Below are 72,089 nucleotides of genomic sequence, written 5' to 3'. Positions count from 1 at the left end.
CCTGTAGGACTACAGGGGGCTGGAAGATGCCCCAGGTAAGTTAAAGGATACTGGCTGTACTGGTCAGAGGCCTTCTAGATACATGCATGGCTTGTTGTTACCCAGGCTGTGCTGAAGGTGACGAAAGGCATACATGATAAGGCATACATGATAAGGGACTTTTTCATCCCTGGTTCTGATCTCACCTGTAGTATACTACATATTGCTTTCATTTATACCCTTCCCATTTTAAACTTTCTCCCTGACTTGTAAATGGTAGTAATGTTTTAGCTAAACGTTGCTGCCCTATGAAATGAACTTTGCCATATCTACATTTAGAATACAAGTGTCTCTGTCTCTCCCTCTCTCTCCCTTCATCAAAATAGAGACATGACTTTATTTTGATTTCTAAGTCTGCTAATCCCACCCATCAGGCAAAATACCCTTCTCTGCTGTCCCGTCTGATTGCGCACGCACGACTGTAAAGATGGGAAGAAGGTGTACCGCTTTACGGAGGACAGACAGCAGGACCTGGTCACCCAGAGCGAACGGGTTGAGGAGTGGCTCTACATTCCGTACGAAAGGCCTAGCTTGTAAAGCCGCCCAAGTACGGGGTGATAGAGTGAGGGGCTCCTCTTCTTTAGACGCAAAGGGAGCAAGGGTTAACCCAAATATTTAATAGTGTGCTGTATATGCATGCATTTTGTCCTTTTTCATCCCTATTGTCCAGGTGAAATTCTCTTCTCTGATCGCTCATTCAAAGCAGCAAAAGGTGAAGACATGAGGCTTAAAAACAGGTTTTAGATAATTGTTGGACAGTGCTAAACTCGTGCGATTGAGATAGGAGTCCAAGATAGTAAAAATGAGATTTTCCCCTGGAACAGTTACTGTAGTGTAAGAACTGCGTGTGCGTAGATGCATAGAGTGAGTCGAGGGGAAAAGTTCATGACTGGCCCAAGATGAGGAAAAACTGAAGCACATCTGGATGTAGTGGTCAGAGGCCTTCTAGTTACACACATGGCCTGTTGTTACCTAGTGTGTGCTGAAGGTGACAAAGCTTACATGATAAGAAAAATTGAAACACTTTTATTTTTTAAAATATTTTCATTGTTTCTGCAATGCCATGTAGACTGTTGATCCAGGGATTTTATCCAGTTGCCGTTTGGAGCCAAGAAGGATTTTTTTCCCTTTTAAAGCATATTGCATCATGCTTTGCAAGGGTTATTTGCCTCCTTGATCATCTGGGTATTCTAAAAGTGGTGATTTGTGCACTTTTATTTTTCTCAAAATATGCATATGTTTAAATGTTTGGAAACATGTAATTAAATATATATCTGAAATATATATATATATATATATATATATATATATATATATATATTTATGTAGAGAGATAGAGTAATATAAATTTCAATTAGAGACACTGAGCATTTTTTACGTTATAACAACATTGCCTGCGGCCAAACTAAGTTAAATGCGCCCGATCTCATTGGAACTTGGAAGCTAAGGGGCTTAAGGCCTAGTAATTAGCCGCTGGTCACACCAGCAGCTAATACTAGGTGCTGCAGGCAATTTTTATTTCAAGATAAATACATGTCTTGAAACATATGGACATTTTTATATGTCTTCTAGAATGTTTATAGTTATGTGAATGTTTTTATATTTGATAGTGTTGGTCAAACTCTCAAGACTTTTGATCCAGGGACTGCCTCTAGCGTACTTGGGACTTTTTCAGCCTGTTGTATTGCTTCAGGTCCCTTGCTCTCCTCCTGGTCCAAACCATTTTGCTGCTGTGTCCCTCCGACAGCTTGCCGACTGATCCCTGATGTTGGCTGCTGCGCATGTGTGGTCCCAGCCATGTATCGCCTAGATCGTCCTGCATTTGCACTGATTGATCTTCGGAACTGCGCATTCACAGAACGATCAAGGAGACACTTATCCAGGGCCGCCCATGCACAGTAGCCCATGAAGGGGCTCAACGGACTAGCTTTTGGAGGGGTAAAGCAGCAGAACAGCTTGGACTGGGAGGACAGTGAGGGACCTGTAGGACTACAGGGGGCTGGAAGATGCCCCAGGTAAGTTAAAGGATACTGGCTGTACTGGTCAGAGGCCTTCTAGATACATGCATGGCTTGTTGTTACCCAGGCTGTGCTGAAGGTGACGAAAGGCATACATGATAAGGCATACATGATAAGGGACTTTTTCATCCCTGGTTCTGATCTCACCTGTAGTATACTACATATTGCTTTCATTTATACCCTTCCCATTTTAAACTTTCTCTTTGACTTGTAAATGGTAGTAATGTTTTAGCTAAATGTTGCTGCCCTATGAAATGAACTTTGCCATATCTACATTTAGAATACAAGTGTCTCTGTCTCTCCCTCTCTCTCCCTTCATCAAAATAGAGACATGACTTTATTTTGATTTCTAAGTCTGCTAATCCCACCCATCAGGCAAAATACCCTTCTCTGCTGTCCCGTCTGATTGCGCACGCACGACTGTAAAGATGGGAAGAAGGTGTACCGCTTTACGGAGGACAGACAGCAGGACCTGGTCACCCAGAGCGAACGGGTTGAGGAGTGGCTCTACATTCCGTACGAAAGGCCTAGCTTGTAAAGCCGCCCAAGTACGGGGTGATAGAGTGAGGGGCTCCTCTTCTTTAGACGCAAAGGGAGCAAGGGTTAACCCAAATATTTAATAGTGTGCTGTATATGCATGCATTTTGTCCTTTTTCATCCCTATTGTCCAGGTGAAATTCTCTTCTCTGATCGCTCATTCAAAGCAGCAAAAGGTGATGACATGAGGCTTAAAAACAGGTTTTAGATAATTGTTGGACAGTGCTAAACTCGTGCGATTGAGATAGGAGTCCAAGATAGTAAAAATGAGATTTTCCCCTGGAACAGTTACTGTAGTGTAAGAACTGCGTGTGCGTAGATGCATAGAGTGAGTCGAGGGGAAAAGTTCATGACTGGCCCAAGATGAGGAAAAACTGAAGCACATCTGGATGTAGTGGTCAGAGGCCTTCTAGTTACACACATGGCCTGTTGTTACCTAGTGTGTGCTGAAGGTGACAAAGCTTACATGATAAGAAAAATTGAAACACTTTTATTTTTTAAAATATTTTCATTGTTTCTGCAATGCCATGTAGACTGTTGATCCAGGGATTTTATCCAGTTGCCGTTTGGAGCCAAGAAGGATTTTTTTCCCTTTTAAAGCATATTGCATCATGCTTTGCAAGGGTTATTTGCCTCCTTGATCATCTGGGTATTCTAAAAGTGGTGATTTGTGCACTTTTATTTTTCTCAAAATATGCATATGTTTAAATGTTTGGAAACATGTAATTAAATATATATCTGAAATATATATATATATATATATATATATATATATATATATATATATATATATATTTATGTAGAGAGATAGAGTAATATAAATTTCAATTAGAGACACTGAGCATTTTTTACGTTATAACAACATTGCCTGCGGCCAAACTAAGTTAAATGCGCCCGATCTCATTGGAACTCGGAAGCTAAGGGGCTTAAGGCCTAGTAATTAGCCGCTGGTCACACCAGCAGCTAATACTAGGTGCTGCAGGCAATTTTTATTTCAAGATAAATACATGTCTTGAAACATATGGACATTTTTATATGTCTTCTAGAATGTTTATAGTTATGTGAATGTTTTTATATTTGATAGTGTTGGTCAAACTCTCAAGACTTTTGATCCAGGGACTGCCTCTAGCGTACTTGGGACTTTTTCAGCCTGTTGTATTGCTTCAGGTCCCTTGCTCTCCTCCTGGTCCAAACCATTTTGCTGCTGTGTCCCTCCGACAGCTTGCCGACTGATCCCTGATGTTGGCTGCTGCGCATGTGTGGTCCCAGCCATGTATCGCCTAGATCGTCCTGCATTTGCACTGATTGATCTTCGGAACTGCGCATTCACAGAACGATCAAGGAGACACTTATCCAGGGCCGCCCATGCACAGTAGCCCATGAAGGGGCTCAACGGACTAGCTTTTGGAGGGGTAAAGCAGCAGAACAGCTTGGACTGGGAGGACAGTGAGGGACCTGTAGGACTACAGGGGGCTGGAAGATGCCCCAGGTAAGTTAAAGGATACTGGCTGTACTGGTCAGAGGCCTTCTAGATACATGCATGGCTTGTTGTTACCCAGGCTGTGCTGAAGGTGACGAAAGGCATACATGATAAGGCATACATGATAAGGGACTTTTTCATCCCTGGTTCTGATCTCACCTGTAGTATACTACATATTGCTTTCATTTATACCCTTCCCATTTTAAACTTTCTCTTTGACTTGTAAATGGTAGTAATGTTTTAGCTAAATGTTGCTGCCCTATGAAATGAACTTTGCCATATCTACATTTAGAATACAAGTGTCTCTGTCTCTCCCTCTCTCTCCCTTCATCAAAATAGAGACATGACTTTATTTTGATTTCTAAGTCTGCTAATCCCACCCATCAGGCAAAATACCCTTCTCTGCTGTCCCGTCTGATTGCGCACGCACGACTGTAAAGATGGGAAGAAGGTGTACCGCTTTACGGAGGACAGACAGCAGGACCTGGTCACCCAGAGCGAACGGGTTGAGGAGTGGCTCTACATTCCGTACGAAAGGCCTAGCTTGTAAAGCCGCCCAAGTACGGGGTGATAGAGTGAGGGGCTCCTCTTCTTTAGACGCAAAGGGAGCAAGGGTTAACCCAAATATTTAATAGTGTGCTGTATATGCATGCATTTTGTCCTTTTTCATCCCTATTGTCCAGGTGAAATTCTCTTCTCTGATCGCTCATTCAAAGCAGCAAAAGGTGATGACATGAGGCTTAAAAACAGGTTTTAGATAATTGTTGGACAGTGCTAAACTCGTGCGATTGAGATAGGAGTCCAAGATAGTAAAAATGAGATTTTCCCCTGGAACAGTTACTGTAGTGTAAGAACTGCGTGTGCGTAGATGCATAGAGTGAGTCGAGGGGAAAAGTTCATGACTGGCCCAAGATGAGGAAAAACTGAAGCACATCTGGATGTAGTGGTCAGAGGCCTTCTAGTTACACACATGGCCTGTTGTTACCTAGTGTGTGCTGAAGGTGACAAAGCTTACATGATAAGAAAAATTGAAACACTTTTATTTTTTAAAATATTTTCATTGTTTCTGCAATGCCATGTAGACTGTTGATCCAGGGATTTTATCCAGTTGCCGGTTGGAGCCAAGAAGGATTTTTTTCCCTTTTAAAGCATATTGCATCATGCTTTGCAAGGGTTATTTGCCTCCTTGATCATCTGGGTATTCTAAAAGTGGTGATTTGTGCACTTTTATTTTTCTCAAAATATGCATATGTTTAAATGTTTGGAAACATGTAATTAAATATATATCTGAAATATATATATATATATATATATATATATATATATATATATATATATATATATTTATGTAGAGAGATAGAGTAATATAAATTTCAATTAGAGACACTGAGCATTTTTTACGTTATAACAACATTGCCTGCGGCCAAACTAAGTTAAATGCGCCCGATCTCATTGGAACTCGGAAGCTAAGGGGCTTAAGGCCTAGTAATTAGCCGCTGGTCACACCAGCAGCTAATACTAGGTGCTGCAGGCAATTTTTATTTCAAGATAAATACATGTCTTGAAACATATGGACATTTTTATATGTCTTCTAGAATGTTTATAGTTATGTGAATGTTTTTATATTTGATAGTGTTGGTCAAACTCTCAAGACTTTTGATCCAGGGACTGCCTCTAGCGTACTTGGGACTTTTTCAGCCTGTTGTATTGCTTCAGGTCCCTTGCTCTCCTCCTGGTCCAAACCATTTTGCTGCTGTGTCCCTCCGACAGCTTGCCGACTGATCCCTGATGTTGGCTGCTGCGCATGTGTGGTCCCAGCCATGTATCGCCTAGATCGTCCTGCATTTGCACTGATTGATCTTCGGAACTGCGCATTCACAGAACGATCAAGGAGACACTTATCCAGGGCCGCCCATGCACAGTAGCCCATGAAGGGGCTCAACGGACTAGCTTTTGGAGGGGTAAAGCAGCAGAACAGCTTGGACTGGGAGGACAGTGAGGGACCTGTAGGACTACAGGGGGCTGGAAGATGCCCCAGGTAAGTTAAAGGATACTGGCTGTACTGGTCAGAGGCCTTCTAGATACATGCATGGCTTGTTGTTACCCAGGCTGTGCTGAAGGTGACGAAAGGCATACATGATAAGGCATACATGATAAGGGACTTTTTCATCCCTGGTTCTGATCTCACCTGTAGTATACTACATATTGCTTTCATTTATACCCTTCCCATTTTAAACTTTCTCTTTGACTTGTAAATGGTAGTAATGTTTTAGCTAAATGTTGCTGCCCTATGAAATGAACTTTGCCATATCTACATTTAGAATACAAGTGTCTCTGTCTCTCCCTCTCTCTCCCTTCATCAAAATAGAGACATGACTTTATTTTGATTTCTAAGTCTGCTAATCCCACCCATCAGGCAAAATACCCTTCTCTGCTGTCCCGTCTGATTGCGCACGCACGACTGTAAAGATGGGAAGAAGGTGTACCGCTTTACGGAGGACAGACAGCAGGACCTGGTCACCCAGAGCGAACGGGTTGAGGAGTGGCTCTACATTCCGTACGAAAGGCCTAGCTTGTAAAGCCGCCCAAGTACGGGGTGATAGAGTGAGGGGCTCCTCTTCTTTAGACGCAAAGGGAGCAAGGGTTAACCCAAATATTTAATAGTGTGCTGTATATGCATGCATTTTGTCCTTTTTCATCCCTATTGTCCAGGTGAAATTCTCTTCTCTGATCGCTCATTCAAAGCAGCAAAAGGTGATGACATGAGGCTTAAAAACAGGTTTTAGATAATTGTTGGACAGTGCTAAACTCGTGCGATTGAGATAGGAGTCCAAGATAGTAAAAATGAGATTTTCCCCTGGAACAGTTACTGTAGTGTAAGAACTGCGTGTGCGTAGATGCATAGAGTGAGTCGAGGGGAAAAGTTCATGACTGGCCCAAGATGAGGAAAAACTGAAGCACATCTGGATGTAGTGGTCAGAGGCCTTCTAGTTACACACATGGCCTGTTGTTACCTAGTGTGTGCTGAAGGTGACAAAGCTTACATGATAAGAAAAATTGAAACACTTTTATTTTTTAAAATATTTTCATTGTTTCTGCAATGCCATGTAGACTGTTGATCCAGGGATTTTATCCAGTTGCCGGTTGGAGCCAAGAAGGATTTTTTTCCCTTTTAAAGCATATTGCATCATGCTTTGCAAGGGTTATTTGCCTCCTTGATCATCTGGGTATTCTAAAAGTGGTGATTTGTGCACTTTTATTTTTCTCAAAATATGCATATGTTTAAATGTTTGGAAACATGTAATTAAATATATATCTGAAATATATATATATATATATATATATATATATATATATATATATATATTTATGTAAAGAGATAGAGTAATATAAATTTCAATTAGAGACACTGAGCATTTTTTACGTTATAACAACATTGCCTGCGGCCAAACTAAGTTAAATGCGCCCGATCTCATTGGAACTCGGAAGCTAAGGGGCTTAAGGCCTAGTAATTAGCCGCTGGTCACACCAGCAGCTAATACTAGGTGCTGCAAGCAATTTTTATTTCAAGATAAATACATGTCTTGAAACATATGGACATTTTTATATGTCTTCTAGAATGTTTATAGTTATGTGTATGTTTTTATATTTGATAGTGTTGGTCAAACTCTCAAGACTTTTGATCCAGGGACTGCCTCTAGCGTACTTGGGACTTTTTCAGCCTGTTGTATTGCTTCAGGTCCCTTGCTCTCCTCCTGGTCCAAACCATTTTGCTGCTGTGTCCCTCCGACAGCTTGCCGACTGATCCCTGATGTTGGCTGCTGCGCATGTGTGGTCCCAGCCATGTATCGCCTAGATCGTCCTGCATTTGCACTGATTGATCTTCGGAACTGCGCATTCACAGAACGATCAAGGAGACACTTATCCAGGGCCGCCCATGCACAGTAGCCCATGAAGGGGCTCAACGGACTAGCTTTTGGAGGGGTAAAGCAGCAGAACAGCTTGGACTGGGAGGACAGTGAGGGACCTGTAGGACTACAGGGGGCTGGAAGATGCCCCAGGTAAGTTAAAGGATACTGGCTGTACTGGTCAGAGGCCTTCTAGATACATGCATGGTTTGTTGTTACCCAGGCTGTGCTGAAGGTGACGAAAGGCATACATGATAAGGCATACATGATAAGGGACTTTTTCATCCCTGGTTCTGATCTCACCTGTAGTATACTACATATTGCTTTCATTTATACCCTTCCCATTTTAAACTTTCTCTTTGACTTGTAAATGGTAGTAATGTTTTAGCTAAATGTTGCTGCCCTATGAAATGAACTTTGCCATATCTACATTTAGAATACAAGTGTCTCTGTCTCTCCCTCTCTCTCCCTTCATCAAAATAGAGACATGACTTTATTTTGATTTCTAAGTCTGCTAATCCCACCCATCAGGCAAAATACCCTTCTCTGCTGTCCCGTCTGATTGCGCACGCACGACTGTAAAGATGGGAAGAAGGTGTACCGCTTTACGGAGGACAGACAGCAGGACCTGGTCACCCAGAGCGAACGGGTTGAGGAGTGGCTCTACATTCCGTACGAAAGGCCTAGCTTGTAAAGCCGCCCAAGTACGGGGTGATAGAGTGAGGGGCTCCTCTTCTTTAGACGCAAAGGGAGCAAGGGTTAACCCAAATATTTAATAGTGTGCTGTATATGCATGCATTTTGTCCTTTTTCATCCCTATTGTCCAGGTGAAATTCTCTTCTCTGATCGCTCATTCAAAGCAGCAAAAGGTGATGACATGAGGCTTAAAAACAAGTTTTAGATAATTGTTGGACAGTGCTAAACTCGTGCGATTGAGATAGGAGTCCAAGATAGTAAAAATGAGATTTTCCCCTGGAACAGTTACTGTAGTGTAAGAACTGCGTGTGCGTAGATGCATAGAGTGAGTCGAGGGGAAAAGTTCATGACTGGCCCAAGATGAGGAAAAACTGAAGCACATCTGGATGTAGTGGTCAGAGGCCTTCTAGTTACACACATGGCCTGTTGTTACCTAGTGTGTGCTGAAGGTGACAAAGCTTACATGATAAGAAAAATTGAAACACTTTTATTTTTTAAAATATTTTCATTGTTTCTGCAATGCCATGTAGACTGTTGATCCAGGGATTTTATCCAGTTGCCGTTTGGAGCCAAGAAGGATTTTTTTCCCTTTTAAAGCATATTGCATCATGCTTTGCAAGGGTTATTTGCCTCCTTGATCATCTGGGTATTCTAAAAGTGGTGATTTGTGCACTTTTATTTTTCTCAAAATATGCATATGTTTAAATGTTTGGAAACATGTAATTAAATATATATCTGAAATATATATATATATATATATATATATATATATATATATATATATATATATATATATATATATTTATGTAGAGAGATAGAGTAATATAAATTTCAATTAGAGACACTGAGCATTTTTTACGTTATAACAACATTGCCTGCGGCCAAACTAAGTTAAATGCGCCCGATCTCATTGGAACTCGGAAGCTAAGGGGCTTAAGGCCTAGTAATTAGCCGCTGGTCACACCAGCAGCTAATACTAGGTGCTGCAGGCAATTTTTATTTCAAGATAAATACATGTCTTGAAACATATGGACATTTTTATATGTCTTCTAGAATGTTTATAGTTATGTGTATGTTTTTATATTTGATAGTGTTGGTCAAACTCTCAAGACTTTTGATCCAGGGACTGCCTCTAGCGTACTTGGGACTTTTTCAGCCTGTTGTATTGCTTCAGGTCCCTTGCTCTCCTCCTGGTCCAAACCATTTTGCTGCTGTGTCCCTCCGACAGCTTGCCGACTGATCCCTGATGTTGGCTGCTGCGCATGTGTGGTCCCAGCCATGTATCGCCTAGATCGTCCTGCATTTGCACTGATTGATCTTCGGAACTGCGCATTCACAGAACGATCAAGGAGACACTTATCCAGGGCCGCCCATGCACAGTAGCCCATGAAGGGGCTCAACGGACTAGCTTTTGGAGGGGTAAAGCAGCAGAACAGCTTGGACTGGGAGGACAGTGAGGGACCTGTAGGACTACAGGGGGCTGGAAGATGCCCCAGGTAAGTTAAAGGATACTGGCTGTACTGGTCAGAGGCCTTCTAGATACATGCATGGCTTGTTGTTACCCAGGCTGTGCTGAAGGTGACGAAAGGCATACATGATAAGGCATACATGATAAGGGACTTTTTCATCCCTGGTTCTGATCTCACCTGTAGTATACTACATATTGCTTTCATTTATACCCTTCCCATTTTAAACTTTCTCTCTGACTTGTAAATGGTAGTAATGTTTTAGCTAAATGTTGCTGCCCTATGAAATGAACTTTGCCATATCTACATTTAGAATACAAGTGTCTCTGTCTCTCCCTCTCTCTCCCTTCATCAAAATAGAGACATGACTTTATTTTGATTTCTAAGTCTGCTAATCCCACCCATCAGGCAAAATACCCTTCTCTGCTGTCCCGTCTGATTGCGCACGCACGACTGTAAAGATGGGAAGAAGGTGTACCGCTTTACGGAGGACAGACAGCAGGACCTGGTCACCCAGAGCGAACGGGTTGAGGAGTGGCTCTACATTCCGTACGAAAGGCCTAGCTTGTAAAGCCGCCCAAGTACGGGGTGATAGAGTGAGGGGCTCCTCTTCTTTAGACGCAAAGGGAGCAAGGGTTAACCCAAATATTTAATAGTGTGCTGTATATGCATGCATTTTGTCCTTTTTCATCCCTATTGTCCAGGTGAAATTCTCTTCTCTGATCGCTCATTCAAAGCAGCAAAAGGTGATGACATGAGGCTTAAAAACAGGTTTTAGATAATTGTTGGGCAGTGCTAAACTCGTGCGATTGAGATAGGAGTCCAAGATAGTAAAAATGAGATTTTCCCCTGGAACAGTTACTGTAGTGTAAGAACTGCGTGTGCGTAGATGCATAGAGTGAGTCGAGGGGAAAAGTTCATGACTGGCCCAAGATGAGGAAAAACTGAAGCACATCTGGATGTAGTGGTCAGAGGCCTTCTAGTTACACACATGGCCTGTTGTTACCTAGTGTGTGCTGAAGTGACAAAGCTTACATGATAAGAAAAATTGAAACACTTTTATTTTTTTAAATATTTTCATTGTTTCTGCAATGCCATGTAGACTGTTGATCCAGGGATTTTATCCAGTTGCCGTTTGGAGCCAAGAAGGATTTTTTTCCCTTTTAAAGCATATTGCATCATGCTTTGCAAGGGTTATTTGCCTCCTTGATCATCTGGGTATTCTAAAAGTGGTGATTTGTGCACTTTTATTTTTCTCAAAATATGCATATGTTTAAATGTTTGGAAACATGTAATTAAATATATATCTGAAATATATATATATATATATATATATATATATATATATATATATATATATATATATATATATATATATGTAGAGAGATAGAGTAATATAAATTTCAATTAGAGACACTGAGCATTTTTTACGTTATAACAACATTGCCTGCGGCCAAACTAAGTTAAATGCGCCCGATCTCATTGGAACTCGGAAGCTAAGGGGCTTAAGGCCTAGTAATTAGCCGCTGGTCACACCAGCAGCTAATACTAGGTGCTGCAGGCAATTTTTATTTCAAGATAAATACATGTCTTGAAACATATGGACATTTTTATATGTCTTCTAGAATGTTTATAGTTATGTGTATGTTTTTATATTTGATAGTGTTGGTCAAACTCTCAAGACTTTTGATCCAGGGACTGCCTCTAGCGTACTTGGGACTTTTTCAGCCTGTTGTATTGCTTCAGGTCCCTTGCTCTCCTCCTGGTCCAAACCATTTTGCTGCTGTGTCCCTCCGACAGCTTGCCGACTGATCCCTGATGTTGGCTGCTGCGCATGTGTGGTCCCAGCCATGTATCGCCTAGATCGTCCTGCATTTGCACTGATTGATCTTCGGAACTGCGCATTCACAGAACGATCAAGGAGACACTTATCCAGGGCCGCCCATGCACAGTAGCCCATGAAGGGGCTCAACGGACTAGCTTTTGGAGGGGTAAAGCAGCAGAACAGCTTGGACTGGGAGGACAGTGAGGGACCTGTAGGACTACAGGGGGCTGGAAGATGCCCCAGGTAAGTTAAAGGATACTGGCTGTACTGGTCAGAGGCCTTCTAGATACATGCATGGCTTGTTGTTACCCAGGCTGTGCTGAAGGTGACGAAAGGCATACATGATAAGGCATACATGATAAGGGACTTTTTCATCCCTGGTTCTGATCTCACCTGTAGTATACTACATATTGCTTTCATTTATACCCTTCCCATTTTAAACTTTCTCTCTGACTTGTAAATGGTAGTAATGTTTTAGCTAAATGTTGCTGCCCTATGAAATGAACTTTGCCATATCTACATTTAGAATACAAGTGTCTCTGTCTCTCCCTCTCTCTCCCTTCATCAAAATAGAGACATGACTTTATTTTGATTTCTAAGTCTGCTAATCCCACCCATCAGGCAAAATACCCTTCTCTGCTGTCCCGTCTGATTGCGCACGCACGACTGTAAAGATGGGAAGAAGGTGTACCGCTTTACGGAGGACAGACAGCAGGACCTGGTCACCCAGAGCGAACGGGTTGAGGAGTGGCTCTACATTCCGTACGAAAGGCCTAGCTTGTAAAGCCGCCCAAGTACGGGGTGATAGAGTGAGGGGCTCCTCTTCTTTAGACGCAAAGGGAGCAAGGGTTAACCCAAATATTTAATAGTGTGCTGTATATGCATGCATTTTGTCCTTTTTCATCCCTATTGTCCAGGTGAAATTCTCTTCTCTGATCGCTCATTCAAAGCAGCAAAAGGTGATGACATGAGGCTTAAAAACAGGTTTTAGATAATTGTTGGGCAGTGCTAAACTCGTGCGATTGAGATAGGAGTCCAAGATAGTAAAAATGAGATTTTCCCCTGGAACAGTTACTGTAGTGTAAGAACTGCGTGTGCGTAGATGCATAGAGTGAGTCGAGGGGAAAAGTTCATGACTGGCCCAAGATGAGGAAAAACTGAAGCACATCTGGATGTAGTGGTCAGAGGCCTTCTAGTTACACACATGGCCTGTTGTTACCTAGTGTGTGCTGAAGTGACAAAGCTTACATGATAAGAAAAATTGAAACACTTTTATTTTTTTAAATATTTTCATTGTTTCTGCAATGCCATGTAGACTGTTGATCCAGGGATTTTATCCAGTTGCCGTTTGGAGCCAAGAAGGATTTTTTTCCCTTTTAAAGCATATTGCATCATGCTTTGCAAGGGTTATTTGCCTCCTTGATCATCTGGGTATTCTAAAAGTGGTGATTTGTGCACTTTTATTTTTCTCAAAATATGCATATGTTTAAATGTTTGGAAACATGTAATTAAATATATATCTGAAATATATATATATATATATATATATATATATATTTATGTAGAGAGATAGAGTAATATAAATTTCAATTAGAGACACTGAGCATTTTTTACGTTATAACAACATTGCCTGCGGCCAAACTAAGTTAAATGCGCCCGATCTCATTGGAACTCGGAAGCTAAGGGGCTTAAGGCCTAGTAATTAACCGCTGGTCACACCAGCAGCTAATACTAGGTGCTGCAGGCAATTTTTATTTCAAGATAAATACATGTCTTGAAACATATGGACATTTTTATATGTCTTCTAGAATGTTTATAGTTATGTGTATGTTTTTATATTTGATAGTGTTGGTCAAACTCTCAAGACTTTTGATCCAGGGACTGCCTCTAGCGTACTTGGGACTTTTTCAGCCTGTTGTATTGCTTCAGGTCCCTTGCTCTCCTCCTGGTCCAAACCATTTTGCTGCTGTGTCCCTCCGACAGCTTGCCGACTGATCCCTGATGTTGGCTGCTGCGCATGTGTGGTCCCAGCCATGTATCGCCTAGATCGTCCTGCATTTGCACTGATTGATCTTCGGAACTGCGCATTCACAGAACGATCAAGGAGACACTTATCCAGGGCCGCCCATGCACAGTAGCCCATGAAGGGGCTCAACGGACTAGCTTTTGGAGGGGTAAAGCAGCAGAACAGCTTGGACTGGGAGGACAGTGAGGGACCTGTAGGACTACAGGGGGCTGGAAGATGCCCCAGGTAAGTTAAAGGATACTGGCTGTACTGGTCAGAGGCCTTCTAGATACATGCATGGCTTGTTGTTACCCAGGCTGTGCTGAAGGTGACGAAAGGCATACATGATAAGGCATACATGATAAGGGACTTTTTCATCCCTGGTTCTGATCTCACCTGTAGTATACTACATATTGCTTTCATTTATACCCTTCCCATTTTAAACTTTCTCCCTGACTTGTAAATGGTAGTAATGTTTTAGCTAAACGTTGCTGCCCTATGAAATGAACTTTGCCATATCTACATTTAGAATACAAGTGTCTCTGTCTCTCCCTCTCTCTCCCTTCATCAAAATAGAGACATGACTTTATTTTGATTTCTAAGTCTGCTAATCCCACCCATCAGGCAAAATACCCTTCTCTGCTGTCCCGTCTGATTGCGCACGCACGACTGTAAAGATGGGAAGAAGGTGTACCGCTTTACGGAGGACAGACAGCAGGACCTGGTCACCCAGAGCGAACGGGTTGAGGAGTGGCTCTACATTCCGTACGAAAGGCCTAGCTTGTAAAGCCGCCCAAGTACGGGGTGATAGAGTGAGGGGCTCCTCTTCTTTAGACGCAAAGGGAGCAAGGGTTAACCCAAATATTTAATAGTGTGCTGTATATGCATGCATTTTGTCCTTTTTCATCCCTATTGTCCAGGTGAAATTCTCTTCTCTGATCGCTCATTCAAAGCAGCAAAAGGTGATGACATGAGGCTTAAAAACAGGTTTTAGATAATTGTTGGACAGTGCTAAACTCGTGCGATTGAGATAGGAGTCCAAGATAGTAAAAATGAGATTTTCCCCTGGAACAGTTACTGTAGTGTAAGAACTGCGTGTGCGTAGATGCATAGAGTGAGTCGAGGGGAAAAGTTCATGACTGGCCCAAGATGAGGAAAAACTGAAGCACATCTGGATGTAGTGGTCAGAGGCCTTCTAGTTACACACATGGCCTGTTGTTACCTAGTGTGTGCTGAAGGTGACAAAGCTTACATGATAAGAAAAATTGAAACACTTTTATTTTTTAAAATATTTTCATTGTTTCTGCAATGCCATGTAGACTGTTGATCCAGGGATTTTATCCAGTTGCCGTTTGGAGCCAAGAAGGATTTTTTTCCCTTTTAAAGCATATTGCATCATGCTTTGCAAGGGTTATTTGCCTCCTTGATCATCTGGGTATTCTAAAAGTGGTGATTTGTGCACTTTTATTTTTCTCAAAATATGCATATGTTTAAATGTTTGGAAACATGTAATTAAATATATATCTGAAATATATATATATATATATATATATATATATATATATATATATATATATATATTTATGTAGAGAGATAGAGTAATATAAATTTCAATTAGAGACACTGAGCATTTTTTACGTTATAACAACATTGCCTGCGGCCAAACTAAGTTAAATGCGCCCGATCTCATTGGAACTCGGAAGCTAAGGGGCTTAAGGCCTAGTAATTAGCCGCTGGTCACACCAGCAGCTAATACTAGGTGCTGCAGGCAATTTTTATTTCAAGATAAATACATGTCTTGAAACATATGGACATTTTTATATGTCTTCTAGAATGTTTATAGTTATGTGAATGTTTTTATATTTGATAGTGTTGGTCAAACTCTCAAGACTTTTGATCCAGGGACTGCCTCTAGCGTACTTGGGACTTTTTCAGCCTGTTGTATTGCTTCAGGTCCCTTGCTCTCCTCCTGGTCCAAACCATTTTGCTGCTGTGTCCCTCCGACAGCTTGCCGACTGATCCCTGATGTTGGCTGCTGCGCATGTGTGGTCCCAGCCATGTATCGCCTAGATCGTCCTGCATTTGCACTGATTGATCTTCGGAACTGCGCATTCACAGAACGATCAAGGAGACACTTATCCAGGGCCGCCCATGCACAGTAGCCCATGAAGGGGCTCAACGGACTAGCTTTTGGAGGGGTAAAGCAGCAGAACAGCTTGGACTGGGAGGACAGTGAGGGACCTGTAGGACTACAGGGGGCTGGAAGATGCCCCAGGTAAGTTAAAGGATACTGGCTGTACTGGTCAGAGGCCTTCTAGATACATGCATGGCTTGTTGTTACCCAGGCTGTGCTGAAGGTGACGAAAGGCATACATGATAAGGCATACATGATAAGGGACTTTTTCATCCCTGGTTCTGATCTCACCTGTAGTATACTACATATTGCTTTCATTTATACCCTTCCCATTTTAAACTTTCTCTTTGACTTGTAAATGGTAGTAATGTTTTAGCTAAATGTTGCTGCCCTATGAAATGAACTTTGCCATATCTACATTTAGAATACAAGTGTCTCTGTCTCTCCCTCTCTCTCCCTTCATCAAAATAGAGACATGACTTTATTTTGATTTCTAAGTCTGCTAATCCCACCCATCAGGCAAAATACCCTTCTCTGCTGTCCCGTCTGATTGCGCACGCACGACTGTAAAGATGGGAAGAAGGTGTACCGCTTTACGGAGGACAGACAGCAGGACCTGGTCACCCAGAGCGAACGGGTTGAGGAGTGGCTCTACATTCCGTACGAAAGGCCTAGCTTGTAAAGCCGCCCAAGTACGGGGTGATAGAGTGAGGGGCTCCTCTTCTTTAGACGCAAAGGGAGCAAGGGTTAACCCAAATATTTAATAGTGTGCTGTATATGCATGCATTTTGTCCTTTTTCATCCCTATTGTCCAGGTGAAATTCTCTTCTCTGATCGCTCATTCAAAGCAGCAAAAGGTGATGACATGAGGCTTAAAAACAGGTTTTAGATAATTGTTGGACAGTGCTAAACTCGTGCGATTGAGATAGGAGTCCAAGATAGTAAAAATGAGATTTTCCCCTGGAACAGTTACTGTAGTGTAAGAACTGCGTGTGCGTAGATGCATAGAGTGAGTCGAGGGGAAAAGTTCATGACTGGCCCAAGATGAGGAAAAACTGAAGCACATCTGGATGTAGTGGTCAGAGGCCTTCTAGTTACACACATGGCCTGTTGTTACCTAGTGTGTGCTGAAGGTGACAAAGCTTACATGATAAGAAAAATTGAAACACTTTTATTTTTTAAAATATTTTCATTGTTTCTGCAATGCCATGTAGACTGTTGATCCAGGGATTTTATCCAGTTGCCGGTTGGAGCCAAGAAGGATTTTTTTCCCTTTTAAAGCATATTGCATCATGCTTTGCAAGGGTTATTTGCCTCCTTGATCATCTGGGTATTCTAAAAGTGGTGATTTGTGCACTTTTATTTTTCTCAAAATATGCATATGTTTAAATGTTTGGAAACATGTAATTAAATATATATCTGAAATATATATATATATATATATATATATATATATATATATATATATATATATATATATTTATGTAAAGAGATAGAGTAATATAAATTTCAATTAGAGACACTGAGCATTTTTTACGTTATAACAACATTGCCTGCGGCCAAACTAAGTTAAATGCGCCCGATCTCATTGGAACTCGGAAGCTAAGGGGCTTAAGGCCTAGTAATTAGCCGCTGGTCACACCAGCAGCTAATACTAGGTGCTGCAAGCAATTTTTATTTCAAGATAAATACATGTCTTGAAACATATGGACATTTTTATATGTCTTCTAGAATGTTTATAGTTATGTGTATGTTTTTATATTTGATAGTGTTGGTCAAACTCTCAAGACTTTTGATCCAGGGACTGCCTCTAGCGTACTTGGGACTTTTTCAGCCTGTTGTATTGCTTCAGGTCCCTTGCTCTCCTCCTGGTCCAAACCATTTTGCTGCTGTGTCCCTCCGACAGCTTGCCGACTGATCCCTGATGTTGGCTGCTGCGCATGTGTGGTCCCAGCCATGTATCGCCTAGATCGTCCTGCATTTGCACTGATTGATCTTCGGAACTGCGCATTCACAGAACGATCAAGGAGACACTTATCCAGGGCCGCCCATGCACAGTAGCCCATGAAGGGGCTCAACGGACTAGCTTTTGGAGGGGTAAAGCAGCAGAACAGCTTGGACTGGGAGGACAGTGAGGGACCTGTAGGACTACAGGGGGCTGGAAGATGCCCCAGGTAAGTTAAAGGATACTGGCTGTACTGGTCAGAGGCCTTCTAGATACATGCATGGTTTGTTGTTACCCAGGCTGTGCTGAAGGTGACGAAAGGCATACATGATAAGGCATACATGATAAGGGACTTTTTCATCCCTGGTTCTGATCTCACCTGTAGTATACTACATATTGCTTTCATTTATACCCTTCCCATTTTAAACTTTCTCTTTGACTTGTAAATGGTAGTAATGTTTTAGCTAAATGTTGCTGCCCTATGAAATGAACTTTGCCATATCTACATTTAGAATACAAGTGTCTCTGTCTCTCCCTCTCTCTCCCTTCATCAAAATAGAGACATGACTTTATTTTGATTTCTAAGTCTGCTAATCCCACCCATCAGGCAAAATACCCTTCTCTGCTGTCCCGTCTGATTGCGCACGCACGACTGTAAAGATGGGAAGAAGGTGTACCGCTTTACGGAGGACAGACAGCAGGACCTGGTCACCCAGAGCGAACGGGTTGAGGAGTGGCTCTACATTCCGTACGAAAGGCCTAGCTTGTAAAGCCGCCCAAGTACGGGGTGATAGAGTGAGGGGCTCCTCTTCTTTAGACGCAAAGGGAGCAAGGGTTAACCCAAATATTTAATAGTGTGCTGTATATGCATGCATTTTGTCCTTTTTCATCCCTATTGTCCAGGTGAAATTCTCTTCTCTGATCGCTCATTCAAAGCAGCAAAAGGTGATGACATGAGGCTTAAAAACAAGTTTTAGATAATTGTTGGACAGTGCTAAACTCGTGCGATTGAGATAGGAGTCCAAGATAGTAAAAATGAGATTTTCCCCTGGAACAGTTACTGTAGTGTAAGAACTGCGTGTGCGTAGATGCATAGAGTGAGTCGAGGGGAAAAGTTCATGACTGGCCCAAGATGAGGAAAAACTGAAGCACATCTGGATGTAGTGGTCAGAGGCCTTCTAGTTACACACATGGCCTGTTGTTACCTAGTGTGTGCTGAAGGTGACAAAGCTTACATGATAAGAAAAATTGAAACACTTTTATTTTTTAAAATATTTTCATTGTTTCTGCAATGCCATGTAGACTGTTGATCCAGGGATTTTATCCAGTTGCCGTTTGGAGCCAAGAAGGATTTTTTTCCCTTTTAAAGCATATTGCATCATGCTTTGCAAGGGTTATTTGCCTCCTTGATCATCTGGGTATTCTAAAAGTGGTGATTTGTGCACTTTTATTTTTCTCAAAATATGCATATGTTTAAATGTTTGGAAACATGTAATTAAATATATATCTGAAATATATATATATATATATATATATATATATATATATATATATATATATATATATATATATATTTATGTAGAGAGATAGAGTAATATAAATTTCAATTAGAGACACTGAGCATTTTTTACGTTATAACAACATTGCCTGCGGCCAAACTAAGTTAAATGCGCCCGATCTCATTGGAACTCGGAAGCTAAGGGGCTTAAGGCCTAGTAATTAGCCGCTGGTCACACCAGCAGCTAATACTAGGTGCTGCAGGCAATTTTTATTTCAAGATAAATACATGTCTTGAAACATATGGACATTTTTATATGTCTTCTAGAATGTTTATAGTTATGTGTATGTTTTTATATTTGATAGTGTTGGTCAAACTCTCAAGACTTTTGATCCAGGGACTGCCTCTAGCGTACTTGGGACTTTTTCAGCCTGTTGTATTGCTTCAGGTCCCTTGCTCTCCTCCTGGTCCAAACCATTTTGCTGCTGTGTCCCTCCGACAGCTTGCCGACTGATCCCTGATGTTGGCTGCTGCGCATGTGTGGTCCCAGCCATGTATCGCCTAGATCGTCCTGCATTTGCACTGATTGATCTTCGGAACTGCGCATTCACAGAACGATCAAGGAGACACTTATCCAGGGCCGCCCATGCACAGTAGCCCATGAAGGGGCTCAACGGACTAGCTTTTGGAGGGGTAAAGCAGCAGAACAGCTTGGACTGGGAGGACAGTGAGGGACCTGTAGGACTACAGGGGGCTGGAAGATGCCCCAGGTAAGTTAAAGGATACTGGCTGTACTGGTCAGAGGCCTTCTAGATACATGCATGGCTTGTTGTTACCCAGGCTGTGCTGAAGGTGACGAAAGGCATACATGATAAGGCATACATGATAAGGGACTTTTTCATCCCTGGTTCTGATCTCACCTGTAGTATACTACATATTGCTTTCATTTATACCCTTCCCATTTTAAACTTTCTCTCTGACTTGTAAATGGTAGTAATGTTTTAGCTAAATGTTGCTGCCCTATGAAATGAACTTTGCCATATCTACATTTAGAATACAAGTGTCTCTGTCTCTCCCTCTCTCTCCCTTCATCAAAATAGAGACATGACTTTATTTTGATTTCTAAGTCTGCTAATCCCACCCATCAGGCAAAATACCCTTCTCTGCTGTCCCGTCTGATTGCGCACGCACGACTGTAAAGATGGGAAGAAGGTGTACCGCTTTACGGAGGACAGACAGCAGGACCTGGTCACCCAGAGCGAACGGGTTGAGGAGTGGCTCTACATTCCGTACGAAAGGCCTAGCTTGTAAAGCCGCCCAAGTACGGGGTGATAGAGTGAGGGGCTCCTCTTCTTTAGACGCAAAGGGAGCAAGGGTTAACCCAAATATTTAATAGTGTGCTGTATATGCATGCATTTTGTCCTTTTTCATCCCTATTGTCCAGGTGAAATTCTCTTCTCTGATCGCTCATTCAAAGCAGCAAAAGGTGATGACATGAGGCTTAAAAACAGGTTTTAGATAATTGTTGGGCAGTGCTAAACTCGTGCGATTGAGATAGGAGTCCAAGATAGTAAAAATGAGATTTTCCCCTGGAACAGTTACTGTAGTGTAAGAACTGCGTGTGCGTAGATGCATAGAGTGAGTCGAGGGGAAAAGTTCATGACTGGCCCAAGATGAGGAAAAACTGAAGCACATCTGGATGTAGTGGTCAGAGGCCTTCTAGTTACACACATGGCCTGTTGTTACCTAGTGTGTGCTGAAGTGACAAAGCTTACATGATAAGAAAAATTGAAACACTTTTATTTTTTTAAATATTTTCATTGTTTCTGCAATGCCATGTAGACTGTTGATCCAGGGATTTTATCCAGTTGCCGTTTGGAGCCAAGAAGGATTTTTTTCCCTTTTAAAGCATATTGCATCATGCTTTGCAAGGGTTATTTGCCTCCTTGATCATCTGGGTATTCTAAAAGTGGTGATTTGTGCACTTTTATTTTTCTCAAAATATGCATATGTTTAAATGTTTGGAAACATGTAATTAAATATATATCTGAAATATATATATATATATATATATATATATATATATATATATATATATATATATATATATATATATGTAGAGAGATAGAGTAATATAAATTTCAATTAGAGACACTGAGCATTTTTTACGTTATAACAACATTGCCTGCGGCCAAACTAAGTTAAATGCGCCCGATCTCATTGGAACTCGGAAGCTAAGGGGCTTAAGGCCTAGTAATTAGCCGCTGGTCACACCAGCAGCTAATACTAGGTGCTGCAGGCAATTTTTATTTCAAGATAAATACATGTCTTGAAACATATGGACATTTTTATATGTCTTCTAGAATGTTTATAGTTATGTGTATGTTTTTATATTTGATAGTGTTGGTCAAACTCTCAAGACTTTTGATCCAGGGACTGCCTCTAGCGTACTTGGGACTTTTTCAGCCTGTTGTATTGCTTCAGGTCCCTTGCTCTCCTCCTGGTCCAAACCATTTTGCTGCTGTGTCCCTCCGACAGCTTGCCGACTGATCCCTGATGTTGGCTGCTGCGCATGTGTGGTCCCAGCCATGTATCGCCTAGATCGTCCTGCATTTGCACTGATTGATCTTCGGAACTGCGCATTCACAGAACGATCAAGGAGACACTTATCCAGGGCCGCCCATGCACAGTAGCCCATGAAGGGGCTCAACGGACTAGCTTTTGGAGGGGTAAAGCAGCAGAACAGCTTGGACTGGGAGGACAGTGAGGGACCTGTAGGACTACAGGGGGCTGGAAGATGCCCCAGGTAAGTTAAAGGATACTGGCTGTACTGGTCAGAGGCCTTCTAGATACATGCATGGCTTGTTGTTACCCAGGCTGTGCTGAAGGTGACGAAAGGCATACATGATAAGGCATACATGATAAGGGACTTTTTCATCCCTGGTTCTGATCTCACCTGTAGTATACTACATATTGCTTTCATTTATACCCTTCCCATTTTAAACTTTCTCTCTGACTTGTAAATGGTAGTAATGTTTTAGCTAAATGTTGCTGCCCTATGAAATGAACTTTGCCATATCTACATTTAGAATACAAGTGTCTCTGTCTCTCCCTCTCTCTCCCTTCATCAAAATAGAGACATGACTTTATTTTGATTTCTAAGTCTGCTAATCCCACCCATCAGGCAAAATACCCTTCTCTGCTGTCCCGTCTGATTGCGCACGCACGACTGTAAAGATGGGAAGAAGGTGTACCGCTTTACGGAGGACAGACAGCAGGACCTGGTCACCCAGAGCGAACGGGTTGAGGAGTGGCTCTACATTCCGTACGAAAGGCCTAGCTTGTAAAGCCGCCCAAGTACGGGGTGATAGAGTGAGGGGCTCCTCTTCTTTAGACGCAAAGGGAGCAAGGGTTAACCCAAATATTTAATAGTGTGCTGTATATGCATGCATTTTGTCCTTTTTCATCCCTATTGTCCAGGTGAAATTCTCTTCTCTGATCGCTCATTCAAAGCAGCAAAAGGTGATGACATGAGGCTTAAAAACAGGTTTTAGATAATTGTTGGGCAGTGCTAAACTCGTGCGATTGAGATAGGAGTCCAAGATAGTAAAAATGAGATTTTCCCCTGGAACAGTTACTGTAGTGTAAGAACTGCGTGTGCGTAGATGCATAGAGTGAGTCGAGGGGAAAAGTTCATGACTGGCCCAAGATGAGGAAAAACTGAAGCACATCTGGATGTAGTGGTCAGAGGCCTTCTAGTTACACACATGGCCTGTTGTTACCTAGTGTGTGCTGAAGTGACAAAGCTTACATGATAAGAAAAATTGAAACACTTTTATTTTTTTAAATATTTTCATTGTTTCTGCAATGCCATGTAGACTGTTGATCCAGGGATTTTATCCAGTTGCCGTTTGGAGCCAAGAAGGATTTTTTTCCCTTTTAAAGCATATTGCATCATGCTTTGCAAGGGTTATTTGCCTCCTTGATCATCTGGGTATTCTAAAAGTGGTGATTTGTGCACTTTTATTTTTCTCAAAATATGCATATGTTTAAATGTTTGGAAACATGTAATTAAATATATATCTGAAATATATATATATATATATATATATATATATATATATATATATATATATATATATATGTAGAGAGATAGAGTAATATAAATTTCAATTAGAGACACTGAGCATTTTTTACGTTATAACAACATTGCCTGCGGCCAAACTAAGTTAAATGCGCCCGATCTCATTGGAACTCGGAAGCTAAGGGGCTTAAGGCCTAGTAATTAGCCGCTGGTCACACCAGCAGCTAATACTAGGTGCTGCAGGCAATTTTTATTTCAAGATAAATACATGTCTTGAAACATATGGACATTTTTATATGTCTTCTAGAATGTTTATAGTTATGTGTATGTTTTTATATTTGATAGTGTTGGTCAAACTCTCAAGACTTTTGATCCAGGGACTGCCTCTAGCGTACTTGGGACTTTTTCAGCCTGTTGTATTGCTTCAGGTCCCTTGCTCTCCTCCTGGTCCAAACCATTTTGCTGCTGTGTCCCTCCGACAGCTTGCCGACTGATCCCTGATGTTGGCTGCTGCGCATGTGTGGTCCCAGCCATGTATCGCCTAGATCGTCCTGCATTTGCACTGATTGATCTTCGGAACTGCGCATTCACAGAACGATCAAGGAGACACTTATCCAGGGCCGCCCATGCACAGTAGCCCATGAAGGGGCTCAACGGACTAGCTTTTGGAGGGGTAAAGCAGCAGAACAGCTTGGACTGGGAGGACAGTGAGGGACCTGTAGGACTACAGGGGGCTGGAAGATGCCCCAGGTAAGTTAAAGGATACTGGCTGTACTGGTCAGAGGCCTTCTAGATACATGCATGGCTTGTTGTTACCCAGGCTGTGCTGAAGGTGACGAAAGGCATACATGATAAGGCATACATGATAAGGGACTTTTTCATCCCTGGTTCTGATCTCACCTGTAGTATACTACATATTGCTTTCATTTATACCCTTCCCATTTTAAACTTTCTCTCTGACTTGTAAATGGTAGTAATGTTTTAGCTAAATGTTGCTGCCCTATGAAATGAACTTTGCCATATCTACATTTAGAATACAAGTGTCTCTGTCTCTCCCTCTCTCTCCCTTCATCAAAATAGAGACATGACTTTATTTTGATTTCTAAGTCTGCTAATCCCACCCATCAGGCAAAATACCCTTCTCTGCTGTCCCGTCTGATTGCGCACGCACGACTGTAAAGATGGGAAGAAGGTGTACCGCTTTACGGAGGACAGACAGCAGGACCTGGTCACCCAGAGCGAACGGGTTGAGGAGTGGCTCTACATTCCGTACGAAAGGCCTAGCTTGTAAAGCCGCCCAAGTACGGGGTGATAGAGTGAGGGGCTCCTCTTCTTTAGACGCAAAGGGAGCAAGGGTTAACCCAAATATTTAATAGTGTGCTGTATATGCATGCATTTTGTTCTTTTTCATCCCTATTGTCCAGGTGAAATTCTCTTCTCTGATCGCTCATTCAAAGCAGCAAAAGGTGATGACATGAGGCTTAAAAACAGGTTTTAGATAATTGTTGGGCAGTGCTAAACTCGTGCGATTGAGATAGGAGTCCAAGATAGTAAAAATGAGATTTTCCCCTGGAACAGTTACTGTAGTGTAAGAACTGCGTGTGCGTAGATGCATAGAGTGAGTCGAGGGGAAAAGTTCATGACTGGCCCAAGATGAGGAAAAACTGAAGCACATCTGGTTGTAGTGGTCAGAGGTCTTCTAGTTACACACATGGCCTGTTGTTACCTAGTGTGTGCTGAAGGTGACAAAGCTTACATGATAAGAAAAATTGAAACACTTTTATTTTTTAAAATATTTTCATTGTTTCTGCAATGCCATGTAGACTGTTGATCCAGGGATTTTATCCAGTTGCCGTTTGGAGCCAAGAAGGATTTTTTTCCCTTTTAAAGCATATTGCATCATGCTTTGCAAGGGTTATTTGCCTCCTTGATCATCTGGGTATTCTAAAAGTGGTGATTTGTGCACTTTTATTTTTCTCAAAATATGCATATGTTTAAATGTTTGGAAACATGTAATTAAATATATATCTGAAATATATATATATATATATATATATATATATATATATATATATATATATATATAAATATATTTATGTAGAGAGATAGAGTAATATAAATTTCAATTAGAGACACTGAGCATTTTTTACGTTATAACAACATTGCCTGCGGCCAAACTAAGTTAAATGCGCCCGATCTCATTGGAACTCGGAAGCTAAGGGGCTTAAGGCCTAGTAATTAGCCGCTGGTCACACCAGCAGCTAATACTAGGTGCTGCAGGCAATTTTTATTTCAAGATAAATACATGTCTTGAAACATATGGACATTTTTATATGTCTTCTAGAATGTTTATAGATGTGTGAATTTTTTTATTTTTGATAGTGTTGGTCAAACTCTCAAGACTTTTGATCCAGGGACTGCCTCTAGCGTACTTGGGACTTTTTCAGCCTGTTGTATTGCTTCAGGTCCCTTGCTCTCCTCCTGGTCCAAACCATTTTGCTGCTGTGTCCCTCCGACAGCTTGCCGACTGATCCCTGATGTTGGCTGCTGCGCATGTGTGGTCCCAGCCATGTATCGCCTAGATCGTCCTGCATTTGCACTGATTGATCTTCGGAACTGCGCATTCACAGAACGATCAAGGAGACACTTATCCAGGGCCGCCCATGCACAGTAGCCCATGAAGGGGCTCAACGGACTAGCTTTTGGAGGGGTAAAGCAGCAGAACAGCTTGGACTGGGAGGACAGTGAGGGACCTGTAGGACTACAGGGGGCTGGAAGATGCCCCAGGTAAGTTAAAGGATACTGGCTGTACTGGTCAGAGGCCTTCTAGATACATGCATGGCTTGTTGTTACCCAGGCTGTGCTGAAGGTGACGAAAGGCATACATGATAAGGCATACATGATAAGGGACTTTTTCATCCCTGGTTCTGATCTCACCTGTAGTATACTACATATTGCTTTCATTTCTACCCTTCCCATTTTAAACTTTCTCTCTGACTTGTAAATGGTAGTAATGTTTTAGCTAAATGTTGCTGCCCTATGAAATGAACTTTGCCATATCTACATTTAGAATACAAGTGTCTCTGTCTCTCCCTCTCTCTCCCTTCATCAAAATAGAGACATGACTTTATTTTGATTTCTAAGTCTGCTAATCCCACCCATCAGGCAAAATACCCTTCTCTGCTGTCCCGTCTGATTGCGCACGCACGACTGTAAAGATGGGAAGAAGGTGTACCGCTTTACGGAGGACAGACAGCAGGACCTGGTCACCCAGAGCGAACGGGTTGAGGAGTGGCTCTACATTCCGTACGAAAGTCCTAGCTTGTAAAGCCGCCCAAGTACGGGGTGATAGAGTGAGGGGCTCCTCTTCTTTAGACGCAAAGGGAGCAAGGGTTAACCCAAATATTTAATAGTGTGCTGTATATGCATGCATTTTGTCCTTTTTCATCCCTATTGTCCAGGTGAAATTCTCTTCTCTGATCGCTCATTCAAAGCAGCAAAAGGTGATGACATGAGGCTTAAAAACAGGTTTTAGATAATTGTTGGGCAGTGCTAAACTCGTGCGATTGAGATAGGAGTCCAAGATAGTAAAAATGAGATTTTCCCCTGGAACAGTTACTGTAGTGTAAGAACTGCGTGTGCGTAGATGCATAGAGTGAGTCGAGGGGAAAAGTTCATGACTGGCCCAAGATGAGGAAAAACTGAAGCACATCTGGATGTAGTGGTCAGAGGCCTTCTAGTTACACACATGGCCTGTTGTTACCTAGTGTGTGCTGAAGTGACAAAGCTTACATGATAAGAAAAATTGAAACACTTTTATTTTTTTAAATATTTTCATTGTTTCTGCAATGCCATGTAGACTGTTGATCCAGGGATTTTATCCAGTTGCCGTTTGGAGCCAAGAAGGATTTTTTTCCCTTTTAAAGCATATTGCATCATGCTTTGCAAGGGTTATTTGCCTCCTTGATCATCTGGGTATTCTAAAAGTGGTGATTTGTGCACTTTTATTTTTCTCAAAATATGCATATGTTTAAATGTTTGGAAACATGTAATTAAATATATATCTGAAATATATATATATATATATATATATATATATATATATATATATATATATGTAGAGAGATAGAGTAATATAAATTTCAATTAGAGACACTGAGCATTTTTTACGTTATAACAACATTGCCTGCGGCCAAACTAAGTTAAATGCGCCCGATCTCATTGGAACTCGGAAGCTAAGGGGCTTAAGGCCTAGTAATTAGCCGCTGGTCACACCAGCAGCTAATACTAGGTGCTGCAGGCAATTTTTATTTCAAGATAAATACATGTCTTGAAACATATGGACATTTTTATATGTCTTCTAGAATGTTTATAGTTATGTGTATGTTTTTATATTTGATAGTGTTGGTCAAACTCTCAAGACTTTTGATCCAGGGACTGCCTCTAGCGTACTTGGGACTTTTTCAGCCTGTTGTATTGCTTCAGGTCCCTTGCTCTCCTCCTGGTCCAAACCATTTTGCTGCTGTGTCCCTCCGACAGCTTGCCGACTGATCCCTGATGTTGGCTGCTGCGCATGTGTGGTCCCAGCCATGTATCGCCTAGATCGTCCTGCATTTGCACTGATTGATCTTCGGAACTGCGCATTCACAGAACGATCAAGGAGACACTTATCCAGGGCCGCCCATGCACAGTAGCCCATGAAGGGGCTCAACGGACTAGCTTTTGGAGGGGTAAAGCAGCAGAACAGCTTGGACTGGGAGGACAGTGAGGGACCTGTAGGACTACAGGGGGCTGGAAGATGCCCCAGGTAAGTTAAAGGATACTGGCTGTACTGGTCAGAGGCCTTCTAGATACATGCATGGCTTGTTGTTACCCAGGCTGTGCTGAAGGTGACGAAAGGCATACATGATAAGGCATACATGATAAGGGACTTTTTCATCCCTGGTTCTGATCTCACCTGTAGTATACTACATATTGCTTTCATTTATACCCTTCCCATTTTAAACTTTCTCTCTGACTTGTAAATGGTAGTAATGTTTTAGCTAAATGTTGCTGCCCTATGAAATGAACTTTGCCATATCTACATTTAGAATACAAGTGTCTCTGTCTCTCCCTCTCTCTCCCTTCATCAAAATAGAGACATGACTTTATTTTGATTTCTAAGTCTGCTAATCCCACCCATCAGGCAAAATACCCTTCTCTGCTGTCCCGTCTGATTGCGCACGCACGACTGTAAAGATGGGAAGAAGGTGTACCGCTTTACGGAGGACAGACAGCAGGACCTGGTCACCCAGAGCGAACGGGTTGAGGAGTGGCTCTACATTCCGTACGAAAGGCCTAGCTTGTAAAGCCGCCCAAGTACGGGGTGATAGAGTGAGGGGCTCCTCTTCTTTAGACGCAAAGGGAGCAAGGGTTAACCCAAATATTTAATAGTGTGCTGTATATGCATGCATTTTGTCCTTTTTCATCCCTATTGTCCAGGTGAAATTCTCTTCTCTGATCGCTCATTCAAAGCAGCAAAAGGTGATGACATGAGGCTTAAAAACAGGTTTTAGATAATTGTTGGGCAGTGCTAAACTCGTGCGATTGAGATAGGAGTCCAAGATAGTAAAAATGAGATTTTCCCCTGGAACAGTTACTGTAGTGTAAGAACTGCGTGTGCGTAGATGCATAGAGTGAGTCGAGGGGAAAAGTTCATGACTGGCCCAAGATGAGGAAAAACTGAAGCACATCTGGATGTAGTGGTCAGAGGCCTTCTAGTTACACACATGGCCTGTTGTTACCTAGTGTGTGCTGAAGTGACAAAGCTTACATGATAAGAAAAATTGAAACACTTTTATTTTTTTAAATATTTTCATTGTTTCTGCAATGCCATGTAGACTGTTGATCCAGGGATTTTATCCAGTTGCCGTTTGGAGCCAAGAAGGATTTTTTTCCCTTTTAAAGCATATTGCATCATGCTTTGCAAGGGTTATTTGCCTCCTTGATCATCTGGGTATTCTAAAAGTGGTGATTTGTGCACTTTTATTTTTCTCAAAATATGCATATGTTTAAATGTTTGGAAACATGTAATTAAATATATATCTGAAAAAAAAAAAAAAATATATATATATATATATATATATATATATATATATATATATATATATTTATGTAGAGAGATAGAGTAATATAAATTTCAATTAGAGACACTGAGCATTTTTTACGTTATAACAACATTGCCTGCGGCCAAACTAAGTTAAATGCGCCCGATCTCATTGGAACTCGGAAGCTAAGGGGCTTAAGGCCTAGTAATTAGCCGCTGGTCACACCAGCAGCTAATACTAGGTGCTGCAGGCAATTTTTATTTCAAGATAAATACATGTCTTGAAACATATGGACATTTTTATATGTCTTCTAGAATGTTTATAGTTATGTGTATGTTTTTATATTTGATAGTGTTGGTCAAACTCTCAAAACTTTTGATCCAGGGACTGCCTCTAGCGTACTTGGGACTTTTTCAGCCTGTTGTATTGCTTCAGGTCCCTTGCTCTCCTCCTGGTCCAAACCATTTTGCTGCTGTGTCCCTCCGACAGCTTGCCGACTGATCCCTGATGTTGGCTGCTGCGCATGTGTGGTCCCAGCCATGTATCGCCTAGATCGTCCTGCATTTGCACTGATTGATCTTCGGAACTGCGCATTCACAGAACGATCAAGGAGACACTTATCCAGGGCCGCCCATGCACAGTAGCCCATGAAGGGGCTCAACGGACTAGCTTTTGGAGGGGTAAAGCAGCAGAACAGCTTGGACTGGGAGGACAGTGAGGGACCTGTAGGACTACAGGGGGCTGGAAGATGCCCCAGGTAAGTTAAAGGATACTGGCTGTACTGGTCAGAGGCCTTCTAGATACATGCATGGCTTGTTGTTACCCAGGCTGTGCTGAAGGTGACGAAAGGCATACATGATAAGGCATACATGATAAGGGACTTTTTCATCCCTGGTTCTGATCTCACCTGTAGTATACTACATATTGCTTTCATTTATACCCTTCCCATTTTAAACTTTCTCCCTGACTTGTAAATGGTAGTAATGTTTTAGCTAAACGTTGCTGCCCTATGAAATGAACTTTGCCATATCTACATTTAGAATACAAGTGTCTCTGTCTCTCCCTCTCTCTCCCTTCATCAAAATAGAGACATGACTTTATTTTGATTTCTAAGTCAGCTAATCCCACCCATTAGGCAAAATACCCTTCTCTGCTGTCCCGTCTGATTGCGCACGCACGACTGTAAGGATGGGAAGAAGGTGTACCGCTTTACGGAGGACAGACAGCAGGACCTGGTCACCCGGAGCGAACGGGTTGAGGAGTGGCTCTACATTCCGTACGAAAGGCCTAGCTTGTAAAGCCGCCCAAGTACGGGGTGATAGAGTGAGGGGCTCCTCTTCTTTAGACGCAAAGGGAGCAAGGGTTAACCCAAATATTTAATAGTGTGCTGTATATGCATGCATTTTGTCCTTTTTCATCCCTATTGTCCAGGTGAAATTCTCTTCTCTGATCGCTCATTCAAAGCAGCAAAAGGTGATGACATGAGGCTTAAAATCAAGTTTTAGATAATTGTTGGACAGTGCTAAACTCGTGGGATTGAGATAGGAGTCCAAGCAGGGCCGGATTTCTGCATAGGCCACAACGGCCACAGCATAGGGCGATAAAAAATCAGAAGGATAAAAGGGCGGCAGGACCTGAGAGAGATAAGAGGCTGCATGTCAAAATAAATCATTTCTCCTGCTCCGCAGCTGCCCTGCTTTGCTGCACACACAGTCAGAATTCCAGAGCTCCATGTATTTTCCTTACTTTGTGGTGTGCCATGAGACAGTGCTATCTCCTGAACATACAAGCTTCAGTTTAATGCCAGGGGTGTAGAGAAACATGGATCACAATGTAGACACAATTTCGGATCCAGTAAGGTAAACATTTTAACAGAATTATTTCCACTTTACAACTCAAGCTGGGCTAAACAATGTATTGCTGGTCAGACTCTGTTAATGACTTGAGCCATTCCTTCTCCTCTCTCCCCCTGGACTGTAAATCTTAAACAGAAAGATAAGGTTTTTTTTCCTTAGAGAGATTAATGACAGCCAGTTCTAAGCTAAATCTTAACCCCTTGCTGGCTCATTTTAAAAAGGCAGCAGTACTGTCTGCAGTAGTATGAGATAGACAACTTCTCTACAATTATAATTGCAAATGTACTGTTGTATACTTTTGTATTGTTACATTCTGTTTTGTATACCAAAAGTAATAACATATACTAAAAATTAAAAACCGTGTTGGCAAACAGTAAGAAAAAAAAAACCTGTGAAAGAATCAGTACAATAAATAATATAAAATAAATGCAACAGATCTGTGATTACAGAAGAGCAGAAAGGGAGATAACCGCTGCTCCGCTACTTCATGCCTGGTACACACCATGCAATTTCCCTTCACATAGACAGGTCGAATCGATTATTTCTGACAGGTCTAATCTAAATTTCTGATCATTTTTTGACTTTCTATAAGTGATTGGAAAATCGATTCAACCCATCTATCTGGTGCATACCAGGCTTTAGGGACTCACTGCTCTGACAGGAAAAACAATCATTCATCATTTTTCAGAGAGAAAACATTCATAGGTATACACGAGTCACTAAAACAGGCATTTCTTCCTGCAAACAAGTGATCGTTAGTCAGGGTGTTGGACAGAATGATATTGAGTGAAGGTGCACTGCATACACACATCAGACCATAATCTTTGTTCCTGCAAAAGATCCGTTCCTGCAAAATGCATTCATAGTCTATGATATCTGCAGATCCTCATACACACTTTGTTTAACACATTCATCTGCAGATCAGACAATCATCTGCAGATCTAAAAAAATCCATCCTGGTGGATCTGATCTGCAGATGAATGTCTGTTAAACAAGGTGTGTATGATGATCTGCAGATATCATAGACTATGAATGCATTTTGCAGGAATGGATCTTTTGCGGGAGCTGATCTGTTGCATGTGTACAGCATCTTTATGTGCAGCATCTTGCAAAGGTTTCTATCTGATGTGGAGTTCAGCTCCATAGAATAGACTGTGCAGTTATGGCTCTCATACTACATGGAAGGGGGTAAAATTGGTCTGATATCTTTTATTTTCCAAAGACTATGGTCTGATGTGTGTATTGACCCTGAATGTGTGTGTATGTGTGTGTGTGGTGGGGGGGGGGGGGCGGTTTGTGGTACCGGGCCTAGGGCACTGGGAAGTCCAAATCTGGCCCTGAGTCGAAGATAGTAAAAATGAGATTTTCCCCTGGAACAGTAACTGTAGTGTAAGAACTGCGTGTGCGTAGATGCATAGAGTGAGTCGAGGGGAAAAGTTCATGACTGGCCCAAGATGAGGAAAAACGGAAGCACATCTGGATGTAGTGGTCAGAGACCTTCTAGTGACACACATGGCCTGTTGTTACCTAGTGTGTACTGAAGGTAACAAAGCTTACATGATAAGAAAAATTGAAACACTTTTATTTTTAAAAATATTTTCATTGTTTCTGCAATGCCATGTAGACTGTTGATCCAGGGATTTTATCCAGTTGCCGTTTGGAGCCAAGAAGGATTTTTTTCCCTTTTAAAGCATATTGTATCATGCTTTGCAAGGGTTATTTGCCTCCTTGATCATCTGGGTATTCTAAAAGTGTTGATTTGTGCACTTTTATTTTTCTCAAAATATGCATATGTTTAAATGTTTGGAAACATGTAATTAAATATATATCTGAAATACATATATATATATATATATATATATATATATATATATATATATATATATATATATTTATGTAGAGAGATAGAGTAATATAAATATCAATTAGAGACACTGAGCATTTTTTACGTTATAACAACATTGCCTGCGGCCAAACTAAGTTAAATGCGCTCGATCTCATTGGAACTCGGAAGCTAAGGGGCTTAAGGCCTAGTAATTGGCCGCTGCTCACACCAGCAGCTAATACTAGGTGCTGCAGGCAATTTTTATTTCAAGATAAATACATGTCTTGAAACATATGGACATTTTTATATGTCTTCTAGAATGTTTATAGTTATGTGTATGTGTGTATATTTGTTAGTGTTGGTCAAACACTCAAGACTTTTGATCCAGGGACTGCCTCTAGCGTACTTGGGACTTTTTCAGCCTGTTGTATTGCTTCAGGTCCCTTGCTCTCCTCCTGGTCCAAACCATTTTGCTGCTGTGTCCCTCCGACAGCTTGCCGACTGATCCCTGATGTTGGCTGCTGCGCATGTGTGGTTCCAGCCATGTATCGCCTAGATCGTCCTGCATTTGCACTGATTGATCTTCGGAACTGCGCATTCACAGAACGATCAAGGAGACACTTATCCAGGGCCGCCCATGCACAGTAGCCCATGAAGGGGCTCAACGGACTAGCTTTTGGAGGGGTAAAGCAGCAGAACAGCTTGGACTGGGAGGACAGTGAGGGACCTGTAGGACTACAGGGGGCTGGAAGATGCCCCAGGTAAGTTAAAGGATACTGGCTGTACTGGTCAGAGGCCTTCTAGATACATGGATGGCTTGTTGTTACCCAGGCTGTGCTGAAGGTGACGAAAGGCATACATGATAAGGCATACATGATAAGGGACTTTTTCATCCCTGGTTCTGATCTCACCTGTAGTATACTACATATTGCTTTCATTTATACCCTTCCCATTTTAAACTTTCTCTCTGACTTGTAAATGGTAGTAATGTTTTAGCTAAACGTTGCTGCCCTATGAAATGAACTTTGCCATATCTACATTTAGAATACAAGTGTCTCTGTCTCTCCCTCTCTCTCCCTTCATCAAAATAGAGACATGACTTTATTTTGATTTCTAAGTCTGCTAATCCCACCCATCAGGCAAAATACCCTTCTCTGCTGTCCCGTCTGATTGCGCACGCACGACTGTAAAGATGGGAAGAAGGTGTACCACTTTACGGAGGACAGACAGCAGGACCTGGTCACCCGGAGCGAACGGGTTGAGGAGTGGCTCTACATTCCGTACGAAAGGCCTAGCTAGTAAAGCCGCCCAAGTACGGGGTGATAGAGTGAGGGGCTCCTCTTCTTTAGACGCAAAGGGAGCAAGGGTTAACCCAAATATTTAATAGTGTGCTGTATATGCATGCATTTTGTCCTTTTTCATCCCTATTGTCCAGGTGAAATTCTCTTCTCTGATCGCTCATTCAAAGCAGCAAAAGGTGATGACATGAGGCTTAAAAACAGGTTTTAGATAATTGTTGGACAGTGCTAAACTCGTGCGATTGAGATAGGAGTCCAAGATAGTAAAAATGAGATTTTCCCCTGGAACAGTAACTGTAGTGTAAGAACTGCGTGTGCGTAGATGCATAGAGTGAGTCGAGGGGAAAAGTTCATGACTGGCCCAAGATGAGGAAAAACTGAAGCACATCTGGATGTAGTGGTCAGAGGCCTTCTAGTTACACACATGGCCTGTTGTTACCTAGTGTGTGCTGAAGGTGACAAAGCTTACATGATAAGAAAAATTGAAACACTTTTATTTTTAAAAATATTTTCGTTGTTTCTGCAATGCCATGCAGACTGTTGATCCAGGGATTTTATCCAGTTGCCGTTTGGAGCCAAGAAGGATTTTTTTCCCTTTTAAAGCATTTTGTATCATGCTTTGCAAGGGTTATTTGCCTCCTTGATCATCTGGGTATTCTAAAAGTGGTGATTTGGTCACTTTTATTTTTCTCAAAATATGCATATGTTTAAATGTTTGGAAACATGTAATTAAATATATATCTGAAATATATATATATATATATATATATATATATATATATATATATATATATATATATTTATGTAGAGAGATAGAGTAATATAAATTTCAATTAGAGACACTGAGCATTTTTTACGTTATAACAACATTGCCTGCGGCCAAACTAAGTTAAATGCGCCCGATCTCATTGGAACTCGGAAGCTAAGGGGCTTAAGGCCTAGTAATTAGCCGCTGGTCACACCAGCAGCTAATACTAGGTGCTGCAGGCAATTTTTATTTCAAGATAAATACATGTCTTGAAACATATGGACATTTTTATATGTCTTCTAGAATGTTTATAGTTATGTGTATGTTTTTATATTTGATAGTGTTGGTCAAACTCTCAAGACTTTTGATCCAGGGACTGCCTCTAGCGTACTTGGGACTTTTTCAGCCTGTTGTATTGCTTCAGGTCCCTTGCTCTCCTCCTGGTCCAAACCATTTTGCTGCTGTGTCCCTCCGACAGCTTGCCGACTGATCCCTGATGTTGGCTGCTGCGCATGTGTGGTCCCAGCCATGTATCGCCTAGATCGTCCTGCATTTGCACTGATTGATCTTCGGAACTGCGAATTCACAGAACGATCAAGGAGACACTTATCCAGGGCCGCCCATGCACAGTAGCCCATGAAGGGGCTCAACGGACTAGCTTTTGGAGGGGTAAAGCAGCAGAACAGCTTGGACTGGGAGGACAGTGAGGGACCTGTAGGACTACAGGGGGCTGGAAGATGCCCCAGGTAAGTTAAAGGATACTGGCTGTACTGGTCAGAGGCCTTCTAGATACATGCATGGCTTGTTGTTACCCAGGCTGTGCTGAAGGTGACGAAAGGCATACATGATAAGGCATACATGATAAGGGACTTTTTCATCCCTGGTTCTGATCTCACCTGTAGTATACTACATATTGCTTTCATTTATCCCCTTCCCATTTTAAACTTTCTCTCTGACTTGTAAATGGTAGTAATGTTTTAGCTAAATGTTGCTGCCCTATGAAATGAACTTTGCCATATCTACATTTAGAATACAAGTGTCTCTGTCTCTCCCTCTCTCTCCCTTCATCAAAATAGAGACATGACTTTATTTTGATTTCTAAGTCTGCTAATCCCACCCATCAGGCAAAATACCCTTCTCTGCTGTCCCGTCTGATTGCGCACGCACGACTGTAAAGATGGGAAGAAGGTGTACCGCTTTACGGAGGACAGACAGCAGGACCTGGTCACCCAGAGCGAACGGGTTGAGGAGTGGCTCTACATTCCGTACGAAAGGCCTAGCTTGTAAAGCCGCCCAAGTACGGGGTGATAGAGTGAGGGGCTCCTCTTCTTTAGACGCAAAGGGAGCAAGGGTTAACCCAAATATTTAATAGTGTGCTGTATATGCATGCATTTTGTCCTTTTTCATCCCTATTGTCCGGGTGAAATTCTCTTCTCTGATCGCTCATTCAAAGCAGCAAAAGGTGATGACATGAGGCTTAAAAACAGGTTTTAGATAATTGTTGGGCAGTGCTAAACTCGTGCGATTGAGATAGGAGTCCAAGATAGTAAAAATGAGGTTTTCCCCTGGAACAGTTACTGTAGTGTAAGAACTGCATGTGCGTAGATGCATAGAGTGAGTCGAGGGGAAAAGTTCATGACTGGCCCAAGATGAGGAAAAACTGAAGCACATCTGGATGTAGTGGTCAGAGGCCTTCTAGTTACACACATGGCCTGTTGTTACCTAGTGTGTGCTGAAGGTGACAAAGCTTACATGATAAGAAAAATTGAAACACTTTTATTTTTTAAAATATTTTCATTGTTTCTGCAATGCCATGTAGACTGTTGATCCAGGGATTTTATCCAGTTGCCGTTTGGAGCCAAGAAGGATTTTTTTCCCTTTTAAAGCATATTGCATCATGCTTTGCAAGGGTTATTTGCCTCCTTGATCATCTGGGTATTCTAAAAGTGGTGATTTGTGCACTTTTATTTTTCTCAAAATATGCATATTTTTAAATGTTTGGAAACATGTAATTAAATATATATCTGAAATATATATATATATATATATATATATATATATATATATATATATATATTTATGTAGAGAGATAGAGTAATATAAATTTCAATTAGAGACACTGAGCATTTTTTACGTTATAACAACATTGCCTGCGGCCAAACTAAGTTAAATGCGCCCGATCTCATTGGAACTCGGAAGCTAAGGGGCTTAAGGCCTAGTAATTAGCCGCTGGTCACACCAGCAGCTAATACTAGGTGCTGCAGGCAATTTTTATTTCAAGATAAATACATGTCTTGAAACATATGGACATTTTTATATGTCTTCTAGAATGTTCATAGTTATGTGTATGTTTTTATATTTGATAGTGTTGGTCAAACTCTCAAGACTTTTGATCCAGGGACTGCCTCTAGCGTACTTGGGACTTTTTCAGCCTGTTGTATTGCTTCAGGTCCCTTGCTCTCCTCCTGGTCCAAACCATTTTGCTGCTGTGTCCCTCCGACAGTTTGCCGACTGATCCCTGATGTTGGCTGCTGCGCATGTGTGGTCCCAGCCATGTATCGCCTAGATCGTCCTGCATTTGCACTGATTGATCTTCGGAACTGCGCATTCACAGAACGATCAAGGAGACACTTATCCAGGGCCGCCCATGCACAGTAGCCCATGAAGGGGCTCAACGGACTAGCTTTTGGAGGGGTAAAGCAGCAGAACAGCTTGGACTGGGAGGACAGTGAGGGACCTGTAGGACTACAGGGGGCTGGAAGATGCCCCAGGTAAGTTAAAGGATACTGGCTGTACTGGTCAGAGGCCTTCTAGATACATGCATGGCTTGTTGTTACCCAGGCTGTGCTGAAGGTGACGAAAGGCATACATGATAAGGCATACATGATAAGGGACTTTTTCATCCCTGGTTCTGATCTCACCTGTAGTATACTACATATTGCTTTCATTTATACCCTTCCCATTTTAAACTTTCTCTCTGACTTGTAAATGGTAGTAATGTTTTAGCTAAATGTTGCTGCCCTATGAAATGAACTTTGCCATATCTACATTTAGAATACAAGTGTCTCTGTCTCTCCCTCTCTCTCCCTTCATCAAAATAGAGACATGACTTTATTTTGATTTCTAAGTCTGCTAATCCCACCCATCAGGCAAAATACCCTTCTCTGCTGTCCCGTCTGATTGCGCACGCACGACTGTAAAGATGGGAAGAAGGTGTACCGCTTTACGGAGGACAGACAGCAGGACCTGGTCACCCAGAGCGAACGGGTTGAGGAGTGGCTCTACATTCCGTACGAAAGGCCTAGCTTGTAAAGCCGCCCAAGTACGGGGTGATAGAGTGAGGGGCTCCTCTTCTTTAGACGCAAAGGGAGCAAGGGTTAACCCAAATATTTAATAGTGTGCTGTATATGCATGCATTTTGTCCTTTTTCATCCCTATTGTCCAGGTGAAATTCTCTTCTCTGATCGCTCATTCAAAGCAGCAAAAGGTGATGACATGAGGCTTAAAAACAGGTTTTAGATAATTGTTGGGCAGTGCTAAACTCGTGCGATTGAGATAGGAGTCCAAGATAGTAAAAATGAGATTTTCCCCTGGAACAGTTACTGTAGTGTAAGAACTGCGTGTGCGTAGATGCATAGAGTGAGTCGAGGGGAAAAGTTCATGACTGGCCCAAGATGAGGAAAAACTGAAGCACATCTGGATGTAGTGGTCAGAGGCCTTCTAGTTACACACATGGCCTGTTGTTACCTAGTGTGTGCTGAAGGTGACAAAGCTTACATGATAAGAAAAATTGAAACACTATTATTTTTTTTAAATATTTTCATTGTTTCTGCAATGCCATGTAGACTGTTGATCCAGGGATTTTATCCAGTTGCCGTTTGGAGCCAAGAAGGATTTTTTTCCCTTTTAAAGCATATTGCATCATGCTTTGCAAGGGTTATTTGCCTCCTTGATCATCTGGGTATTCTAAAAGTGGTGATTTGTGCACTTTTATTTTTCTCAAAATATGCATATGCTTAAATGTTTGGAAACATGTAATTAAATATATATCTGAAATATATATATATATATATATATATATATATATATTTATGTAGAGAGATAGAGTAATATAAATTTCAATTAGAGACACTGAGCATTTTTTACGTTATAACAACATTGCCTGCGGCCAAACTAAGTTAAATGCGCCCGATCTCATTGGAACTCGGAAGCTAAGGGGCTTAAGGCCTAGTAATTAGCCGCTGGTCACACCAGCAGCTAATACTAGGTGCTGCAGGCAATTTTTATTTCAAGATAAATACATGTCTTGAAACATATGGACATTTTTATATGTCTTCTAGAATGTTTATAGTTATGTGTATGTTTTTATATTTGATAGTGTTGGTCAAACTCTCAAGACTTTTGATCCAGGGACTGCCTCTAGCGTACTTGGGACTTTTTCAGCCTGTTGTATTGCTTCAGGTCCCTTGCTCTCCTCCTGGTCCAAACCATTTTGCTGCTGTGTCCCTCCGACAGCTTGCCGACTGATCCCTGATGTTGGCTGCTGCGCATGTGTGGTCCCAGCCATGTATCGCCTAGATCGTCCTGCATTTGCACTGATTGATCTTCGGAACTGCGCATTCACAGAACGATCAAGGAGACACTTATCCAGGGCCGCCCATGCACAGTAGCCCATGAAGGGGCTCAACGGACTAGCTTTTGGAGGGGTAAAGCAGCAGAACAGCTTGGACTGGGAGGACAGTGAGGGACCTGTAGGACTACAGGGGGCTGGAAGATGCCCCAGGTAAGTTAAAGGATACTGGCTGTACTGGTCAGAGGCCTTCTAGATACATGCATGGCTTGTTGTTACCCAGGCTGTGCTGAAGGTGACGAAAGGCATACATGATAAGGCATACATGATAAGGGACTTTTTCATCCCTGGTTCTGATCTCACCTGTAGTATACTACATATTGCTTTCATTTATACCCTTCCCATTTTAAACTTTCTCTCTGACTTGTAAATGGTAGTAATGTTTTAGCTAAATGTTGCTGCCCTATGAAATGAACTTTGCCATATCTACATTTAGAATACAAGTGTCTCTGTCTCTCCCTCTCTCTCCCTTCATCAAAATAGAGACATGACTTTATTTTGATTTCTAAGTCTGCTAATCCCACCCATCAGGCAAAATACCCTTCTCTGCTGTCCCGTCTGATTGCGCACGCACGACTGTAAAGATGGGAAGAAGGTGTACCGCTTTACGGAGGACAGACAGCAGGACCTGGTCACCCAGAGCGAACGGGTTGAGGAGTGGCTCTACATTCCGTACGAAAGGCCTAGCTTGTAAAGCCGCCCAAGTACGGGGTGATAGAGTGAGGGGCTCCTCTTCTTTAGACGCAAAGGGAGCAAGGGTTAACCCAAATATTTAATAGTGTGCTGTATATGCATGCATTTTGTCCTTTTTCATCCCTATTGTCCAGGTGAAATTCTCTTCTCTGATCGCTCATTCAAAGCAGCAAAAGGTGATGACATGAGGCTTAAAAACAGGTTTTAGATAATTGTTGGGCAGTGCTAAACTCGTGCGATTGAGATAGGAGTCCAAGATAGTAAAAATGAGGTTTTCCCCTGGAACAGTTACTGTAGTGTAAGAACTGCATGTGCGTAGATGCATAGAGTGAGTCGAGGGGAAAAGTTCATGACTGGCCCAAGATGAGGAAAAACTGAAGCACATCTGGATGTAGTGGTCAGAGGCCTTCTAGTTACACACATGGCCTGTTGTTACCTAGTGTGTGCTGAAGGTGACAAAGCTTGCATGATAAGAAAAATTGAAACACTTTTATTTTTTTAAATATTTTCATTGTTTCTGCAATGCCATGTAGACTGTTGATCCAGGGATTTTATCCAGTTGCCGTTTGGAGCCAAGAAGGATTTTTTTCCCTTTTAAAGCATATTGCATCATGCTTTGCAAGGGTTATTTGCCTCCTTGATCATCTGGGTATTCTAAAAGTGGTGATTTGTGCACTTTTATTTTTCTCAAAATATGCATATTTTTAAATGTTTGGAAACATGTAATTAAATATATATCTGAAATATATATATATATATATATATATATATATATATATATATATATATATATATATATATATATATTTATGTAGAGAGATAGAGTAATATAAATTTCAATTAGAGACACTGAGCATTTTTTACGTTATAACAACATTGCCTGCGGCCAAACTAAGTTAAATGCGCCCGATCTCATTGGAACTCGGAAGCTAAGGGGCTTAAGGCCTAGTAATTAGCCGCTGGTCACACCAGCAGCTAATACTAGGTGCTGCAGGCAATTTTTATTTCAAGATAAATACATGTCTTGAAACATATGGACATTTTTATATGTCTTCTAGAATGTTTATAGTTATGTGTATGTTTTTATATTTGATAGTGTTGGTCAAACTCTCAAGACTTTTGATCCAGGGACTGCCTCTAGCGTACTTGGGACTTTTTCAGCCTGTTGTATTGCTTCAGGTCCCTTGCTCTCCTCCTGGTCCAAACCATTTTGCTGCTGTGTCCCTCCGACAGCTTGCCGACTGATCCCTGATGTTGGCTGCTGCGCATGTGTGGTCCCAGCCATGTATCGCCTAGATCGTCCTGCATTTGCACTGATTGATCTTCGGAACTGCGCATTCACAGAACGATCAAGGAGACACTTATCCAGGGCCGCCCATGCACAGTAGCCCATGAAGGGGCTCAACGGACTAGCTTTTGGAGGGGTAAAGCAGCAGAACAGCTTGGACTGGGAGGACAGTGAGGGACCTGTAGGACTACAGGGGGCTGGAAGATGCCCCAGGTAAGTTAAAGGATACTGGCTGTACTGGTCAGAGGCCTTCTAGATACATGCATGGCTTGTTGTTACCCAGGCTGTGCTGAAGGTGACGAAAGGCATACATGATAAGGCATACATGATAAGGGACTTTTTCATCCCTGGTTCTGATCTCACCTGTAGTATACTACATATTGCTTTCATTTATACCCTTCCCATTTTAAACTTTCTCTCTGACTTGTAAATGGTAGTAATGTTTTAGCTAAATGTTGCTGCCCTATGAAATGAACTTTGCCATATCTACATTTAGAATACAAGTGTCTCTGTCTCTCCCTCTCTCTCCCTTCATCAAAATAGAGACATGACTTTATTTTGATTTCTAAGTCTGCTAATCCCACCCATCAGGCAAAATACCCTTCTCTGCTGTCCCGTCTGATTGCGCACGCACGACTGTAAAGATGGGAAGAAGGTGTACCGCTTTACGGAGGACAGACAGCAGGACCTGGTCACCCAGAGCGAACGGGTTGAGGAGTGGCTCTACATTCCGTACGAAAGGCCTAGCTTGTAAAGCCGCCCAAGTACGGGGTGATAGAGTGAGGGGCTCCTCTTCTTTAGACGCAAAGGGAGCAAGGGTTAACCCAAATATTTAATAGTGTGCTGTATATGCATGCATTTTGTCCTTTTTCATCCCTATTGTCCAGGTGAAATTCTCTTCTCTGATCGCTCATTCAAAGCAGCAAAAGGTGATGACATGAGGCTTAAAAACAGGTTTTAGATAATTGTTGGGCAGTGCTAAACTCGTGCGATTGAGATAGGAGTCCAAGATAGTAAAAATGAGGTTTTCCCCTGGAACAGTTACTGTAGTGTAAGAACTGCATGTGCGTAGATGCATAGAGTGAGTCGAGGGGAAAAGTTCATGACTGGCCCAAGATGAGGAAAAACTGAAGCACATCTGGATGTAGTGGTCAGAGGCCTTCTAGTTACACACATGGCCTGTTGTTACCTAGTGTGTGCTGAAGGTGACAAAGCTTGCATGATAAGAAAAATTGAAACACTTTTATTTTTTTAAATATTTTCATTGTTTCTGCAATGCCATGTAGACTGTTGATCCAGGGATTTTATCCAGTTGCCGTTTGGAGCCAAGAAGGATTTTTTTCCCTTTTAAAGCATATTGCATCATGCTTTGCAAGGGTTATTTGCCTCCTTGATCATCTGGGTATTCTAAAAGTGGTGATTTGTGCACTTTTATTTTTCTCAAAATATGCATATTTTTAAATGTTTGGAAACATGTAATTAAATATATATCTGAAATATATATATATATATATATATATATATATATATATATATATATATATATATATATATATATATATATATATATATATTTATGTAGAGAGATAGAGTAATATAAATTTCAATTAGAGACACTGAGCATTTTTTACGTTATAACAACATTGCCTGCGGCCAAACTAAGTTAAATGCGCCCGATCTCATTGGAACTCGGAAGCTAAGGGGCTTAAGGCCTAGTAATTAGCCGCTGGTCACACCAGCAGCTAATACTAGGTGCTGCAGGCAATTTTTATTTCAAGATAAATACATGTCTTGAAACATATGGACATTTTTATATGTCTTCTAGAATGTTTATAGTTATGTGTATGTTTTTATATTTGATAGTGTTGGTCAAACTCTCAAGACTTTTGATCCAGGGACTGCCTCTAGCGTACTTGGGACTTTTTCAGCCTGTTGTATTGCTTCAGGTCCCTTGCTCTCCTCCTGGTCCAAACCATTTTGCTGCTGTGTCCCTCCGACAGCTTGCCGACTGATCCCTGATGTTGGCTGCTGCGCATGTGTGGTCCCAGCCATGTATCGCCTAGATCGTCCTGCATTTGCACTGATTGATCTTCGGAACTGCGCATTCACAGAACGATCAAGGAGACACTTATCCAGGGCCGCCCATGCACAGTAGCCCATGAAGGGGCTCAACGGACTAGCTTTTGGAGGGGTAAAGCAGCAGAACAGCTTGGACTGGGAGGACAGTGAGGGACCTGTAGGACTACAGGGGGCTGGAAGATGCCCCAGGTAAGTTAAAGGATACTGGCTGTACTGGTCAGAGGCCTTCTAGATACATGCATGGCTTGTTGTTACCCAGGCTGTGCTGAAGGTGACGAAAGGCATACATGATAAGGCATACATGATAAGGGACTTTTTCATCCCTGGTTCTGATCTCACCTGTAGTATACTACATATTGCTTTCATTTATACCCTTCCCATTTTAAACTTTCTCTCTGACTTGTAAATGGTAGTAATGTTTTAGCTAAATGTTGCTGCCCTATGAAATGAACTTTGCCATATCTACATTTAGAATACAAGTGTCTCTGTCTCTCCCTCTCTCTCCCTTCATCAAAATAGAGACATGACTTTATTTTGATTTCTAAGTCTGCTAATCCCACCCATCAGGCAAAATACCCTTCTCTGCTGTCCCGTCTGATTGCGCACGCACGACTGTAAAGATGGGAAGAAGGTGTACCGCTTTACGGAGGACAGACAGCAGGACCTGGTCACCCAGAGCGAACGGGTTGAGGAGTGGCTCTACATTCCGTACGAAAGGCCTAGCTTGTAAAGCCGCCCAAGTACGGGGTGATAGAGTGAGGGGCTCCTCTTCTTTAGACGCAAAGGGAGCAAGGGTTAACCCAAATATTTAATAGTGTGCTGTATATGCATGCATTTTGTCCTTTTTCATCCCTATTGTCCAGGTGAAATTCTCTTCTCTGATCGCTCATTCAAAGCAGCAAAAGGTGATGACATGAGGCTTAAAAACAGGTTTTAGATAATTGTTGGGCAGTGCTAAACTCGTGCGATTGAGATAGGAGTCCAAGATAGTAAAAATGAGGTTTTCCCCTGGAACAGTTACTGTAGTGTAAGAACTGCATGTGCGTAGATGCATAGAGTGAGTCGAGGGGAAAAGTTCATGACTGGCCCAAGATGAGGAAAAACTGAAGCACATCTGGATGTAGTGGTCAGAGGCCTTCTAGTTACACACATGGCCTGTTGTTACCTAGTGTGTGCTGAAGGTGACAAAGCTTGCATGATAAGAAAAATTGAAACACTTTTATTTTTTTAAATATTTTCATTGTTTCTGCAATGCCATGTAGACTGTTGATCCAGGGATTTTATCCAGTTGCCGTTTGGAGCCAAGAAGGATTTTTTTCCCTTTTAAAGCATATTGCATCATGCTTTGCAAGGGTTATTTGCCTCCTTGATCATCTGGGTATTCTAAAAGTGGTGATTTGTGCACTTTTATTTTTCTCAAAATATGCATATTTTTAAATGTTTGGAAACATGTAATTAAATATATATCTGAAATATATATATATATATATATATATATATATATATATATATATATATATATATATATATATATATATATATATTTATGTAGAGAGATAGAGTAATATAAATTTCAATTAGAGACACTGAGCATTTTTTACGTTATAACAACATTGCCTGCGGCCAAACTAAGTTAAATGCGCCCGATCTCATTGGAACTCGGAAGCTAAGGGGCTTAAGGCCTAGTAATTAGCCGCTGGTCACACCAGCAGCTAATACTAGGTGCTGCAGGCAATTTTTATTTCAAGATAAATACATGTCTTGAAACATATGGACATTTTTATATGTCTTCTAGAATGTTTATAGTTATGTGTATGTTTTTATATTTGATAGTGTTGGTCAAACTCTCAAGACTTTTGATCCAGGGACTGCCTCTAGCGTACTTGGGACTTTTTCAGCCTGTTGTATTGCTTCAGGTCCCTTGCTCTCCTCCTGGTCCAAACCATTTTGCTGCTGTGTCCCTCCGACAGCTTGCCGACTGATCCCTGATGTTGGCTGCTGCGCATGTGTGGTCCCAGCCATGTATCGCCTAGATCGTCCTGCATTTGCACTGATTGATCTTCGGAACTGCGCATTCACAGAACGATCAAGGAGACACTTATCCAGGGCCGCCCATGCACAGTAGCCCATGAAGGGGCTCAACGGACTAGCTTTTGGAGGGGTAAAGCAGCAGAACAGCTTGGACTGGGAGGACAGTGAGGGACCTGTAGGACTACAGGGGGCTGGAAGATGCCCCAGGTAAGTTAAAGGATACTGGCTGTACTGGTCAGAGGCCTTTCTAGATACATGCATGGCTTGTTGTTACCCAGGCTGTGCTGAAGGTGACGAAAGGCATACATGATAAGGCATACATGATAAGGGACTTTTTCATCCCTGGTTCTGATCTCACCTGTAGTATACTACATATTGCTTTCATTTATACCCTTCCCATTTTAAACTTTCTCTCTGACTTGTAAATGGTAGTAATGTTTTAGCTAAATGTTGCTGCCCTATGAAATGAACTTTGCCATATCTACATTTAGAATACAAGTGTCTCTGTCTCTCCCTCTCTCTCCCTTCATCAAAATAGAGACATGACTTTATTTTGATTTCTAAGTCTGCTAATCCCACCCATCAGGCAAAATACCCTTCTCTGCTGTCCCGTCTGATTGCGCACGCACGACTGTAAAGATGGGAAGAAGGTGTACCGCTTTACGGAGGACAGACAGCAGGACCTGGTCACCCAGAGCGAACGGGTTGAGGAGTGGCTCTACATTCCGTACGAAAGGCCTAGCTTGTAAAGCCGCCCAAGTACGGGGTGATAGAGTGAGGGGCTCCTCTTCTTTAGACGCAAAGGGAGCAAGGGTTAACCCAAATATTTAATAGTGTGCTGTATATGCATGCATTTTGTCCTTTTTCATCCCTATTGTCCAGGTGAAATTCTCTTCTCTGATCGCTCATTCAAAGCAGCAAAAGGTGATGACATGAGGCTTAAAAACAGGTTTTAGATAATTGTTGGGCAGTGCTAAACTCGTGCGATTGAGATAGGAGTCCAAGATAGTAAAAATGAGGTTTTCCCCTGGAACAGTTACTGTAGTGTAAGAACTGCATGTGCGTAGATGCATAGAGTGAGTCGAGGGGAAAAGTTCATGACTGGCCCAAGATGAGGAAAAACTGAAGCACATCTGGATGTAGTGGTCAGAGGCCTTCTAGTTACACACATGGCCTGTTGTTACCTAGTGTGTGCTGAAGGTGACAAAGCTTGCATGATAAGAAAAATTGAAACACTTTTATTTTTTTAAATATTTTCATTGTTTCTGCAATGCCATGTAGACTGTTGATCCAGGGATTTTATCCAGTTGCCGTTTGGAGCCAAGAAGGATTTTTTTCCCTTTTAAAGCATATTGCATCATGCTTTGCAAGGGTTATTTGCCTCCTTGATCATCTGGGTATTCTAAAAGTGGTGATTTGTGCACTTTTATTTTTCTCAAAATATGCATATTTTTAAATGTTTGGAAACATGTAATTAAATATATATCTGAAATATATATATATATATATATATATATATATATATATATATATATATATATATATATATATATATATATATATATATATATATTTATGTAGAGAGATAGAGTAATATAAATTTCAATTAGAGACACTGAGCATTTTTTACGTTATAACAACATTGCCTGCGGCCAAACTAAGTTAAATGCGCCCGATCTCATTGGAACTCGGAAGCTAAGGGGCTTAAGGCCTAGTAATTAGCCGCTGGTCACACCAGCAGCTAATACTAGGTGCTGCAGGCAATTTTTATTTCAAGATAAATACATGTCTTGAAACATATGGACATTTTTATATGTCTTCTAGAATGTTCATAGTTATGTGTATGTTTTTATATTTGATAGTGTTCGTTAAACTCTCAAGACTTTTGATCCAGGGACTGCCTCTAGCGTACTTGGGACTTTTTCAGCCTGTTGTATTGCTTCAGGTCCCTTGCTCTCCTCCTGGTCCAAACCATTTTGCTGCTGTGTCCCTCCGACAGTTTGCCGACTGATCCCTGATGTTGGCTGCTGCGCATGTGTGGTCCCAGCCATGTATCGCCTAGATCGTCCTGCATTTGCACTGATTGATCTTCGGAACTGCGCATTCACAGAACGATCAAGGAGACACTTATCCAGGGCCGCCCATGCACAGTAGCCCATGAAGGGGCTCAACGGACTAGCTTTTGGAGGGGTAAAGCAGCAGAACAGCTTGGACTGGGAGGACAGTGAGGGACCTGTAGGACTACAGGGGGCTGGAAGATGCCCCAGGTAAGTTAAAGGATACTGGCTGTACTGGTCAGAGGCCTTCTAGATACATGCATGGCTTGTTGTTACCCAGGCTGTGCTGAAGGTGACGAAAGGCATACATGATAAGGCATACATGATAAGGGACTTTTTCATCCCTGGTTCTGATCTCACCTGTAGTATACTACATATTGCTTTCATTTATACCCTTCCCATTTTAAACTTTCTCTCTGACTTGTAAATGGTAGTAATGTTTTAGCTAAATGTTGCTGCCCTATGAAATGAACTTTGCCATATCTACATTTAGAATACAAGTGTCTCTGTCTCTCCCTCTCTCTCTCTTCATCAAAATAGAGACATGACTTTATTTTGATTTCTAAGTCTGCTAATCCCACCCATCAGGCAAAATACCCTTCTCTGCTGTCCCGTCTGATTGCGCACGCACGACTGTAAAGATGGGAAGAAGGTGTACCGCTTTACGGAGGACAGACAGCAGGACCTGGTCACCCAGAGCGAACGGGTTGAGGAGTGGCTCTACATTCCGTACGAAAGGCCTAGCTTGTAAAGCCGCCCAAGTACGGGGTGATAGAGTGAGGGGCTCCTCTTCTTTAGACGCAAAGGGAGCAAGGGTTAACCCAAATATTTAATAGTGTGCTGTATATGCATGCATTTTGTCCTTTTTCATCCCTATTGTCCAGGTGAAATTCTCTTCTCTGATCGCTCATTCAAAGCAGCAAAAGGTGATGACATGAGGCTTAAAAACAGGTTTTAGATAATTGTTGGGCAGTGCTAAACTCGTGCGATTGAGATAGGAGTCCAAGATAGTAAAAATGAGATTTTCCCCTGGAACAGTTACTGTAGTGTAAGAACTGCGTGTGTAGATGCATAGAGTGAGTCGAGGGGAAAAGTTCATGACTGGCCCAAGATGAGGAAAAACTGAAGCACATCTGGATGTAGTGGTCGGAGGCCTTCTAGTTACACACATGGCCTGTTGTTACCTAGTGTGTGCTGAAGGTGACAAAGCTTACATGATAAGAAAAATTGAAACACTTTTATTTTTTAAAATATTTTCATTGTTTCTGCAATGCCATGTAGACTGTTGATCCAGGGATTTTATCCAGTTGCCGTTTGGAGCCAAGAAGGATTTTTTTCCCTTTTAAAGCCTATTGTATCATGCTTTGCAAGGGTTATTTGCCTCCTTGATCATCTGGGTATTCTAAAAGTGGTGATTTGTGCACTTTTATTTTTCTCAAAATATGCATATGTTTAAATGTTTGGAAACATGTAATTAAATATATATCTGAAATATATATATATATATATATATATATATATATATATATATATATATATATATATATATATATTTATGTAGAGAGATAGAGTAATATAAATTTCAATTAGAGACACTGAGCATTTTTTACGTTATAACAACATTGCCTGCGGCCAAACTAAGTTAAATGCGCCCGATCTCATTGGAACTCGGAAGCTAAGGGGCTTAAGGCCTAGTAATTAGCCGCTGGTCACACCAGCAGCTAATACTAGGTGCTGCAGGCAATTTTTATTTCAAGATAAATACATGTCTTGAAACATATGGACATTTTTATATGTCTTCTAGAATGTTTATAGTTATGTGTATGTTTTTATATTTGATAGTGTTGGTCAAACTCTCAAGACTTTTGATCCAGGGACTGCCTCTAGCGTACTTGGGACTTTTTCAGCCTGTTGTATTGCTTCAGGTCCCTTGCTCTCCTCCTGGTCCAAACCATTTTGCTGCTGTGTCCCTCCGACAGCTTGCCGACTGATCCCTGATGTTGGCTGCTGCGCATGTGTGGTCCCAGCCATGTATCGCCTAGATCGTCCTGCATTTGCACTGATTGATCTTCGGAACTGCGCATTCACAGAACGATCAAGGAGACACTTATCCAGGGCCGCCCATGCACAGTAGCCCATGAAGGGGCTCAACGGACTAGCTTTTGGAGGGGTAAAGCAGCAGAACAGCTTGGACTGGGAGGACAGTGAGGGACCTGTAGGACTACAGGGGGCTGGAAGATGCCCCAGGTAAGTTAAAGGATACTGGCTGTACTGGTCAGAGGCCTTCTAGATACATGCATGGCTTGTTGTTACCCAGGCTGTGCTGAAGGTGATGAAAGGCATACATGATAAGGCATACATGATAAGGGACTTTTTCATCCCTGGTTCTGATCTCACCTGTAGTATTCTACATATTGCTTTCATTTATACCCTTCCCATTTTAAACTTTCTCTCTGACTTGTAAATGGTAGTAATGTTTTAGCTAAATGTTGCTGCCCTATGAAATGAACTTTGCCATATCTACATTTAGAATACAAGTGTCTCTGTCTCTTCCTCTCTCTCCCTTCATCAAAATAGACACATGACTTTATTTTGATTTCTAAGTCAGCTAATCCCACCCATCAGGCAAAATACCCTTCTCTGCTGTCCCGTCTGATTGCGCACGCACGACTGTAAAGATGGGAAGAAGGTGTACCGCTTTACGGAGGACAGACAGCAGGACCTGGTCACCCGGAGCGAACGGGTTGAGGAGTGGCTCTACATTCCGTACGAAAGGCCTAGCTTGTAAAGCCGCCCAAGTACGGGGTGATAGAGTGAGGGGCTCCTCTTCTTTAGACGCAAAGGGAGCAAGGGTTAACCCAAATATTTAATAGTGTGCTGTATATGCATGCATTTTGTCCTTTTTCATCCCTATTGTCCAGGTGAAATTCTCTTCTCTGATCGCTCATTCAAAGCAGCAAAAGGTGATGACATGAGGCTTAAAAACAGGTTTTAGATAATTGTTGGGCAGTGCTAAACTCGTGCGATTGAGATAGGAGTCCAAGATAGTAAAAATGAGATTTTCCCCTGGAACAGTAACTGTAGTGTAAGAACTGCGTGTGCGTAGATGCATAGAGTGAGTCGAGGGGAAAAGTTCATGACTGGCCCAAGATGAGGAAAAACTGAAGCACATCTGGATGTAGTGGTCGGAGGCCTTCTAGTTACACACATGGCCTGTTGTTACCTAGTGTGTGCTGAAGGTGACAAAGCTTACATGATAAGAAAAATTGAAACACTTTTATTTTTTAAAATATTTTCATTGTTTCTGCAATGCCATGTAGACTGTTGATCCAGGGATTTTATCCAGTTGCCGTTTGGAGCCAAGAAGGATTTTTTTTCCCTTTTAAAGCCTATTGTATCATGCTTTGCAAGGGTTATTTGCCTCCTTGATCATCTGGGTATTCTAAAAGTGGTGATTTGTGCACTTTTATTTTTCTCAAAATATGCATATGTTTAAATGTTTGGAAACATGTAATTAAATATATATCTGAAATATATATATATATATATATATATATATATATATATATATATATATATATATATATATATATATATATATATATATATATATATATATTTATGTAGAGAGATAGAGTAATATAAATTTCAATTAGAGACACTGAGCATTTTTTACGTTATAACAACATTGCCTGCGGCCAAACTAAGTTAAATGCGCCCGATCTCATTGGAACTCGGAAGCTAAGGGGCTTAAGGCCTAGTAATTAGCCGCTGGTCACACCAGCAGCTAATACTAGGTGCTGCAGGCAATTTTTATTTCAAGATAAATACATGTCTTGAAACATATGGACATTTTTATATGTCTTCTAGAATGTTTATAGTTATGTGTATGTTTTTATATTTGATAGTGTTGGTCAAACTCTCAAGACTTTTGATCCAGGGACTGCCTCTAGCGTACTTGGGAATTTTTCAGCCTGTTGTATTGCTTTAGGCCCCTTGCTCTCCTCCTGGTCCAAACCATTTTGCTGCTGTGTCCCTCCGACAGCTTGCCGACTGATCCCTGATGATGGCTGCGGCGCATGTGTGGTCCCAGCCATGTATCGCCTAGATCGTCCTGCATTTGCACTGATTGATCTTCGGAACTGCGCATTCACAGAACGATCAAGGAGACACTTATCCAGGGCCGCCCATGCACAGTAGCCCATGAAGGGGCTCAACGGACTAGCTTTTGGAGGGGTAAAGCAGCAGAACAGCTTGGACTGGGAGGACAGTGAGGGGCCTGTAGGACTACAGGGGGCTGGAAGATGCCCCAGGTAAGTTAAAGGATACTGGCTGTACTGGTCAGAGGCCTTCTAGATACATGCATGGCTTGTTGTTACCCAGGCTGTGCTGAAGGTGACGAAAGGCATACATGATAAGGCATACATGATAAGGGACTTTTTCATCCCTGGTTCTGATCTCACCTGTAGTATACTACATATTGCTTTCATTTATACCCTTCCCATTTTAAACTTTCTCTCTGACTTGTAAATGGTAGTAATGTTTTAGCTAAACGTTGCTGCACTACGAAATGAACTTTGCCATATCTACATTTAGAATACAAGTGTCTCTGTCTCTCCCTCTCTCTCCCTTCATCAAAATAGAGACATGACTTTATTTTGATTTCTAAGTCTGCTAATCCCACCCATCAGGCAAAATACCCTTCTCTGCTGTCCCGTCTGATTGCGCACGCACGACTGTAAAGATGGGAAGAAGGTGTACCGCTTTACGGAGGACAGACAGCAGGACCTGGTCACCCGGAGCGAACGGGTTGAGGAGTGGCTCTACATTCCGTACGAAAGGCCTAGCTTGTAAAGCCGCCCAAGTACGGGGTGATAGAGTGAGGGGCTCCTCTTCTTTAGATGCAAAGGGAGCAAGGGTTAACCCTAATATTTAATAGTGTGCTGTATATGCATGCATTTTGTCCTTTTTCATCCCTATTGTCCAGGTGAAATTCTCTTCTCTGATCGCTCATTCAAAGCAGCAAAAGGTGATGACATGAGGCTTTAAAACAGGTTTTAGATAATTGTTGGGCAGTGCTAAACTCGTGCGATTGAGATAGGAGTCCAAGAAAGTAAAAATGAGATTTTCCTCTGGAACAGTTACTGTAGTGTATGAACTGCGTGTGCGTAGATGCATAGAGTGAGTCGAGGGAAAAAGTTCATGACTGGCCCAAGATGAGGAAAAACTGAAGCACATCTGGATGTAGTGGTCGGAGGCCTTCTAGTTACACACATGGCCTGTTGTTACCTAGTGTGTGCTGAAGGTGACAAAGCTTACATGATAAGAAAAATTGAAACACTTTTATTTTTTAAAATATTTTCATTGTTTCTGCAATGCCATGTAGACTGTTGATCCAGGGATTTTATCCAGTTGCCGTTTGGAGCCAAGAACGATTTTTTTCCCTTTTAAAGCATATTGTATCATGCTTTGCGAGGGTTATTTGCCTCCTTGATCATCTGGGTATTCTAAAAGTGTTGCTTTGTGCACTTTTATTTTTCTCAAAATATGCATATGTTTAAATGTTTGGAAACATGTAATTAAATATATATCTGAAACATATATATATATATATATATATATATATATATATATATATATATATATAGAGTAATATAAATTTCAATTAGAGACACTGAGCATTTTTTACGTTATAACAACATTGCCTGCGTCCAAACTAAGTTAAATGCGCCCGATCTCATTGGAACTCGGAAGCTAAGGGGCTTAAGGCCTAGTAATTAGCCGCTGCTCACACCAGCAGCTGATACTAGGTGCTGCAGGCAATTTTTATTTCAAGATAAATACATGTCTTGAAACATATGGACATTTTTATATGTCTTCTAGAATGTTTATAGTTATGTGTATGTTTTTATATTTGATAGTGTTGGTCAAACTCTCAAGACTTTTGATCCAGGGACTGCCTCTAGCGTACTTGGGACTTTTTCAGCCTGTTGTATTGCTTCAGGTCCCTTGCTCTCCTCCTGGTCCAAACCATTTTGCTGCTGTGTCCCTCCGACAGCTTGCCGACTGATCCCTGATGATGGCTGCTGCGCATGTGTGGTCCCAGCCATGTATCGCCTAGATCGTCCTGCATTTGCACTGATTGATCTTCGGAACTGCGCATTCACAGAACGATCAAGGAGACACTTATCCAGGGCCGCCCATGCACAGTAGCCCATGAAGGGGCTCAACGGACTAGCTTTTGGAAGGGTAAAGCAGCAGAACAGCTTGGACTGGGAGGACAGTGAGGGACCTGTAGGACTACAGGGGGCTGGAAGATGCCCCAGGTAAGTTAAAGGATACTGGCTGTATTGGTCAGAGGCCTTCTAGATACATGCATGGCTTGTTATTACCCAGGCTGTGCTGAAGGTGACGAAAGGCATACATGATAAGGCATACATGATAAGGGACTTTTTCATCCCTGGTTCTGATCTCACCTGTAGTATACTACATATTGCTTTCATTTATACCCTTCCCATTTTAAACTTTCTCTCTGACTTGTAAATGGTAGTAATGTTTTAGCTAAACGTTGCTGCACTACGAAATGAACTTTGCCATATCTACATTTAGAATACAAGTGTCTCTGTCTCTCCCTCTCTCTCCCTTCATCAAAATAGAGACATGACTTTATTTTGATTTCTAAGTCAGCTAATCCCACCCATCAGGCAAAATACCCTTCTCTGCTGTCCCGTCTGATTGCGCACGCACGACTGTAAAGATGGGAAGAAGGTGTACCGCTTTACGGAGGACAGACAGCAGGACCTGGTCACCCGGAGCGAACGGGTTGAGGAGTGGCTCTACATTCCGTACGAAAGGCCTAGTTGTAAAGCCGCCCAAGTACGGGGTGATAGAGTGAGGGGCTCCTCTTCTTTAGATGCAAAGGGAGCAAGGGTTAACCCAAATATTTAATAGTGTGCTGTATATGCATGCATTTTGTCCTTTTTCATCCCTATTGTCCAGGTGAAATTCTCTTCTCTGATCGCTCATTCAAAGCAGCAAAAGGTGATGACATGAGGCTTTAAAACAGGTTTTAGATAATTGTTGGGCAGTGCTAAACTCGTGCGATTGAGATAGGAGTCCAAGATAGTAAAAATGAGATTTTCCCCTGGAACAGTTACTGTAGTGTATGAACTGCGTGTGCGTAGATGCATAGAGTGAGTCGAAGGAAAAAGTTCATGACTGGCCCAAGATGAGGAAAAACTGAAGCACATCTGGATGTAGTGGTCAGAGGCCTTCTAGTTACACACATGGCCTGTTGTTACCTAGTGTGTGCTGAAGGTGACAAAGCTTACATGATAAGAAAAATTGAAACACTTTTATTTTTAAAAATATTTTCATTGTTTCTGCAATGCCATGTAGACTGTTGATCCAGGGATTTTATCCAGTTGCCGTTTGGAGCCAAGAAGGATTTTTTTCCCTTTTAAAGCATATTGTATCATGCTTTGCAATGGTTATTTGCCTCCTTGATCATCTGGGTATTCTAAAAGTGTTGATTTGTGCACCTTTATTTTTCTCAAAATATGCATATGTTTAAATGTTTGGAAACATGTAATTAAATATATATCTGAAACATATATATATATATATATATATATATTTATATATATATATATATATATATATATATATATATATTTATGTAGAGAGATAGAGTAATATAAATTTCAATTAGAGACACTGAGCATTTTTTACGTTATAACAACATTGCCTGCGGCCAAACTAAGTTAAATGCGCCCGATCTCATTGGAACTCGGAAGCTAAGGGGCTTAAGGCCTAGTAATTAGCCGCTGCTCACACCAGCAGCTAATACTAGGTGCTGCAGGCAATTTTTATTTCAAGATAAATACATGTCTTGAAACATATGGACATTTTTATATGTCTTCTAGAATGTTTATAGTTATGTGTATGTTTTTATATTTGATAGTGTTGGTCAAACTCTCAAGACTTTTGATCCAGGGACTGCCTCTAGCGTACTTGGGACTTTTTCAGCCTGTTGTATTGCTTCAGGTCCCTTGCTCTCCTCCTGGTCCAAACCATTTTGCTGCTGTGTCCCTCCGACAGCTTGCCGACTGATCCCTGATGATGGCTGCTGCGCATGTGTGGTCCCAGCCATGTATCGCCTAGATCGTCCTGCATTTGCACTGATTGATCTTCGGAACTGCACATTCACAGAACGATCAAGGAGACACTTATCCAGGGCCGCCCATGCACAGTAGCCCATGAAGGGGCTCAACGGACTAGCTTTTGGAGGGGTAAAGCAGCAGAACAGCTTGGACTGGGAGGACAGTGAGGGACCTGTAGGACTACAGGGGGCTGGAAGATGCCCCAGGTAAGTTAAAGGATACTGGCTGTACTGGTCAGAGGCCTTCTAGATACATGCATGGCTTGTTGTTACCCAGGCTGTGCTGAAGGTGACGAAAGGCATACATGATAAGGCATACATGATAAGGGACTTTTTCATCCCTGGTTCTGATCTCACCTATAGTATACTACATATTGCTTTCATTTATACCCTTGACTAGTGTTGGGCGAACAGTGTTCGCCACTGTTCGGGTTCTGCAGAACATCACCCTGTTCGGGTGATGTTCGAGTTCGGCCGAACACCTGACGGTGCTCGGCCAAACCGTTCGGCCACATGGCCGAACTAAGAGCGCATGGCCGAACGTTCCCCGAACGTTCGGCTAGCGCTGTGATTGGCCGAACGGGTCACGTGGTTCGGACCCGAACGCGCTCTGATTGGCCGAACGGTCACGTGGTTCGGGTAAATAAATACCCGAACCACGTCATATCTCCGCCATTTGTCTGTGGGTTTAGCTTTGGGTAGGCAGGCAGGGTAGTTCGCGCTCCAGCCACGCTAGCCAGGGTCCCCCCCAGTCATTGTGTGTCACTGCTGGGAACAGTAGTACACCGCTCGTTCAGCCACACTATATAGCATTCTGTGTACTGTTCTGTGTCTGCTGGGAATAGTGGTACACCGCTCGTTCAGCCACACTATATAGCATTCTGTGTACTGTTCTGTGTCTGCTGGGAACAGTAGTACACCGCTCGTTCAGCCACACTATATAGCATTCTGTGTACTGTTCTGTGTCTGCTGGGAACAGTAGTACACCGCTCGTTCAGCCACACTATATAGCATTCTGTGTACTGTTCTGTGTCTGCTGGGAACAGTAGTACACCGCTCGTTCAGCCACACTATATAGCATTCTGTGTACTGTTCTGTGTCTGCTGGGGATAGTGGTACACCGCTCGTTCAGCCACACTATATAGCATTCTGTGTACTGTTCTGTGTCTGCTGGGAACAGTAGTACACCGCTCTTTCAGCCACACTATATAGCATTCTGTGTACTGTTCTGTGTCTGCTGGGAACAGTAGTACACCGCTCGTTCAGCCACACTATATAGCATTCTGTGTACTGTTCTGTGTCTGCTGGGAACAGTAGTACACCGCTCGTTCAGCCACACTATATAGCATTCTGTGTACTGTTCTGTGTCTGCTGGGAACAGTAGTACACCGCTCGTTCAGCCACACTATATAGCATTCTGTGTACTGTTCTGTGTCTGCTGGGAATAGTGGTACACCGCTCGTTCAGCCACACTATATAGCATTCTGTGTACTGTTCTGTGTCTGCTGGGAATAGTGGTACAACGCTCGTTCAGCCACACTATATAGCATTCTGTGTACTGTTCTGTGTCTGCTGGGAATAGTGGTACACCGCTCGCTCAGCCACACTATATAGCATTCTGTGTACTGTTCTGTGTCTGCTGGGAACAGTAGTACACCGCTCGTTCAGCCACACTATATAGCATTCTGTGTACTGTTCTGTGTCTGCTGGGAACAGTAGTACACCGCTCGTTCAGCCACACTATATAGCATTCTGTGTACTGTTCTGTGTCTGCTGGGAATAGTGGTACACCGCTCGTTCAGCCACACTATATAGCATTCTGTGTACTGTTCTGTGTCTGCTGGGAATAGTGGTACACCGCTCACCCGCCACTGTATAGCATTGTGCTCTGTGTCGCTGCTGGGAATAGTGGTACACCGCTCACCCGTCACTGTATAGCATTGTGCTCTGTGTCGCTGCTGGGAATAGTGGTACTGTATAGCATTTCTGTACTGCCACTGTACTGCTGCCAGTCAGCGTGTACTGTAAGGATAAGTGAAATGAGGAAGAAATCCGGTGAAAGAGGGAGGGGCAAGGGAAGAGGTGTTTCCCCTGACGGTTCACGTACAGGCCACAGGGGAGCACCCAAGAAAACCCACTCAATACCGCCCATGTTGTCCAGGACAACAACCCTCACAAATCCAAAAGAACAGGACCAGATAATTACTTGGATGACCTCTCAAGCGTCCAGCAGTGGGTTAAGCAGCACCAGCACATCACGCACGAGGTCCGAGTCCTCAGCCAGTTACAAGGAGCCAGTGGGCACAAAGCTGACACAACCGGCAGCGACACCACGCACACAACTGCCAGATAACCAGTCCGATGAATTACCTCAGGACACAATGGGGTATTCGCAGGAGCTATTCCCAGCCCAACAAACTTCCACCTTTCAAAGGTCAATGGAGGAACAGCCAGAAATGTTGTGCCTGGATTCACAACCGTTAACTGTGGGAAATGCACCGCGCACTGAAATACAAGGCGAGTCCGAAGAGGACTCGGAAACCCAAATCCCAGAGCAATTTGGGCAGGAGGGGTTGCAATTGCAGGAGGTCGGCCGACAAGATCTGGAAGACGACGTTGGAGTGTGCTGCGCAGAGGTTGTTGTGGGGAGCTCTACTCCACGGCGGCGGCCCACAATGACATATGACGAGTTTGAGGAGATGGAAGAGGAGGGTATGGACAATGTGGACAGAGACCCAGATTTTGTTTGTGAACGAGAACATCGCCGTCGTAGCAGCAGCACAGATGAGTCTGTTGAAGAACCCACTGCTGCACGAGCTCGCCTTGTGCCACAAGGTAGGCGGCGCGCAATTTCAGGCACCACAAGCGTGGAAGTTCAAGTGAGAGGCAAAAGAGGAGCAAACAGAAATCGCCAGCAAGGAGGCAGGTGCTCCAAAGTCTGGGCTTTCTTTGAAGACTGCACTGAGGATGTTACCATGGCGATTTGCAAGGTGTGCAAGACCCGCCTGAGCAGGGGGAAAAGTATTAACAACCTCTCCACCACCAGCATGAGCCGTCACATGCTATCCAAACATCCCACTCTTTGGGCAAACGCGTCAGGACAGGGTACCAGAAACAACACTGCCTCCCTTGGGTTCACCAGACCCGCCTCAGCAGCAGCAGTAGCCCAGCCATTGCGTGGTTCACAACATTCACAAACATCAGACGACGCTGACACTGTCACTTTCCGGAGTAGTGCTCTTGAGGTCTCCCAGTGTTCTTCAAACACAACAACCAACAGCCCTTCCGTGTGCAGCGCTACGGTTCAGTTGTCTGTGTCGGAGATGTTTGAGCGCAAGAGGAAATTGCCAGCAAATGACCCCCGGGCCGTGGCAGTAACAGCCAGCATAGCCAAGCTTCTGGCCTGCGAAATGCTGCCATATCGATTGGTGGAGACAAACAGCTTCAAGGGCATGATGTCAGTGGCCATCCCACGTTACGTGGTTCCCAGCCGCTACCACTTTGCACGCTCTGCAGTGCCTGAGTTGCATGAGCACGTGGTCAGCAAAATAACCCGAAGCTTGAAGAATGCCGTTGCCTGCAAGGTTCACCTCACCACTGACACCTGGACGAGTGCGTTCGGCCAGGGTCGATACATCTCCCTTACCGCGCACTGGGTGAACCTTGTGGAGCCTGGCAGCGATTCCTCACCTGCTACGGCACGGGTGTTGCCCACGCCACAAACAGCTGCACCGCCATCCCTCCCACTGGATAACAGCAGCACCTACCTCTCTGACTCCTTCTCCTCCAACGCATCTCAAAGCTGTACCTCATCCGGAAACGCTAACCCAGCAGCAGTAGGATCGTGGAAGCAGTGCAGCACAGCTGTTGGCATGCGTCAGCAAGCGTTGCTGAAGCTAATCTGCCTTGGGGATAAGCAGCACACAGGGGAGGAAATTTGGAAGGGAATAAAGGAACAGACGGATTTGTGGCTGGCACCGCTGGACCTGAAACCGGGCATGGTTGTGTGTGATAATGGGAGTAATCTCATTCGCGCTTTAAGGTTGGCTAAGCTGACACACATCCCTTGCCTGGCGCACGTGATGAACCTAGTAGTTCAGCGGTTCCTGAGGACATACCCAGGCGTGGCCGATCTTCTGTTGAAGGTGCGTCGAGTGGCCAAACATTGTAGAACTTCCAGTACTGCTTCGGGGGCACTCGCCAAGATGCAGGAGCGCTTCAATCTCCCCCACCATCGCTTGCTGTGTGATGTCCCTACGCGCTGGAATTCTACGCTGCACATGCTAGCCCGCTTTTGCGAGCAGAAGAGTGCAGTGGTCCAGTACATGACGGCGCAGTACCGAGGCGCATCCGGCCAGCTGCCAAGCTTCTGTGGATCCGATTGGGCCAACATGTTGGACCTCTGCCAAGTCCTCCAAAATTTTGAGCAATCCACGTTGCTTGTGAGCAGTGACAACTCTTCAGTCAGCATTACCATACCACTGCTGTGTTTACTGAAGAGGTCGATGTTAAAAATCAAGGAAACAGCTGTCATGATGCAACTGGGGGAATCTGAAGGAGAAAACGATCAGCGTGATGGTACCAACATCAGGCCATCCGCCTCAGGGAACGCTGGCCCCAGCAGCTATGACGAAGAAGAGGAGGAGGAACAGCTGGAGTTGGAGCAGGAATTTCATGCCACCACTGACGAGGGCCAGAGCGGTGCACGTTGGACTTCCACAATTCAACGCGAATGGTCAGCAGAAGCAGACCAGGAGGAAGGTGACGACTATGATGCATCACAACAACTATCACAACGCTCACAAGAGGATGATGAGGATTCTGGTAGGACTCTGGCACACATGGCTCAATTCATGCTAGACTGCATTGAACGTGACCCACGCATTGTGCGCATTCTGGACAACACCAATTACTGGGTTTATACCCTTCTGGATCCACGGTACAAACACAATGTTCCAAAACTGCTTGAAGAAAGAGTCAGACAGGTCAAAATGGAAGAATACCAGCAGGCCCTTGTGGAGACTTTAGAGAGGAGATTGACATCCTCCCCCTCCTCTAGCCAGTTGTACGCAGACAGACTGACTTCCGCAAACCCAGGACGACCAGGAGGGCAGCAAACAACGCAAGCCGCAGCTAGTACCCAAAAGGGAATGGTATCGGCAGTGTCCTTGGAGTGGGAAAATTTTCTGACACCCATGCAGCAGCAGCCCACAGAACAGCAAGCGTGCAGATCCACCTCCAACACCGATCGCCTGGAGAAGATGGTCAAGGACTACATGTCAGATGACGTAGCTGTGTCTAACAATCCATCTGCACCCTTCAACTATTGGGTATCGAAGCTAGACACCTGGCACGAACTGGCAATGTACGCAATAGAGGTGCTGGCTTGCCCGGCAGCCAGCGTTATGTCGGAACGCTGTTTCAGTGCTGCCGGAGGCATCGTCACAGATCGGCGTATCCGCCTCTCCACAGAAAATGCAGACCGTCTGACTCAAATTAAAATGAATCAATCCTGGATTGGAAACGACTACGCAACACTCCAGGACCCCAACCAAGTAACATGACCAATGAACATCTGGGATGGTTTAGCGTTTCCGGTCCCTGTTTATTGAACCTCTCATCTGTATTACACTTATGACTGCATGGCGGCAAAAAGCATTGCTATATCCGCACGCTTTTTGTCCTCATGCAAGGCCTGTGTTGTTGTGTCTCAAAAAGCTTGGCCTTCTCCTCCTGCGCCTGCTCCTAGTCCTGTTCCATCACGTCTGCTGCTGCTGGGTTAGCATTTCCAGTCCCTGTTTATTGAACCTCTCATCTGTATTACATTTATGACTGCATGGCGGCAAAAAGCATTGCTATATCCGCACGCTTTTTGTCCTCATGCAAGGCCTGGGTTGCGTCTCAAAAAGCGTGGCCTTCTCCTCCTGCGCCTGCTCCTGTTCCATCACGTCTGCTGCTGCTGCTGGGTTAGCGTTGCCGCTCCCTGTTTATGGAACCTCTTATCTTTATTACATTTATGACTGCATGGCGGTACAAAGCATGCTATCCGCACGCTTCTTGCCCTCATGCAAGGCCTGGGTTGTTGTGTCTCACAAAGCGTGGCCTTCTCCTCCTGCACCTGCTCCTGTTCCATCACGTCTGCTGCTGCTGCTGCTGCTGCTGGGTTAGCGTTGCCGGTCCCTGTTTATGGAACCTCTTATCTTTATTACATTTATGACTGCATGGCGGTACAAAGCATGCTATCCGCACGCTTCTTGCCCTCATGCAAGGCCGGGGTTGTTGTGTCTCACAAAGCGTGGCCTTCTCCTCCTGCGCCTCCTCCTGTTCCATCACGTGTGCTGCTGCTGGGTTAGCGTTACCGGTCCCTTTTCCTGGAACCTCTTATATGTATTACATTTATGACTGCATGCCGACAAAAAACATGTTACCTGTGCAAAGAAAACAGACATTTCCCGCATTTAAAAGACAGTTTTCCCTTTGAAACTTTAAAATCGATTTTCTCAAAAACTATAAGCTCTTTTTGCAAATTTTTTTTTTCCTCTTGTACCCACTCCCAAGGTGCACATACCCTGTAAATTTGGGGTATGTAGCATGTAAGGAGGCTTTACAAACCACAAAAGTTCGGGTCCCCATTGACTTCCATTATGTTCGGAGTTCGGGTCGAACACCCGAACATCGCGGCCATGTTCGGCCTGTTCGGCCCGAACCCGAACATCTAGATGTTCGCCCAACACTATACCCTTCCCATTTTAAACTTTCTCTCTGACTTGTAAATGGTAGTAATGTTTTAGCTAAACGTTGCTGCACTACGAAATGAACTTTGCCATATCTACATTTAGAATACAAGTGTCTCTGTCTCTCCCTCTCTCTCCCTTCATCAAAATAGAGACATGACTTTATTTTGATTTCTAAGTCAGCTAATCCCACCCATCAGGCAAAATACCCTTCTCTGCTGTCCCGTCTGATTGCGCACGCACGACTGTAAAGATGGGAAGAAGGTGTACCGCTTTACGGAGGACAGACAGCAGGACCTGGTCACCCGGAGCGAACGGGTTGAGGAGTGGCTCTACATTCCGTACGAAAGGCCTAGCTTGTAAAGCCGCCCAAGTACGGGGTGATAGAGTGAGGGGCTCCTCTTCTTTAGACGCAAAGGGAGCAAGGGTTAACCCAAATATTTAATAGTGTGCTGTATATGCATGCATTTTGTCCTTTTTCATCCCTATTGTCCAGGTGAAATTCTCTTCTCTGATCGCTCATTCAAAGCAGCAAAAGGTGATGACATGAGGCTTAAAAACAGGTTTTAGATAATTGTTGGGCAGTGCTAAACTCGTGCGATTGAGATAGGAGTCCAAGATAGTAAAAATGAGATTTTCCCCTGGAACAGTTACTGTAGTGTAAGAACTGCGTGTGCGTAGATGCATAGAGTGAGTCGAGGGGAAAAGTTCATGACTGGCCCAAGATGAGGAAAAACTGAAGCACATCTGGATGTAGTGGTTAGAGTTGGGCCGAACGGTTCGCCTGCGAACGGTTCCATGCAAACTTCAGTGGTTCGCGTTCGCGTCCCGCAGGCGAATCTTTGCGGAAGTTCGGTTCGCCCCATAATGCACATGGAGGGTCAACTTTGACCCTCTACATCACAGTCAACAGGCCCAGTGTAGCCAATTAGGCTACACTAGCCCCTGGAGCCCCACCCCCCCTTATATAAGGCAGGCAGCGGCGGCCATTACGGTCACTCGTGTGCTGCCTGCGTTAGTGAGAGTAGGGCGAGCTGCTGCAGACTGTCTCTCAGGGAAAGATTAGTTAGGCTTAACTTGTTCCTGTCTGGCTGCATACCTGTTCTGTGAACCCACCACTGCATACCTGTGCTGTGAACCCACCACTGCATACCTGTGCTGTGAACCCACCACTGCATACCTGTGCTGTGAACCCACCACTGCATACATGTGCTGTGAACCCACCACTGCATACCTGTGCTGTGAACCCACCACTGCATACCTGTTCAGTGAACCCACCACTGCATACCTGTGCTGTGAACCCACCACTGCATACCTGTTCAGTGAACCTGCCACTGCATACCTGTTCTGTTCAGTGGACCCGCCACTGTATACCTGTTCATTGAACCCACCACTGCATACCTGTGCTGTGAACCCACCACTGCATACCTGTTCTGTGAACCCACCACTGCATACCTGTGCTGTGAACCCACCACTGCATACCTGTTCAGTGAACCTGCCACTGCATACCTGTTCTGTTCAGTGGACCCGCCACTGTATACCTGTTCATTGAACCCACCACTGCATACCTGTGCTGTGAACCCACCACTGCATACCTGTTCTGTGAACCCACCACTGCATACCTGTGCTGTGAACCCACCACTGCATACCTGTTCAGTGAACCTGCCACTGCATACCTGTTCTGTTCAGTTGACCCGCCACTGTATACCTGTTCATTGAACCCACCACTGCATACCTGTGCTGTGAACCCACCACTGCATACCTGTTCTGTGAACCCACCACTGCATACCTGTTCAGTGAACCCGCCACTGCATACCTGTTCTGTTCAGTGGACCCGCCACTGTATACCTGTTCAGTGAACCCGCCACTGCATACCTGTTCTGTTCAGTGGACCCGCCACTGTATACCTGTTCAGTGAACCCGCCACTGCATACCTGTTGTGTTCAGTGAACCTGCCACTGCATACCTGTTCTGTGAACCCGCCACTGTATACCTGTTCTGTTTAGTGAACCCGCCACTGTATACCTGTTCTGTTTAGTGAACCCGCCACTGCATACCTGTTCTGTTCAGTGGACCCGCCACTGTATACCTGTTCAGTGAACCCGCCACTGCATACCTGTTGTGTTCAGTGAACCTGCCACTGCATACCTGTTCTGTGAACCCGCCACTGTATACCTGTTCTGTTTAGTGAACCCGCCACTGCATACCTGTTCTGTTCAGTGGACCCGCCACTGTATACCTGTTCAGTGAACCCGCCACTGCATACCTGTTGTGTTCAGTGAACCTGCCACTGCATACCTGTTCTGTGAACCCGCCACTGTATACCTGTTCTGTTTAGTGAACCCGACACTGTATACCTGTTCTGTTTAGTGAACCCGCCACTGCATACCTGTTCTGTTCAGTGGACCCGCCACTGTATACCTGTTCAGTGAAACCGCCACTGCATACCTGTTCTGTTCAGTGGACCCCCCACTGTATACCTGTTCAGTGAACCCGCCACTGCATACCTGTTGTGTTCAGTTAACCTGCCACTGCATACCTGTTCTGTGAACCCGCCACTGTATACCTGTTCTGTTTAGTGAACCCGCCACTGTATACCTGTTCTGTTCCAGCACGGCCGTCACTACACAAACAGCTGTTTGCGGAGCGTTACACGGTGAGTTTGGTGTGTCAGTGTGAAGCAGTACCTTAATTACACTACCTGATTGATGTATACACATGCAAGATGTTTGAAAGCACTTTAGGCCTGTCATTTAGCATTCAATGTGATTTCTGCCCTTAAAACGCTGCTTTGCGTCAAATCCAGATTTTTCCCTGGGACTTTTGGCATGTATCCCACTCCGCCATGCCCCCCTCCAGGTGTTAGACCCCTTGAAACATCTTTTCCATCACTTTTGTGGCCAGCATAATTATTTTTTTTTTCAAAGTTCGCATCCCCATTGAAGTCTATTGCGGTTCGCGAACTTTAACGCGAACCGAACCTTCCGCAGAAGTTCGCGAACCATGTTCGCGAACCAAAAATCGGAGGTTCGGCCCAACTCTAGTAGTGGTCAGAGGCCTTCTAGTTACACACATGGCCTGTTGTTACCTAGTGTGTACTGAAGGTGACAAAGCTTACATGACAAGAAAAATTAAAAAACACTTTTATTTTTAAAAATATTTTCATTGTTTCTGCAATGCCATGTAGACTGTTGATCCAGGGATTTTATCCAGTTGCCGTTTGGAGCCAAGAAGGATTTTTTTCCCCTTTAAAGCATATTGTATCATGCTTTGCAAGGGTTATTTGCCTCCTTGATCATCTGGGTATTCTAAAAGTGGTGATTTGTGCACTTTTATTTTTCTCAAAATATGCATATGTTTAAATGTTTGGAAACATGTAATTAAATATATATCTGAAATATATATATATATATATATATATATATATATATATATATATATATATTTATGTAGAGAGATAGAGTAATATAAATTTCAATTAGAGACACTGAGCATTTTTTACGTTATAACAACATTGCCTGCGGCCAAACTAAGTTAAATGCGCCCGATCTCATTGGAACTCGGAAACTAAGGGGCTTAAGGCCTAGTAATTAGCCGCTGGTCACACCAGCAGCTAATACTAGGTGCTGCAGGCAATTTTTATTTCAAGATAAATACATGTCTTGAAACATATGGACATTTTTATATGTCTTCTAGAATGTTTATAGTTATGTGTATGTGTGTATATTTGATAGTGTTGGTCAAACTCTCAAGACTTTTGATCCAGGGACTGCCTCTAACGTACTTGGGACTTTTTCAGCCTGTTGTATTGCTTCAGGTCCCTTGCTCTCCTCCTGGTCTGAACCATTTTGCTGCTGTGTCCCTCCGACAGCTTGCCGCCTGATCCCTGATGATGGCTGCTGCGCATGTGTGGTCCCAGCCATGTATCGCCTAGATCGTCCTGCATTTGCACTGATTGATCTTCGGAACTGCGCATTCACAGAACGTTCAAGGAGACACTTATCCAGGGCTGTCCATGCACAGTAGCCCATGAAGGGGCTCAGCAGACTAGCTTTTGGAGGGGTAAAGCAGCAGAACAGCTTGGACTGGGAGGGCAGGGAGGGACCTGTAGGACTACAGGGGGCTGGAAGACGTCCCAGGTAAGTTAAAGGATACTGGCTGTACTGGTCAGAGGCCTTCTAGATACATGCATGGCTTGTTGTTACCCAGGCTGTGCTGAAGATGACGAAAGGCATACAAGATTAGGCATACATGATAAGGGACTTTTTTATCCCTGGTTCTGATCTCACCTGTAGTATACTACATATTGCTTTCATTTATACCCTTACCATTTTAAACTTTCTCTCTGACTTGTAAATGGTACTAATATTTTAGCTAAACGTTGCTGCCCTATGAAATGAACTTTGCCATATCTACATTTGGAATACAAGTGTCTCTGTCTCTCCCTCTCTCTCCCTTAATCAAAATAGAGACATGACTTTATTTTGATTTCTAAGTCAGCTAATCCCACCCATTAGGCAAAATACCCTTCTCTGCTGTCCCGTCTGATTGCGCACGCACGACTGTAAAGATGGGAAGAAGGTGTACCGCTTTACGGAGGACAGACAGCAGGACCTGGTCACCCGGAGCGAACGGGTTGAGGAGTGGCTCTACATTCCGTACGAAAGGCCTAGCTTGTAAAGCCGCCCAATTACGGGGTGATAGAGTGAGGGGCTCCTCTTCTTTAGACGCAAAGGGAGCAAGGGTTAACCCAAATATTTAATAGTGTGCTGTATATACATGCATTTTGCCCTTTTTCATCCCTATTGTCCAGGTGAAATTCTCTTCTCAGATCGCTCATTCAAAGCAGCAAAAGGTGATGACATGAGGCTTAAAAACAGGTTTTAGATCATTATTGGGCAGTGCTAAACTCATGGGATTGAGATAGGAGTCCTAGATGGTAAAAATGAGATTTTCAGCTGGAACAGTAACTGTATTGCAAGTACTGCGCGTGCGTAGATGCATAGAGTGAGTCGAGGGGAAAAGTTCATGACTGGCCCAAGATGAGGAAAAACTGAAGCACATCTGGATGTAGTGGTCAGAGGCCTTCTAGTTACACACATGGCCTGTTGTTACCTAGTGTGTGCTGAAGGTGACAAAGCTTACATGATAAGAAAAATTGAAACACTTTTGTTTCTTAAAATATTTTCATTGTTTCTGCAATGCCATGTAGACTGTTGATCCAGGGATTTTATCCAGTTGCCGTTTTTGGAGCCAAGAAGGATTTTTTCCCTTTTAAAGCATATTGTAGCATGCTTTGCAAGGGTTATTTGCCTCCTTGATCATCTGGGTATTCTAAAAGTGTTGATTTGTGCACTTTTATTTTTCTCAAAGTATGCATATGTTTAAATGTTTGGAAACATGTAATTAAATAAATATCTGAAAAATATATAGCTATATACACACACACATATATATATATATATATACATATATATATATATATATATATATATATATATATATATATATAATTACAGAAGGGCTGCAGCACACAACAGGAAAACAGTGACAGGGGCTCTTGGTTACGCTTTAACGCGCTTAAGCTCACCAACTGCGCCAAAGTGTCCCCGATCTGGTGAGTCCTACTCTACCATGCATAATGCCAGTTTTTATAAGCAGTCTAGTGGGAACTAAACCAAAAACCCAAGAGTCAACTAAATGGGAAAAAAAAGAAATTAAAAACACCTTACCTTTCACTAGCTACCAAATGAACTCTCTGAACATGTGCAATGCACTAATTTATATGCTTAACTGTGCTAGAGGTGGGTGTGGTTATGCAGGCTTACAGGGGATAATTATAAATAAATACCAAGGGGTAAGCAGCACAAACCAAATTTTTTTATGCTATTCTATGCAAAGCATGCACGCAGCACAGGAGGTCCCCAACCTCCATAAGAAATATATAATTACAGAAGGGCTGCAGCACACAACAGGAAAACAGTGACAGGGGCTCTTGGTTACGCTTTAACGCGCTTAAGCTCACCAACTGCGCCAAAGTGTCCCCGATCTGGTGAGTCCTACTCTACCATGCATAATGCCAGTTTTTATAAGCAGTCTAGTGGGAACTAAACCAAAAACCCAAGAGTCAACTAAATGGGAAAAAAAAGAAATTAAAAACACCTTACCTTTCACTAGCTACCAAATGAACTCTCTGAACATGTGCAATGCACTAATTTATATGCTTAACTGTGCTAGAGGTGGGTGTGGTTATGCAGGCTTACAGGGGATAATTATAAATAAATACCAAGGGGTAAGCAGCACAAACCAAATTTTTTTATGCAATTCTATGCAAAGCATGCACGCAGCACAGGAGGTCCCCAACCTCCATAAGAAATATATAATTACAGAAGGGCTGCAGCACACAACAGGAAAACAGTGACAGGGGCTCTTGGTTACGCTTTAACGCGCTTAAGCTCACCAACTGCGCCACAGTGTCCCCGATCTGGTGAGTCCTACTCTACCATGCATAATGCCAGTTTTTATAAGCAGTCTAGTGGGAACTAAACCAAAAACCCAAGAGTCAACTAAATGAGAAAAAAAAGAAATTAAAAACACCTTACCTTTCACTAGCTACCAAATGAACTCTCTGAACATGTGCAATGCACTAATTTATATGCTTAACTGTGCTAGAGGTGGGTGTGGTTATGCAGGCTTACAGGGGATAATTATAAATAAATACCAAGGGGTAAGCAGCACAAACCAAATTTTTTTATGCAATTCTATGCAAAGCATGCACGCAGCACAGGAGGTCCCCAACCTCCATAAGAAATATATAATTACAGAAGGGCTGCAGCACACAACAGGAAAACAGTGACAGGGGCTCTTGGTTACGCTTTAACGCGCTTAAGCTCACCAACTGCGCCAAAGTGTCCCCGATCTGGTGAGTCCTACTCTACCATGCATAATGCCAGTTTTTATAAGCAGTCTAGTGGGAACTAAACCAAAAACCCAAGAGTCAACTAAATGGGAAAAAAAAGAAATTAAAAACACCTTACCTTTCACTAGCTACCAAATGAACTCTCTGAACATGTGCAATGCACTAATTTATATGCTTAACTGTGCTAGAGGTGGGTGTGGTTATGCAGGCTTACAGGGGATAATTATAAATAAATACCAAGGGGTAAGCAGCACAAACCAAATTTTTTTATGCGATTCTATGCAAAGCATGCACGCAGCACAGGAGGTCCCCAACCTCCATCTTGGGTTTTTGGTTTAGTTCCCACTAGACTGCTTATAAAAACTGGCATTATGCATGGTAGAGTAGGACTCACCAGATCGGGGACACTTTGGCGCAGTTGGTGAGCTTAAGCGCATTAAAGCGTAACCAAGAGCCCCTGTCACTGTTTTCCTGTTGTGTGCTGCAGCCCTTCTGTAATTATATATTTCTTATGGAGGTTGGGGACCTCCTGTGCTGCGTGCATGCTTTGCATAGAATTGCATAAAAAAATTTGGTTTGTGCTGCTTACCCCTTGGTATTTATTTATAATTATCCCCTGTAAGCCTGCATAACCACACCCACCTCTAGCACAGTTAAGCATATAAATTAGTGCATTGCACATGTTCAGAGAGTTCATTTGGTAGCTAGTGAAAGGTAAGGTGTTTTTAATTTCTTTTTTTTCCCATTTAGTTGACTCTTGGGTTTTTGGTTTAGTTCCCACTAGACTGCTTATAAAAACTGGCATTATGCATGGTAGAGTAGGACTCACCAGATCGGGGACACTTTGGCGCAGTTGGTGAGCTTAAGCGCGTTAAAGCGTAACCAAGAGCCCCTGTCACTGTTTTCCTGTTGTGTGCTGCAGCCCTTCTGTAATTATATATTTCTTATGGAGGTTGGGGACCTCCTGTGCTGCGTGCATGCTTTGCATAGAATTGCATAAAAAAATTTGGTTTGTGCTGCTTACCCCTTGGTATTTATTTATAATTATCCCCTGTAAGCCTGCATAACCACACCCACCTCTAGCACAGTTAAGCATATAAATTAGTGCATTGCACATGTTCAGAGAGTTCATTTGGTAGCTAGTGAAAGGTAAGGTGTTTTTAATTTCTTTTTTTTCCCATTTAGTTGACTCTTGGGTTTTTGGTTTAGTTCCCACTAGACTGCTTATAAAAACTGGCATTATGCATGGTAGAGTAGGACTCACCAGATCGGGGACACTTTGGCGCAGTTGGTGAGCTTAAGCGCGTTAAAGCGTAACCAAGAGCCCCTGTCACTGTTTTCCTGTTGTGTGCTGCAGCCCTTCTGTAATTATATATTTCTTATGGAGGTTGGGGACCTCCTGTGCTGCGTGCATGCTTTGCATAGAATTGCATAAAAAAATTTGGTTTGTGCTGCTTACCCCTTGGTATTTATTTATAATTATCCCCTGTAAGCCTGCATAACCACACCCACCTCTAGCACAGTTAAGCATATAAATTAGTGCATTGCACATGTTCAGAGAGTTCATTTGGTAGCTAGTGAAAGGTAAGGTGTTTTTAATTTCTTTTTTTTCCCATTTAGTTGACTCTTGGGTTTTTGGTTTAGTTCCCACTAGACTGCTTATAAAAACTGGCATTATGCATGGTAGAGTAGGACTCACCAGATCGGGGACACTTTGGCGCAGTTGGTGAGCTTAAGCGCGTTAAAGCGTAACCAAGAGCCCCTGTCACTGTTTTCCTGTTGTGTGCTGCAGCCCTTCTGTAATTATATATTTCTTATGGAGGTTGGGGACCTCCTGTGCTGCGTGCATGCTTTGCATAGAATTGCATAAAAAAATGTGGTTTGTGCTGCTTACCCCTTGGTATTTATATATATATATATATATATATATATATATATATATATATATATATATATATATATATATAAATTGATGTAGAGAGATAGAGTAAAATAAATTTCAATTAGAGACACTGAGCATTTTTTATGTTATGGCAACATTGTCTGCGG

Source organism: Hyperolius riggenbachi, chromosome 2, assembly GCF_040937935.1.
Source record: "Hyperolius riggenbachi isolate aHypRig1 chromosome 2, aHypRig1.pri, whole genome shotgun sequence".
Taxonomy (NCBI): domain Eukaryota; kingdom Metazoa; phylum Chordata; class Amphibia; order Anura; family Hyperoliidae; genus Hyperolius; species Hyperolius riggenbachi.
Note: the sequence above shows the minus strand (reverse complement) of the source record.